Below are 72,089 nucleotides of genomic sequence, written 5' to 3'. Positions count from 1 at the left end.
ACCTGTGCAAAAACACGAGACATAAAGTTTGTCCCCTGGTCGGTTTGAATTACCTTAGGGAGTCCAAACAATGAAAATAACTTAATTAATGCCTTTACAACAGCGGGCGCAGTGATTTTACGCATGGGTATAGCTTCAGGAAAACGCGTTGAAGCGCACATAATGGTCAGTAAAAACTGGTTGCCAGATTTAGTACAGGGCAATGGACCCACACAGTCAACAACAACATGATCAAATGGCACATTTACAGCTGGAATAGGATATAAAGGGTATGGCGGAATGGTTGGGTTTGACTTTACAGAGATTTGACACGTGTGACATGTTTTACAGTGTAATTTCACATCCCGTTTTAACCCTGGCCAAAAAAACTGTCGCAAGATACAGTTATACGTTTTATTAACCCCTAGATGACCAGCTAAGTGATTGTCATGTGCCAAGCCAAGTATTTCACAGCGGTTTGGCACTACAATCTGTGTGACAATGCTCCAGTCATCCTGTATAGAAACGTAAGATGGTGTCCATTAGGGCTGCGCGATTATGACAAAAATCATAATTGTCGATTATTCCTGTAATAGCGATTATTAATTACGATTATCACAATTTACATTGATTGATGTTTTAAATAGCTTTATACCATGTTTAAAGCAACTTCATGCCATATTTTTATATAAAAATAAAAAAAACAAGCTGAAAACCCTCTTCCTGAAAAACTTTTATTGCTTTTCTCGTTGCCACAAATGTAAACGATACATTGGTTTGGTTTGTTTAAATAAAAAAAGTGCAAATATGCAATAGTATGCATGGTATAATTGTTATACTAAAACTAAAATTAAAACAATAGAAAAACTCAAGATAACCTGTAGAAAAAAAAAACTGAGTTTGCCTTATCAAGTATTTTGGCCTAGAACACAAGCCATACAAACACTTCAAGTTTTCAGGAATGAACAACATCAAGTTAGACTTTTAAAGATTTTTGTCCACACAAGCCTGTCCACACTTTCAGGCTTTAGGGATGCACGCAAACAATTCACAATGTTTCCTCCAGTGCTGAATACTCTTTCCGAGGGAGAGCTTGTGGCAGGAATGCACGAATACTTCTGTGCCAACTTGGATAGTGCTGGGAATTGTTTTGCATGTTCCTTCCACCAGACCAAAGGATCCTCCTCACTATCAACAGCAGCAGAGAGAAAATAAGACTGTAGCTCTGCAGTAATGGCCATGTCTTGGAGATTGGAGAGAGATGGCGATGCTGGCCTCTGGTCCTCATCCACTTTAAAGAAGCTGCCCAGTGTTTTTTTGGTCTTCTTTAGTGCTGGTGCATTTTGGTCATCTGCTTCCTCTCTAACAGTCACAGATGGTTGAGGCTTTTAATTAAACAAAGGCAACAATTTAGTTTAACTCATAAAAGATAATGTTGTATACTAGTATAGTAAGGACTATTTATTCATTTTAAATTAATACTGAGAATGGCCCAAACAAAATTATATTATATACATGGCACACACAACCTATGATTCTTACCTTGACTGTAGATATTGATGCCATTTCAGTTCTCAAACGAATCTTGACAGCTTCAACTCTGTTTTCATTGACGTACTTGAGCTTGAATCTGGGATCAATTGCAGAAGCCATGTCAAGCAATTCTTGAGTCAGTGGATCATCATACTTCTCGTTCAGGTAGTCCAGGATCTTTTTCTTGATGCATTTTGACAGTTCTGTTTCTCCCTCTTTCTCTGCCAAGATTTTATTGTTGAACAAATGAAGAACAGGCTTCACATATGACACACTTACATATTGCTCTCCTGAAAGAGCATCCGTGAATTCAGCAAGTGGAGAAAGGGAGTTGTTGACCGCCTCAAGGACTTCTACATCCTGCCATGTGGGGACAAGGTGTCTGGCTTTTCTGTCCGCGGAGAGAACAAAAGAAATGGCACTCTGTTGTTCCAATACCCTGGCGATCATTGCTTGTTTTGAGCCCCATCTTGTCGGACACTCAGTCTTGAGCTTCTGTTGAGGTAACTTGAGCTCTTTCTGGGCCTTGGACAACTCCCTCCTTCATCTCCAGCTATAGGAGAAGCACCCTACCACCTTTTTGCAGACATATAGTGCATGGTCAATCCGTCCATCTTTCAAAGAATGTTCTAAACACACACACACACACTCACACACACAAACAGTTTACTAATGCTATACTGTACATTTTAATTACAAATAAACAGACAAAATTGCAAAATTACAGTAACATAGTACAATTTATATTAGTATAGTTGTAAACACATTTATAGTTACAGTTTATATAGTTCACTTATCTATATTTATAAAATTATATTAATACAGTATATATATAGGCCCTACGGATCGCAAAAGCTGCTTCCAAATCTTCAGTCCTCATTCTCCTGGATCTGTCTGCTGCCTTCGACACGGTGAATCATCAGATCCTTATGTCCACCCTCTCATCACTGGGCATCACAGGAACTTCACTCCACTGGTTTGAGTCCTATCTCACAGGTAGGTCCTTCAAGGTCGCATGGAGAGGTGAGGTATCCAGAGCACATCAGCTGACCACAGGGGTTCCCCAGGGTTCAGTTCTTGGTCCCCTCCTCTTCTCCATCTACACCACATCACTGGGACACATCATACAGGCACACGGTTTTTCCTACCACTGCTATGCTGATGACACGCAGCTCTTCCTCTCCTTTCAACCAGATGATCCCACAGTAGCTGCACGGGTCTCAAGCTGTCTGGCGGACATCTCCACATGGATGAAGGAACATCACCTGCAGCTCAACCTGGCAAAGACTGAGCTTCTCGTCCTCCCTGCCAATCCGTCTCTACAGCACGACTTCACCATCCAGCTAGAGTCATCATTAATCACCCCATCAAGATCGGTCAGAAATCTTGGAGTAACGTTTGATGACCAGCTGACCTTCACAGATCACATTTCAAAGACAGCTCGATCATGCAGGTTTGCACTGCACAACATCAGGAAAATCAGGCCTTTCCTAACTGAGCATGCAACACAACTCATCGTCCAGGCCCTGGTCATCTCTAGGCTTGACTACTGCAATGCTCTTCTGGCTGGACTTCCAGCATGTGCAACCAAAACCCTACAGATGATCCAGAATGCTGCAGCTCGTCTTGTCTTCAACGAGCCCAAGAGGGCCCACGTCACTCCTCTGTTCATCTCTCTGCACTGGCTACCTCTCGCTGCTCGCATCAAGTTCAAGGCACTGACGCTTGCTTACAGAACTATCACAGGCTCAGCTCCCTCCTACTTTCACTCACTCCTACGAGTCTACATCCCTACCAGACACCTACGATCGGTCAACGAGCGACGTCTCGTGGTTCCATCACAGAAAGCCACAAAATCACTTTCCAGAACATTCTCATTCACAGTTCCATGCTGGTGGAACGCTCTCCCCACCCTCATCCGGAATGCAGAATCCCTGACAACATTCAAAAGACAGCTGAAAACCAATCTCTTCCGTGAGCACTTAACCTTATAGAAAAAAAAAAAAAAAAAAAAAAGAAAAAAAACCTTATGCTACTCTGAATAATACCTGAACTTCGTACTTTGAGCACTTCTTGCGTTGTTGTTGCTTTTGCCTCTTTATGATGACTCGCTGAATTTTGTCCTAATTTGTAAGTCGCTTTGGAGAAAGGCGTCTGCTAAATGACTAAATGTAAATGTAAATGTAAAATATATATATATATATATATATATACATATATATAACACTGAAGTTGTTGCATGCTAAACTGTTCAATCACTGAATGCATTATAATCTAGGAATGAATAAAAAAAAACCTGGTACATATTATTAGCCAAGTACATATGATATTGCAATGAAATAATTATGGTATTATGTGTACATTTTTAGCTAAATGAATATTAAGTAATAGCAGGCTACTCACCAATTGCTAGGTGCAACTAGGGGTTTCATCAACTAGTCGACTAGCCGACTAGTCGACTGTCACAACCACTAGTCGGCGCTGTCGGCCCTAATCGACTAGTCGGAAAACAAAATGGCGTCAGGCGCTGAGGTACCTATGCGTCCAAAACGGTCAAGGTCATGGAGTGCAGTGTCGCATTTGGTGCAATATAGATGGACACGCAAAACGGGACACATTCAGAATTAATAAACATTTAGTAAACTACAGAACAGCGCGAGTGGGAAATGGCGCACCTCACACGGGCAGGGCTACGAGAACGGACACTGCACTGGTGATATAAAACGCACACACACAGGTCTGTTAACTTAAGCGATACTTTTAAGGTTGTCTAATATTTTTCTGACTAACAAATTACTGACACAGTAGGCTAAAGGGTAGATTTAAAAAAAGAAAAACGAAATTTAAATAAAGAAAAAACAAAATTTAAATAAAGAAAAAACGAAATTTAAATAAAGAAAAACGAAATTAAGTTAAATTAAAAACGAGATTAATTTAAATTAAAAACGAGATTAATTTAGATTGATAATAACGGGTAAAAAGACTAATACATTTTGTTTCTATTATTCTATTTTCCACAATGTCAAAGCAACGCAGCTTAACCGAAAACACAAGCTCAGGCATGCACTTCGGTCCATACAAACTCCGCTGTTCTGCACTCTAGCGGTTCGAGCCGCGCCAGAATCGCGTGTCTCACGCAGGCAGTGTGCAAACTCCAACCTGTTAAGCTGAGACGCTCACGCCACGCAGCCAGTGTGTCGCAGGTGATACAAAAATATAGTGGTTCAGTATAACCTACATCAAACTTGTATCGGCCTATATGCTTAAATTATATTTGCTTAAAGATGCAATGGAAAATGCACAGTTAAAACTATATGCAAAAAATATGTCGTGATGTTGACAATGTTATTGTCTGAGGTTAGCCATGTGGCAATGTTTATCTGCAACGTTCGCTGATGTGCGTGGTGTGGCAGTTCATAACAAGAATGTTTTAATTACAAGAATGTTTTAAATGAATGCTGCTGTTTTTGTATTAACACAAGAATAACTGATGAATTTATTTATTATGTTATTTCTGAATTTCAAACATACATTTCCAATAATTCACCAGAACTCCTTCCTCTGTCTTCCTTAACAATGCTCAATGCGTTAATGCGTCAATTTAATTAATAAATAATTTAACGACTAGTCGTCGACTGTTATGCAAAACTAGTCGACTAGCAAAAATCAGTAGTTGTAAAACCCCTAGGTGCAACCTGTGTCCAAAACACTGAAGTCTACTCCACTTATTAATAGCAACAGCATTCACTATATTTGCTGCGTTGTCTGTTGTGACACAGACTTGTTGCTCCTCCTTTAAATCCCAGGCACCCAGCATCTCTTTCAATCCTTGAGCAATCGCATCCCCGGTATGATCTTGTGGAAAATAGGACGTTTGCAAGCATCTGGTTTTGAGTTGAAACTCGTCATCAATGTAATGAACTGTAAGGCTCATATATGGTTCCACAGTTCTACTCGACCATAAATCAGTCGTGGTGGAATAGAACTAAATTTTCTGCAGATCTGATTCAATGCTTTCCCGGCATTTTGAATAAAGCGAAGGTAGCGCAACTTGAGAAAAATAATTGCGGGAGGGGATGACGTATCTCTTGTTCAGTGTGTTTATGAGTTTTTTAAACCCCGCGCTGCAAACTGTATTAATCGGTACCATGTCTTTAGCAATGAAATGCGCGATCGCTTCAGTTATCTCGATCTGCTTTTGGGAACCTGCCGGGTACGGAGTAGCACAAAACAACGATTTCGTGATGGGTGTCTGTGTTGCAGTTCTTGCATCACTTGGCGCTTTTTTTTTTACGCTAAGACACTCCTCGTATTGCACTCTGTGGTTGAATTTTAAATGGTTGTATACATTTGTGGTGTTGCTTGATGGTGCAGAAACAGTTGTTCGACACAACTTACACAGTATAACACACTGCTCGACATCATCCCTAGTGAATCCGAAATAATTCCACACCACTGATGTAGCTTTTCTTTTCGGTTCTAATGGTGGATTCTGAGCAACACTTTGCAAGTTGTCGGAATCAGATGTTTCTTTATCAGCAGACATGTTCATGAAATTAACAGGACATGAGATAGACGTGTCAGTGGATAATCCGGTCGTTGATAAGGACACGCCTACAGACTATTATTAAAAGTGGTGATTCGCCACTCACAACGTGACATGATCTAAACACGCCTCTTAAAGCACGCAGATTTTTTTCGATTTTTTTTTTTGTAATCGCGGCTTTGGACGATTACGTAATCTTGGCTTCTGTAATCGTGATCGCGATTAGAAATTCGATTCATTGTGCAGCCCTAGACATTTACACAACAGGACATCATTTTTACAAAAAATTTGAGAAAAGAAAATAGCCAGTAGCCAGCTTTTCCTCAGAAACAACCAATTCAAACAAAGAGTTGAGTGACTGATCACACTTTTGCTTAGAAATAAGATGTTCCCGAGACATATGCTCACCCCCAAAGCTCTCCAACGGCTTCTGGAGCTCTAGCACAGCGTAAAGCAAACTGTGCACACCTCCTTCATTTGACACCGTGGAATCAAAAACAATAGGTGAATTTGGCACGGAGACGGATTTTGGTGTTGACCGTGTGGGGTCAGCAGCGTGTGGGGTCAGCAGCTTGTGTGACAAAGTTAGACCTCCTTAAAGGCTATTGGCAGGTGGCGTTAACTCCGCGTGCCAGGGAAATTAGTGCGTTTGTTACTCCTGAGGCATTTTTACAGTATTCTGTAATGCCTTTTGGGGTACGCAATGCGCCCGCTACCTTTCAGCGATTAGTTAACCGCGTTTCGGGGAGGGTGCTGGGGTGCAAGGCGTACTTGGACGATATAGTTGTTCACTCAACGCAACATGGGAAGAGCACATCAATCAGCTAAAACAGGTATTTCATAGGCTGGCTGAGGCAAACTTAACGGTTAATCTGGCAAAATGTGAATTTGCTAAAGCAACAGTAGTTTATCTGGGGAAAATTGTGGGTGGTGGCAAGGTAAAGCCGGTAAATGGCAAAATTGAGGCCATCACGTCATTTCCAGTTTCTTTCTTTTTCAAATTACGCAGCTCAAAATTATGCTGGAGCTCTTTTTCCTTGAGCTCTAAACGCTGCATTTCCACATGTAGCTCTAATTTATGCAGCTCAGAATCTGGATGTGCAGCCGCATGGAGAAGGACAGGGCTAACGGGAGGGAGAAGTTTTCTTTCAGCTAGACCAGTGGTTCCCAAACCTGTCCTGAAGGCACCCCAACACGGCACGGTTTCTTTGTCTCCCTAATCAAACACACCTGATTCAACTCATCAGCTCATTATCACATGGGTTAATGAGCTGATGAGTTGAATCAGGTGTGTTTGATTAGGGAGACAAAGAAAACGTGCCGTGTTGGGGTGCCTTCAGGACAGGTTTGGGAACCACTGAGCTAGACCAATGTGCAATTGAGACTTAATATTTCGTTTTTTTATCTTGTTTTGAGATAGGTATTTTAAAATGAGCAGCAATAGAGAACTAATTATTTTTAGTGCATTGTTCACATTTTTCAAGGCTCGGGTGAGCCACAAAGCCACAAATTACTTTTTTAAAAGTAATAAAAAAAAAAATGTAATTCCATAATGAGACCGGAAAACACGTAGTCAAAATGGAGAAAAAAAAATGCGTCAAGCCTCAACACGCCAACAACAAAATACAAAGTAATCGCAAAAAAATACAAATGCACTGTAAAGTGAGGTGGTAACTCAAAATAGCTAGTGCACAATATAAACCAAGAGCCAACCATTGCATCCCCCTATCTACATTCCTGCCTAACAAAACCTCACCTGTCTAACTCAAGCCTTACTCTTCACGCAGGTTCTGTGGTGGTATTTTATGCACTATAAACCAGTAAGTTTGTGAGGCAATCTGCAATAGACAACCACACAAGACCTTACGGACGTGCTCCCGAGATATCTGCTTTCGCAGCTGACACTAAGCGCGTCCCCGCGACACTATTAAAACAAGAAAGTAGGTGACATTCAAAGGATGACACCTCTTCAGCCTAACAGGAGAGCAAAGGCAAGCAAACAACACAGTGCACGAGATTCACACTTCACTCACCTGCATTTCTTGCGAGAACGAGCCCCCAATTATGTTACGGTCCCTAATATGAATGTCTAGGATTCAGGGACACATAACATAAGAGATGGACAATGACTACCATGATCCAAATAAAGTATTTATTACAACACAAACAACTCACATAAGTAGCCAAAAGATGAGGGACGGGGAACTCAGCAAAAGAGGAAAAAGAAAGACAACCCAACTAATAAAGTCAAGCTGAGACTCCCCGCTACTAACTAAAGTCACAATTAAGAATAAAAGGTAAACATGGCGAAATGGCATTGAACAAGCTGGCTTCCCGCCAAGAGCCACCTCCTTCCGCTTTATAGCCTGACATCCCCAGCTCAGCCAATAAGAAACTAAAGAAGACAAAAATAAGGCAATATTAATACAAACAGTCATTGGAGGACTCTGGGCCGGGCGTTCGCGAGACACGCATAACACCTGCTCTCTTGTCTCTTTTGGGGGGATGTTTCATTCCTAAGAGTGGGCTTTAAAACTTATTTGTTAAATGTAACAAATTGTTATGTATCTGATTGTCTCAGTCGTTACAGTAGGCAGGATGATCTTCACATTATTTTTAAATAAAAACTCTAGGCTACAACATCCATTAGTCAAAAGTTTTTTTCAATAACCATGCATAAATGTTATTCTCTCAAAAGTACAAACATGTACATACATGTTGATCACATATTATTGGAGCCCATGCCCTTGACATACTACTTGAAACCAGTGCCCGACATCTTTTCATCAATGAGTGCCATTAAGACACATAATTCAGCCAATTCTGAGATGGCCCCCATACACAAAGAACTCACAGGTGTAACCACACACAGAGTCTGCAAAGACAAAAAGCTTGCAACCCCATTTAGTGGGTTTGTTCTTCATGTATGTGTTGCAGTAAGTGTTGCAGTTTGAATTTTATTGCACTTAAGTGTAGCGCTGTCCAACATCTAGTTTTGATTTCTCCCATTTGCGGGATATTTGCTTTTGCTGGGCTAATTGTGAGGGAGGAAACGTATATAAACTAGAGGAGATTTAAGAGAAGGCCAGGACAAGCGGTCAGTCTGTGACTATGGAGTGCGTAAGTGGTTTTTCTCTTAATATCCAGTTCTCTTGTTGCTCAGTTTACTATTTGTCTCTAGGTATGGCTATTTTCGATTCTCTGCTTATTTTTAATTTTGTACCTTCACAAATATCTGTATTTTAATTAGACGCATTCCTATTTTAAATAACAGCCGCGTCTAATAAGTGTTGCTGTTTGAATTTTATTGCACTTAAGTGTAGCGCTGTCCAACGGCTAGTTTCCATTTCTCCCATTTGTGGGATATTTGCTTTTGCTGTGCTAATTGCGAGGGTGGAGACAGCTGTCCTCACTCAAGCGTTTGAAAGCCTTATATCTATGTAGTGTGCGCGCTGTCGTGGAAGCATTCAGCTCTCGTGTGAAGGCCGACTCGGGTAAAGACCATCGACTCCACTGAGCAAGGACACCTGTAAGGCACTTAATTAATTGTCTTCTCCCCTTTCCTTTCCCACTTTTACCCTTAATCAGCATGTGCTTTCAATACATTCATGTGGTCTCTTGACAACGCTCTTTCATCACACACAGAAGGCAGCGCAATACTGCTTATCTGTGTCCCATTCTCTCATACACACACATCTCTCTCTCTTTCTGTGGGTCTATGGAATTGTCAGTCAGCAGTCAATAAAGCTGACTTCATTTCAGCCTTTGCATCTCAATCTACTCTCAATATCTTGGGCTTGACTGAGACCTGGATTCATCCAGAAGACTTAGCAACCCCTGCTGCTCTAACAACTTTTCTTTCTCTCACACCCCTCGCCAGTCTGGGAGGGGTGGGGTTACAGGTCTTCTCATTTCTAACAAATGGAAATACTCAACTCTCTCTTCTCTATGCATTAACAACTCGTTTGAATATCATGCTATTACACTTACAACTCCCAGTAAGATCCATATTGTAGTCATATATCACCCCCCAGGTAAACTGGGAAGCTTTGTAGAGGAGCTGGATGTGCTGCTGTCCTCTTTCCCTGAGGATGTAGATTTTTCTTTCCCACTTGTAGTCTTTGGTGATTTCAACATTCATCTAGAGAGGCCGTATGCAACAGACTTCATCTCTCTCCAAGCCTCATTCGATCTCAAACGGTTCATCACCACCAGTGGTGTAGTCTAGTTTTTTGTAGTGAGTATACTGTAATATATAGTAACATGTAATTGAGAGCATTATGAAATACTAAGTGTTATTAACACAAGACTTTAACAGCCAATGACATTTACAGCTGGGGAGACTGGACTGATTTTCTACTGTTTAGTGTTAATCACCATCTAACTCAGCCAGTTAAGAGCTACATTTAGCCTTAGATGCTATATGAATATGGTCCCTGAAGCACAGGTTTTATCAGCTGACAATTTTTGTACAAATTTTTTTAAACATTATAGGCACAAATACAAATGTACTTTTAGAAATGTTATTTTGGGGGGGGGGGGGGAAAGGTGTTATTTACTGTTTAAATTAAAACATGTATGAAAACTTGTGTGATATTCCCTTAAAATAACGTTTTACTAGATTTTAGTATTATTATTATTATTATTATTTTAAAATACATTTTACTGTACAATTTCTTTCTAATTTCTTTGAGTTAGACCGAACTTTTAATTTGGTGGGTTGTAGAAATTTGAGTTTCTGTGTGTTTTAATAAAATATTATTATTATTATTATTATTATTATTAGGCCTACTTGAAGTATACTGTACTGTGCAATAGTAATATATTTCTGTTATAATTTCTTATACTTTTAATTTTACAGGTTGTCGTAAAGACAACAGTTTCTGTCTGTACTGTATATGAAACGAATGAATGACGATAGTTTTATCAAATGAAATGGTGAAATTCTCGTGAAGTGACTCTCATAGCAGCTCTGCGATGAAGTGCACATGTGTAGCCTACATCATGTCTCAATACAGTGAAACGCTGAAAACACCACGAGCGGGATCACGCGTACTTCAGTGTGTGTGTGTGTGTGTGTGTGTGTGTGTAGTGGAGCACATATTGAGCGCTCATTCCCAGAGACGCGTAGAACAATTGCAGTCTCTTTTAACTTTAATATTCATAGACACTAGTCCATATCGAGATTTGATTCATTGTACAGCCCTACTTTTGATTTATTCATTCAAAAATAGCCAAATTCCGTGACGTTCTGCTTATCAAGCTCCATTTGTGACTGGATTCCGCGATTCGATCCGTGTCGCTTCGCAAACACAGACGGGGTGAATTTATGAAAGTGTGAAAGTTCTGGCACAAAACGAAGTTGTTACGTATCCTCAAGCTTTTTGAAGTGGGTATACGGCGTATACCTGCGTATCACGTAGACTACACCACTGCGATAAATCATGGACAGACTCAGACATGCCATACACATAACGCTTACAGCGCTCTAATGCCTATGGTTAATGCATCCACATAAAAAGCAGGGGGGTTAGATGGCAGAGGAGAAAAGTACTTCTCTAGAGAGGCAACGGGACAAAGCGGGTTCCCAGTTTGTTGGAACATGAAGCCACGCCTGCTCTCCATATTTCTGTCATGTGGGTCCTTATGGTTTTTTGTGTCTTCATTGAAGCTCATTGTGACATACTTTAGACCATTTTCGTTTGTTAAAATGCGGAATGAGTCTGGAATGAGTTCTCGGTTCCCCTCTTTTCCTCTACATCCGAAGTGTAACTGCACGTCAAACCAGACTTTGTTTACGAGTCCTTCAGGTGTGTTGGGATTAAGCGCATCGGACAGTTTTATGGTGCTGAAATCTTTAGTAGAAATCGGTGTGTGATGCTCCGTTTTATCACGACCTTCTCTTCTCATTGTCTTTATAACTCCAACGAAAACATTTGTCTCTCATCAGACACCAGGACAAACTCAAAGGTGGATCATTCAGGAATCTGTTCAGACCCGAATGTAACGCTACATAGCTACTGATCCCATATTTTTCGCCTTTGGAGCTTCTGACAGTTCCGTAGAAGTCACAGAGAAGTGCGTTGAGTTCCCCCAGCTGAAAAATAAATGTGCCAAGTGTACTAAAATTTAGCATACTTTATTGTACTTGTAGCCACACTAATCATTATTATACTTTAAGTGTGTTTATGGTTAGTTAACTTGAAGCATGCTATTTTGGAACAACTAATTTTGTACTAAATATATTTTAATTGTAATTAAATTGTAGAAAAGATCAACTTGAAGTGTATTTACTGTACTTTTTATGTGCTAAAGTGGAACAACTTAAAGTATATTTTGTATATTTTAAGCATATGCTTTATATGTACTAATATATGCTTAATAAGTATAATTATAGTGCACTTGGTCTTATTTAAAATTAATTGTTAGCATCTTATAAATATATATAAGCTTAATACTTTTTATATATAACTTTATTATATGAGAAATTTTCTCTGAAAAAGCATACTTTGCAGTTAATAGTCAATATACTTTATCATTACTTTGATATATTACTTTCTACCTTGCACATACTTGCAAATGTATTACCAGTATACTAAAGGTTGAAATACTTGTGGGACCACTTCCAGGTGAAAAAATATACTTTACAGTTTTTCTGAATTGCTAAGACACATTTCTTGAAACCTGCTCTCCTTTTCTCTAAACTGTGAACACAAAACCCAATTTTCAAGCTACATTCGCAAAACCAAACATTTGACCCAAAACCATTTTAACTTTAATCAAAATCACTCACTACCATCAAAAACCAAACAAAACCAGCTAATGTGCAAACACAACTTAGCAACCATTACACACTACATAAATAAATGCAAAATACTGTGGGATAGCGGGAATAATTGTATTCTTGTACTCAGATTTAAACAAAAAGAAATAAAATAAAGCTTTTAAAAAAACTGCAGCAAAAAAGAGAAATAAAATAAAGCTTTTAAAAAAACTGCAGCAAAAAAGAGAAACAAAAGTTATGTAAAGAAAAAAAATAAAGACATGTTTACAGCATTTATTCTGCCTCAGGATCACGCCTCTCTGCTGGGTGAGGCCACAGGACTTCATCCACGTCACATGCTATGTTCTCCCTTGCAAGGCAACGGGGAAAGAATCCTTTAGCATGCCGAATCCAGCCCTGGCAAGATTCCACGCTGATGTCGCCACATGCTCCAGTCATTGCTTGAATTAGGTTCTCCTGTGTGTAAGGGTTATGGTCATACACTTTCCATCTCCATGCCGAGAAAAACTCCTCGATAGGGTTTAAGAAGGGAGAGTATGGTGGAAGAAAGACATTAATAAAATGCTGCTCATTTTGAAACCAGGCGCGTATTCTCGGACCACAGTGAAAGCTCACATTGTCCCAAATGACAACATACATGGGACGCTCCGCCTGCTCGCGCTCCCTCTGCTCGAGCAGAGCACCCCGTAGACCATCCAGGAATGTTAGTAGCAGTTCGGTGTTGTATGACCCAACAGTAACATGACTGTTGAGAACCCCATAGCTGCTGATGGCAGCACAGATGGTTACATTTCCACCACGCTGGCCAGGCAGTTCAATAATGGCACGTTGACCTATCACGTTGCGACCTCTTCTTCTCCTTTTGGCTAGATTGAATCCAGCTTCATCCATGAAAATTTATTCATGAGGCATAGCCATTGAGTCAAGCTCAAAGATTCTCTGTACACAGTGAAAACTACATTTAGTTCCATAAATGACACAGTAAGATTGTATACATGTGCTGCTTCCCAAACTACACAGTACTTTCTAGTACTGAGTTTACTTACTTGCACATATTGACATCGTAGCTCTTTCACTCTCTCACTGTTTCGCTCAAATGGTACCCGATAAACTTGTTTCATCCTTATCTTGTTGCGTTGCAGGACACGATCAATTGTTGACAGACTCACACTATTTATTCCCTCGAAATGTACGTGGTCTTCTACAATCCGCTGCTGTATTTCATGCAGTCGAATTGCATTGTTCTGACGGACCATATCCACAATAAGTGTCTCCTGGTGTTGTGAGAACATGCGTGTCCTTCCACCCTCATGAGGCCGTCTTTCAATTCTGTAAAAAGAACCCCATTTAGTTAGAAGTATACACATACACACACATTTTATTCAGTAAATGTTTTAAAAACACAGTACCATGGAAAAGTTATGTCTCATTGTCCCCTTTCTGAGACAAGTATACTTTACCTGTTTTCTTCTCTGAAGGTCCGGATTATAGAAGCCACTGAGAACCTGCTTAGGTTTGGTTGCACACGTTGCCCTGCCTCCCTCATAGTCATGCCATGCACCAGAACATGATCTATGACAGTTGCTCGAATGTCATTTGAAATTATTGATCTGCTTGGTCTTTGTCCTCGCCCACCACCTCTGACACAGAATCTTCCACCTCTGACACAGACCCTTCCACCCCTTCCACCCCTTCCACCCCTTCCACCCCTTCCACCCCTTCCACCCCTTCCACCCCTTCCACCCCTTCCTCTGTTCTGCTCCGCTCCATTGTTGGATCAACTCATGCCATTTGCATTTGACTAGGCTTAAATACTGTTTTCTGATTGTGTGCACTGATTGGACACATGTGTTTTCAATTTTGAGTGGTAGTGTGTAAAGTCCAGTGTGTTAGTTGTGTTTAACTTCTGTAGCCTGTGTGCACCATTCTGGGTACAAGTGTATGACACTGCAAAGTTGTGTTCTGTGTTTGAGAATGTGTTTAGAGTTTTGGTAAATGGGCGATTCAGATTCGCAAATTGTGTCCTAAACAGATGAATAGTGTTTAAGATTTTGACAACAGTGTGATTGATTTGATAAAAGAGTTTTGGCAGTTGCCAGTTTAGTTTTTACAATGGGATTTAGTGTTTTAGCAATTCAGAAAAACTGGGATTTAGTGTTTTAGCAATTCAGAAAAACTGTAATGTATTTGTACCATTGTAAATACAAAAAACTGGTACACTCTTAACATTTATACAACAAATGTATGAACACTTACATTAAGTCTTTTAAACATTTTCAAATATTGGTACTTTAGTACACCTTGTAGAAATCGGTCGATGTCAGGCAGCTAAACATCACACATAAACTTTAAAGAACACTGTGAAATAGAGAACAATGAAACATTGCTTATTGCACGCCTAAACCCCTCCCACCATACAGAAACACACAACACACATTATGTTGCTTTTTTTTTGGCTCAACTGCTCACTGTTACACTTTCGTCTGATGGCCGCGCGCACATCAGAGACACTTGTCTGTGGAAACTCCAGAAGAACAGCGTCTGTTGACCAAAAAGACAAGAGATAATGTAAGTCACGCAGCATATTCATAGTATTTTGAACAGCAAAGGGGTATTCCAGAAAGGAGGTTCAACAAACTCGAAGCCTAACCCTGAACTCTGTGTTGACTTATTCTGTGAAGTGAAACTCTGAATATAGGCTATAAAAAGTCTTGTGATTGCTCACTCTGGTTTTATTCATATTCTGCATATTAAACAAGGTCAAAGTTTATTCAGTGGATATTTCAGCTCCTAGCAGCTTTTACCACCAACCTACTGATTAACACACATCCTGTCTCCTAACATCCTGCTGAGTAAATGAACATGTGGAAGAAGGCAGAGGTGGTGGTCACCAGAGGAGCTGGTCCTGAGTCAGGTCGCTGGGTGATCAGAGGCTAAGGGCATCACTCACCCCCGGGACCCAAGAGGCAGACACACACTTTTATCTATAGATAGTACTAGAAGTTATTTAATATTATCCTAAATGCGGCAGCAAATTAGAAACATGTACTTTGAAATTGCATTGTTTGAGGCAATGCAGGCTGATGGTTAGCCTACTTTTTTAGCTATCTGTGGGAAATAAAGAAAGCCAAATGAAATGTGAATGATTCCTCTTTTTCTGACAGCTGGAAGGTGATTGATTAACCTGCAAACTGATGAAAATGAAGAGGTCCAGATCAGAGAGCACGTCAGCGGTGACGTGTAGCCTGATATTAGATGTGCAGCCGGACTGAGAATATTGTTCAGATAAATGATGAGAAGTGGTACCGTTCAGCTCAGGGAATGAGAGCTCATCTAAACTAATCTAAATAATCCCTCTGTTGTAAAACTATGTGAATTATTTCTGCTTCAACATGATGCTGTTGAGAAGGAAAGGACAGGCTCTGTCAGACTCTAGCTAGGCTAAATTAACAGTGAGCAGGTTAGGTTCCCAGAGTCAGTTACCATGGCGACTGACACAGAGTTTAAAGGGGGTCGCACACCGGACGAAAAGTGCAGCACCGCGCCGCGTCGCACAGCGCCATGTCTTCAAAATTCGAACACATTATTCTCTATGGGTGTACACACACCGGCGGTGCCATTCGGCATCTGTCCACGACGCCCAGCAACGGCTCAGGACCTTGTTCAAAATCCTGCCGCGCCACAGAGCGCCATTTACATAGTTTTACATTAAATGTACATTTATTTGTCTCAAATCGTCGTTAATGTATATACTGACTTCACCCAGTGCTGCAATATACATTTAGTTTTACATTCATTTACAGAAATCAAACTGCTGATGTTAGGATTTTCAGGTGATATTCTCAATTCATTCAGTTAACGGACGCTCTGAGGTAAAGTGTTCAGACTGCAGACTTAGCAACGATTGTATTTAATTGTACAGTACAATCATAACATAGTACAAACATTATCTTAATTCCATGATGTCCTTAAACATAACAATATTGCTGGCCATAAACTGAGAAAATGCGCGCCCGGTGTGCGATACCTCGAGTTGTCCTACATGCGACGCGGTGCGGCGCTGCGCTTCTCGTCCGGTGTGCGACCCCCTAAAGATACCTCTCATTCAGAAGAAAAAAACAAAACAGAGTTTCCCTCATCTCAGGGCTCACTTAAGTTTTCACATAACCTGCTTTCTGGAATACCCCTCTGGCTCTGAGAAATGTTATCAGTATGGTATACCAATACTGCTACCAGTAAATAGTCCAACATGTATTTAGTAATTACTGGTGGTCAGTTTCCGTGTGATCTAGCTGCTATAGAAATCACTGAAGCTTTTAAATAGACTACATGTAACTCAAAACAATTACATACCTATAATAGCCTGCACTTTGGCAAAATCAAGCTGTGTTTTTGGCGGCGGCGGCGGCAATTCATATGACTGATTTATGAAACACATAACCTATTAAATTCCATCAGTTTATTGCTGACCCAATTACCAACAAGATGATGCTGCCAAAGACAAAAGGTCCATAGTGCAAATATAGAATTCTTTATGAATGAACTGCCAAGTAATAAATACATACGTTCATCCCTCAATTATAACATACCATTTAAATTTCACTGTCCACAGAAGATGATGACGCTGCAGATAAAGGGGTCACCCTAAACGAGGACATCAATGCCCGGACACACTCCACCACACTCCCTCATTAATTTAATCATTTCTGGCAGGTCTAGATGAATGTAATAATAAGTGGGAAAACATTTGGTTTGTTAGTTAGCAAAAGTAATGGTACTTAAGCTCAGTACAGGACAATAAATAATGTGGAAACACCCTGAATCATTGTGTAATAAACATACTGTGTTCTGACATGTCAACCCCTCTAATTCCAATCTGAACACCCACCGTGAAGGGCTGACATGATTTCATTCATTCCAGGTGCCATGATCCGTCAGCTTCTTCAAGAGAGAATGAGAGATTAGAATCACATTAAACTTCATTAAGGTACAATAGACATTTGCAGAACCTGATGTGAGGAATCGTGGGAGGAAATAGCGGGAGATATAAAAGCGGCAGATATAATGTTGTGTTCTTTTTTGTATGTTAGAGATTGTGATTATTTTATGCTTGTTTTTCTGGATCCCAATAAACACAACAGATAAACACTACAGTTTGTCCAGCTGTCATGCTGATTGACTGATCTGTGAATGACAATCCAATCCTGTGATCCAATACCTGCACACTTTGTAGGTCAATTAAGATGTATGATTGTAATTATAATAAATGCTGTTTAAAAAGTGCTAAAGGTACTAAATAAAGTTTTTTTTTATTATTATTATTATCAGCCCTTATTTGTTATTAGTAACAATATTTTTAGACACACACGTGTGCATGTTCATGCTTTTGACTTCTATACTTTCTTTTTCAAAGGAAATACAGTATGTTTAAAGGACACTCTTCTAATCCACACTACCATGTGGGACAAAATGTTAATGAAATGTGTTTGTCTGAAAATGATTATATTGTTGAATATATTAAATAAAAGTTAATGAAATACATTATGCTTAAATGGCATGCACATGACAGCCAAAAGGAGTTTATATGTGAAAATAAGATATGTAACAATTGTGAGATGTTGGTTGTAAGATCTCTGACCCTTTGCCTGACCTATTCTTTCAATATAATATAATTTCACCATTATAATATAATATTCAATATAAATGTATTTGCCATTCTCTGGGCTGAGGAGAAACCCAACTCTTCATCTGAGGCATGGTCTTGAAACTTTAAAAAGTGAAATAAGAAAATAGCTGTGTAAAGCAATCCAATAGCGAAATATTTTTTGTCTGAGAGTACACAACAGCTGGGAAAGAAGTATGACTTACATGCCGTTCTGGACTTCCTATGTATGTGGCGTCATCAGAACTTGGACTGGATGCAAGGGGTAAAAGCATATGTCTTGCTGCCTTGTTAATCTGTGCTCGCTTTCCCTGAATAAAAACATTTATATGGTAAAACTAGGAAAATGATTAGTTATATCCTGGAATTTAAGTTGTACTAGAAAGTACAATATTTAATTAGAAAAAATAAAACACAGCAGTTGATGTTGGCATTAACTAACATTGTAGTGGAGTACACTTTAAAAACTAAAATGGACAAACTACCTTAATAATTAACACAAAGAAACATGCAAAATAGGTGATTTACAGGACTAAAAGATTCTGTCCAATATTCCTCAAATCAAGACCTTTTTAATGAAGTGTCTGAGGGACACCACAGTTTTTGCTGTTGTAAACTTTGTAGCTCCCTGCTCAAGAAAGAAGTATGCCTTGCCCCATGAACACATTGTGGAGATTCATTATTAGAACTGTAGAGGTCATTTTGTGTGTCCAGGGCCCTCTTCTGAGACAGGGAAGTCTTCAGGTTTTGTAAACACCTGGTCCCTGGCTGCCTCTTTAATCCTGGTTTGCTTTGCCTGTCAAAAATGTTTATGATGTAAAAATGTTTGTGTCTTACAGAAAGCTTTGTGTAATCAAGTTCACATTTTAGATGTCTTCTTATTAAAGTTACCTTCATTATCTCACCACCCATCAGATATAGCATATTTGGTATCTCTGTACATAAAAATGCATGTAGTAGTTGAATCTATCTGTAGACCTATGGCAGCTACAACAACAAAATACTGCTACATCGAAATGTTTCAGTATTATTCATCTGTTGTCATATATAACAATAAATCAGTCAGAGGGAGCAAATCAGTACATTTACTTTGATAGTTTAGCTATATTTCACTGCACATAATTATGCACTTTAACTTGAGTGGGATTTTTCAAGCATGATAATGTAGAATTTTAGCATTGCTTGTAAATTTGTTTTACTTGGGTAAATTATTTGAATTTTGTCAAGACCTCTACCAGAAAGCACCTTGATGTGTAGCTAGCCAAAGTATTGGAGACAGCATGTCAGCTAGTGCAGCATTAAGGAATGTTGAATGGACTCACCTTTATGGCCGTTTTAGGCTTCTCTACGTCGGTATCACACATGTTCTTTTTCATGCGCACACTTCTGCTTTCCTCCTCGGCCCAGATATCATTACCCAGAAGGAATAAATTATTCTTCGACACAAGTTCTTTGTAGGAATCTGATATAACGAGAAGAGTACAAGAAATAAGTTTTAGCCTAGACATTTTTCCGAACAACGACCAAATTAAACAGGTATTCAGAATACCAATTACCCATTACTGTATTCTCCATACTTGCCTCCAAATAATAGCACCTTAGCAGGCACCGCCCTGTTTGGTTCTTTTCTCGTGGGCCATTTTATTTCAATCCAGTTCGCGTCGTCATCAAGGTCTGGCTGGGATGCCACTTGGGTGAACTGGTCGCTACCTAGAATGAGCGACGTACTTTCCACTTTAAGTGTTTTATCAAATAAGTAGTAGACGGCGAATTTGATCATTGTGTCCTCCTAACATGCAAACCTGCTTTCACGCGACTGACCTGACCTCGCTTAGTTCAACGGATGTAGGATGAGAGCGTCCGCAGCTCTGATTGGCTGAAAGTGAAAAACAACTGATGCACTTGATTCTTCTTCTTCATTCTGTTTAATGGCAGATCGCAACGATGCACTTGATTGATCAGACACTATCATAATACAGTTACTATACAAAATCATCATGCCAGCAAAACGAAACTTGAAGAGACATTTGAATTCTGACGAGACACAACCAGAGACGCCAAGAACAACAAAATACAGAAGACTTCAACAGAACCAGGTAACGTTAAAGAAGAAAATTTTAACTTTACTCTCCCGCCTAACTAATTCTGTATAGCATTATGAAGTGAAACGTTTCAAGATAAATAGTAGGCTACCCTATCAAAATATTGTTAAAGTGTAATTAGCTATGAGGTAAAAATACGTCAAAATCATCTTGTTATTGACTTCACGTCAAAGACTTCCGCACTGCAGTCCCCATACACTTTAAAATATATATATATCTTAAGACTTTAACTGTGACATCTGAAGGAAAAATAGGATATAAACTTAGCATCTTTTCAAAAACCAAAATATTTATCTATGATAGCCTATATTATAATATCCTAGCTATAAGATTAGCCTATCTGATGGTTAACATATAATTCTAAAATACATTACTTCCAGTATCTTCCTCCTAAAATGTTTGCCCAAATCCACTGTAAGTCATCAGGGGTAATCGTGTCACCGGGTGACGAATGGGAACTTCGAATAGAGAACAAGTTCCCCTGGGGAAACATTTCCGGTGTGACCACAGGCCGGTTCCTAATCAAGCAGCTATTGGAGCGTGTGTTGGGAACGGGTGATTTAAAAAAGCGTCCGTTTGAAGAGACACGGTGCGCGTGTGCATGCAAGCAGAGCGGTCCTGATTAAAGTTGAGGTTACAGGAAGACGAGAGGCAGAGGCGGCGGGACAGCAGCAGAAGTAAAGACGGTTGGTGTGGCGAGGGAAACTAATGTGTTCTGAATTACAGATAGTTGGTCGAACTTGGTGTCTCCCTTTGAAAGCATCATCATAGTGGATTTGCCGGCCCCGACGAGCTGAAGTGAAGGTACACTTTTCACTGTTAAGCGGTGTGTCACTACAGTGTTTGACGATTGAAGTGAGCACGTGTGAGGATTTAAAGTGGTTTGATGCATGCACGAGTATGGGGAAAGTTTGATGTTACCAGCACTCTGAAAGCTTAGTCGGAGATCGTCTAGTCCGGTGGGGTACCAAGAATTAATGTGAACATAGAGAACCTCTTATCCGCCACTGCATTCTGCCATTGCTGCCCTGTGGTAAGAAGACTCAGTTATTAACTGCTGGATTCTGTACTCACCATTGCTGTTCTGTGAACATAGAGAACCTGTTATCCGCCTGCTGCCATTGCTGTTCTGTGAATATAGAGAACCTGTTATCCGCTACTGCATGCTACCATTGCTGTTCTGTGCACGTAGAGAACCTGTTATCTGCTGCCCTGTGGTAAGAAGACTCAGTTATTAACTGCTGGATTCTGTACTCACCATTGCTGTTCTGTGAACATAGAGAACTTGTTATCTGCCGCTGCATTCTGCTATTGCCGCCCTGTGGTAAGAAGACTCAGTTATTAATGGCTGGATAGCCCTTCCTGCAAATGTACAAGGGCTCATTTACCTTAGGGCTTAATACTGGGATTAGGGTGCCATCAATTATGCCAATCACTCTGGGGATGTAGTCAATATCATAGAATTGTTGATTGGCCAGCTGTATTTCCTCAGGAGTTTTGGGGAAAACCAGGATGCTCTTCATCAGCTGTAACAGCAAAGGTGTTACTGTTGTCACATTTTTGCTGACTGAAGACTTGCTGAGCCCCAGGCCATCACCCACCACCTCCATAAAACTTCCAACAGCAAAATAACGCAGTGTAGCTAACAACTGCACCTCTGGACTTAAGGCGTAGTTTCTTCTTGTTGCCCTCTGAAGGTGTGGTTTCACTATCTGAAATAATTCAAGGATCTTGGTCCTTGGAAGACGGAATTTTCTTAAAATTGCATCATCAGATAGTGAGTCAAGAGGGGTAAAATTTGTCCTTATGTGGGCATTTATATAAACTGATTGACTTCTCAGTCGCCTTCTGTGCTCCAGCTGTAAGAATCTTTGTAAAGCTGCCATTGTTGAGCACTTGAAACACACATACACACTGTTTTATTAGGAGAGGCATTAGTACACCTGCTTTTGAGTTAATAGAAACACCTTAGCTAATAATCATTCTAAATTAATTTAATTACTACAATTAATTATTACCATATTTGATTTGTTATAGTAATAAGGTACAACATTAATATATTGTATATGTTGATTTGTTTTAAAATAGGCTGTTGTCATTCTGTTATTTCATATTTTTCATTCTTCTCTTAAGAATGGTCTAAGTACTTAAGAGTGTTTTGTGTTATGTTTGGCTTATATTGTCATTGATGATATTAATGTTGTGAATTAACAAAATTTTCATTTACTTTATGGTTTATGTGATGGTGGCTCACCACTTCAAAATAAAAGTTCCATTCCATATGTTTCATTATCAGGCTTGGTCACATTATTCAGGTATTTAATAAAGGATGACATGGCATGGTAAACATTCTTGCATATTGTACCTTTAACGTAATTACTCCACATCGTCACTAAGAAAGCGCAGTCGAAAAGAGAAAAGAACCAAATTTACAGCAGGTGGCGATATGTGCTCATAGCACCAGTCCGCCATTAGATCGAAGAAGAAGAAGAAGAAGAAGAAGAACGTCATAACGACAGCTCCAACCAATGTGGTTCAAACCATGGATCTGCGACACAGGTACCATGGTTTCGGGAAACAGTAGTGACTAGCTGATTAGTGATTTCTTTAAAGATGCATCGTACTATGGTAGTTAAACCAGCGAGTTGCATCGTTGTACGGGAAACGCACCCCAGAACGTTCATTAAAAAAAAATGTAGCCTATTGCTTTTCTATTGGCCATTATTGGGGGTGTGTCAGTCTGCTGCCGGATCACATTAACAACCAGAGAGCGCAGCAGTCACAGTTACTCTGCACACAGACGGTCGATTTAATCGGTTGGCAGCTCGTGTTAAAAGGCTCACTGCTCACAACTTTGTTCTTTTCTCATTTAATGGATGAGAAACATTGTTAATGTTTCTCATTAACATTGGATGTGGTTGCACCTATTAAATTAAAAAAGGTCAGAGAGAAAAATAAAGCACCATGGTATAACAATACTACGCATGTTTTAAAGAGAGAAACCCGTATTTTAGAGCGTAAATGGAAACAAACTAATTTAGAGGTCTTTAGAATCGCGTGGAAAGACAGTATGTCACGTTATAAAAAGGCCCTAAAAGCGGCCAGGGCTGAGCACCTCCGCAAACTAATAGAAAACAACCAAAACAATCCAAGGTTTTTATTTAACACCGTGGCTAGACTAACAAATAAACAGACGTCACCCGAACAAAATATCCCGTTACAGTTCAGTAGTAATGATTTCATGAACTTCTTTACTGAGAAAATAGAAAGCATCAGAACCACAATTGTAAACGTTCAATCTTCAATTGCGCCTTATAATTCAGCTTCAATTATCACCCCGCAAGAACAATTACAGTGCTTTACAACTATAGAACAAAAAGAGTTAAATAAACTTATCACTTCATCTAAAACAACAACATGTTTATTAGATCCTATACCAACTAAACTACTGAAAGAAGTGTTACCTGTAGTGGAAGAGCCTCTCCTCAATATTATTAACTCGTCTTTATCTTTAGGTCATGTTCCAAGAACATTTAAACTGGCAGTTATAAAACCTCTCATTAAGAAACCACAATTAGATCATAATAATCCAGAAAATTATAGACCCATTTCAAATCTTCCATTTATGTCTAAAATATTAGAAAAAGTGGTGTCCGCTCAACTGGGCTCTTTCTTGCAACAAAATGATATCTATGTAAAGTTTCAGTCTGGATTCAGACCGCATCATAGCACTGAAACTGCGCTCGTTAAAATCACAAATGATTTACTTTTAGCTTCTGACCAAGGCTGTATCTCAATACCAGTTTTACTTGATCTTAGTGCTGCGTTCGATACTATAGATCATACATTACTCTTAGATCGACTACAAAATTATACTGGTGTTCAAGGACAAGCACTAAGCTGGTTCAAATCATACCTATCTGACCGCTACCATTTTGTCTATTTAAATGGAGAAAAATCGATCATAACTCCAGTAAACTATGGAGTGCCGCAGGGATCTGTATTAGGCCCTCTGTTATTTTCAATATATATGATGCCACTTGGAAATATTATAAGGAAACATGGAATTAGTTTCCATTGTTATGCTGATGACACTCAAATATATATTTGACTGGATTACTGTAATGCTTTATTAGCTGGTTGTCCTGCATCCTCAATAAACAAGTTACAGTTAGTCCAAAATGCCGCCGCTAGAGTTCTTACGAGATCAAGAAAATATGATCATATAACACCGATTTTATCATCACTGCATTGGTTACCTATAAAGCTCCGTATTAATTATAAGATATTGCTACTGACTTATAAAGCCCTAAACGGCTTAGCTCCAGTCTATTTAACGGATCTTCTATCACCCTATAATCCATCGCGCTCTTTAAGATCACTAAATTCAAGGCTTTTGGTCATACCTAGGATATCCAGAACCACCAAAGGAGGGAGAGCATTTTCACATTTGGCTCCAAAACTCTGGAATAGTCTTCCTGATACTGTTCGTTGCTCAGACTCGCTCTCCCAGTTTAAAACTAGATTAAAGTCGCATCTCTTCAGCCAGGCATTCATATAATCCTACAGTTCAAACTACAATCCGGCCTCTAGCTCATAAATGCCAGAGGAGAACTGGCCCCCGACTGAGCCTGGGTTCTCCCAAGGTTTTTTTTCTCCATTAGGTCACCTGATGGAGTTTTAGGACACCATTAGGTCACTTGATGGAGTTTTTCGGTTCCTTGCCACTGTTGCCTTTGGCTTGCTCAGTTGGGGATATTTTGGGGATATTTAATTTAATTTGATCAATCAATAAATTCCTCTTGAAACAAACTTTGTTGTATTATTTTAATTTAATACTGTGAAGCTGCTTTGATACAATCTGTATTGTGAAAAGCGCTATACAAATAAACTTGACTTGACTTGACTTAATGCTAGTGTGTACTTATAAGCTTTTCCTGGAAGTCTTGTAGTTGAACAGTTAAGTTTTTTTTGTCATTTTAGCAGGCTATTAATTTGTTGGGTAACATACCCTAGCTCTACTGTAGCTGCTTAGCTACAGTAGCTGCTAGTCACTTAAGTTGCTAGTCTCTAGTCACTGAAGTTGGCACTGAAGTCAATGAAGTAGGCTTTTAGATATAATAATTAGACCAGTTTTTATTAAAGAGGTCATATAATGTAATTTTTGTACAAGCTAATATGATTCTTTAGGGTCTAAATTAAAAGTTTGTAATATACTTTAATTAAAAATTCTCATTAGTATTGTAAGAAAACACTAATTTTACCTGGTCAAAAACAGCTCTGTTTTCAGCACGCCGTTTAAGTGCATGTGTCTTTAAATGATAATGATCTTTGCTCACCCCGCCCCCTCTGCTCTGTGCATACACAGTTTGTAACACAATAACCATAACACGTCGTTCATTATAAACGTGGGATTATGAATTATATTGATAACGTCGTACATAGAAAACATGCCGTAATGTACCCCGAGTGTAAAAATAGCCGCATTCATCGTGAAGCGTGCAAGCGATTTGCAAAGATTAATATAAAGGTCAATAAAACGTTAAACTCACTTCAGTTCTTCTGGAGGTGCAGCAGGAACACGAATAGTTGGTACTTATCCTTTTTTCAGGAGCAGCTTCTTAGCAAATAACCAGCTTTTTACTGATCCTTGTTTGTAAAGCAGTCTGGTGAAATGATTCGCGCAAACATGAAAGCATTGACGTTGATCGTGGGGAACATTCCTTTCGAAAACAAACTCAGCCACAGCATCTTCAGTGGTACGGATTTAGGAACATCAACATGACTGCTGTGTTCCTTATTACACCCAAGAACAGAACACCACAATCGCTTAGACGCCATTCTACTCATAGACAGTGCTCCAGCTATCAACAATGAACGCGCCGGTCGGCGCGTGCTATGATTGACAGCTCGCTCACGAGCGAGGGCGGGTCTGTGTTGAAACGCTGCTGTCAATCAACCATCGTGGGAGGGGCGTCGATTTTGTGACGTCACAAAATCGAACAGCTTGATTTGAGAGGGGGGAATATAAGAAGATTTTTTAAAAAAAACACTGGATGGATTTTTATCATTTTATGATGGTTGTGTACAGGCACTGCCAACACACATTTCAGTACAATCAACTTGTAAAAGTGCATGTACCATTATATGACCCCTTTAAACATAAAAAATGCATAAGTGGCTCATTAAAAAACAGGCACCTTGTCCTTCACCCTCCACGCAAGCTGCCTCTGTCGAGCTCAGCGCATCTGCTAGCAACACTGAACATGCTGCCTCTGACTAGCACAGCACCTCTGCTTCCAACACCGAGCAGTCTTGTTGCATCCACAACGGTAAATCCTCCAAACGTATGTCCTCCACAAAATCCACATGCACCATCCTCCAGCTCTGCATCTGTGTCGTAGCCAACATTCTGCCCTCCCCAAAACATACAATCCTCCTCCAGCTCTAGTGTGTCTGTTCCCCCTTACTTAGATTTGTATAGCCCATCCCAGCCCAAGCTAAGTAGCTATCCTAAGTGCCCATTTGGACAGGCTCTCAGGTGTTTCAATGTGGGCTGGTATCAGTCTCGAACATGGCTACAATATTCTATCTTGCGTGATGCCAGCTTTTGCTTTCCCTGCCGTAAATTTAGTATCTCCAATTTGGAAAGAGATGACGCTTTCACAAAAGTAGGCTACACCAATTGGAAAAAAGCGCTGATAAAAAACAGTGGCTCTCAGAAACATGCCTCCGGCACTGCGCACGTCAGAGCCATGTCTGCATGGCAGGAATACCAGTGCCAGACAGAGACCGATAATACCATTGTTCACCAGCTTGGTCAAACTCACATCGAAAAAAACAGCTATTATGTAAAAAGTATTGGGGAAGTTATTCAGTTTCTGGCAGTTAATGAACTTGCTCTACGTGGGCACCATCACAGGAGTGGGGATGAGGAAGGTCTTTTAATTCGGCCATTTGATTACACCCTCCAAAAAGACCATAAACTCACAGAGATTGCAAAAAGCATTCCCGAAAACACGAAATACACGTCCAATTTGATTTAGAACGAGATAATTCAAACTCTTGCCAAAATGGTACTAAAATACATCCAGACCAAATATGAGGAGGCTGACTCTCCTGGCCTTTGTATTAAAAGTGATGGTACCAGGGATCAGTGTAACATTGAGAATTTGTCAGTCATCATTAGATTTGTCCGCAACTCGATCCCAGAGGAACACCTAATCGGCCTCATTGAATTGAATCAGCTTGATGCTGAGTGTGTGTGTGTGACCAAATTCTGTCTAATCTGGGTTACAATGGTGACAATTTAGTGTCTCAGTGTTATGATGGTGCTTCCGTCATGTCAGGAGTGAGGGGCGGTGTGCAGGCTTTGCTGAAAAACAAAGTGGGTAAAGATATCCCATATGTGCACTGCAACAACCACCAACTCCATTTGGCAGTGGTACATGCAATGCATGCAGAACCTGTGGCAAAGAAGTTATTTGACTGGTCCAGTTCACTGAACACATTTTGTCACAGACATTATGTTGCAAATAGATCAAATAATACACCCACACTGAAAAGACTACTAGAAATTCGCTGGACCAGTTATTATGATGTCACCAAGTCTATTGTTCACAATGGATGTCATCAGGAGGCTTCTGTCTGAGATAGCAGAGGATGACAGGGCTCCATTTGACATTAACACAGAGACATGTGGTCTTTTGACCCAGCTTAACAGCTTTTAGCCGTTAACCCTTAAGTGTAAATCACAGCTTAGCGCCTAAGAGTCTGAATCAAATTACCCTTTTTGACACTTTTGTTGCCGGATGAAGTTTGGCAGAACCAGCACCAAGCCCCTCGCTTGCAGTTCAAAGAGATAGTTATCGATTTTATATAAACCATGTAATCCTATATATTCTATACCACTTGAGGAATATGTATATAAATCTGTATCTAATTTTCTCATCTAATGACTTTCCTGCTATGTGGTTTGCCTTTGTGTTCATGTAGAATTTTAGTTTAACGTTTTAGACCCGGTTACATACTATGGTTAGACAAATCATATGTGTGCCGTGTTCTAGTCTCCATAAGTCCAATCTTCGTTGTTAATGTACATCACATTTTGGGTTGACTTTATTCCTAGCTTGTTAGTTGAACTTTTAATGCTTGTTTTAAAGAATAAGAATGTATCTCTATGTTTGTAGCTCTCAAGTGAGGCGATCTTGGTCTCAAATTAAACCTCTCTGTGTGCTTGGGCTGAATATATGTATTAGGTTATGATTAGGGATGTCCCGATCAGGTTTTTTTGCCCTCGAGTCCGAGTCCGAGTCATTTGATTCTGAGTATAGATACCTATAAATGAATACTATAAAGCCTATAAATGAATAATCTTGTAAAACAAGAGAGATATTCCTCATGGCCAGAGGAATAACCTTTCTTGACAGTTTATAAGAAGAATCCTCCTTGAGTCGATAAGAAATTTCATGATTCGTTTGGCGGACAAACAAATTATTCGATGTAATATTAACTTGTAGGAATTCACAAATTTGATTTATAGCCCATATGTATATTCATAATTAATTGTAATTTGTTGTGGTTATTTATATAGAGATACAAATATAGGGGCTTTGTATTCCCTTTTTGGGCGATTTAAAGTGTGTAAGTGATAACCAGTATTGTTGGTTATTGATTGTTAATAATTAATAATTGATAATTAATAATCAATAATTGTCCATTCCCCTCATTTGAGCTCTGCCCCACAAAGGCAAAACGCCGAGACCTCCTTTATCATGTGAATAAATATCGTGAGTCAATTTGATTGTTTTAACGAGAAAATAAAGGGCTATGACAACCGTAACTTCCAAAACCACAGCAGAACACCGTAACAGTTGTTACGGCTCTTTGCCTTTGTTCCAGCACGCTGAAGTTGAGTTAAGGTGTTCTGACTTTGTTTAGCCTGGCATCAAGAGAGATGTTACGGTGCCGCTGTGATGTTACTGTACTCTGGCTTTGTCATACTGTCAAAGTTTGCCGCTCTTTAATTGTCACCAAACCACGTAACATACACACAATACATCTTTGGCCAGACAAACTGCTCCAAGTATGCAATCAGAAACAAAGCAAGGTGAACAAGCCATACTTAGATGGTATGCAAGCTAATAGGTTGTCATAAATGTTGTTATTTTCGTTCAGGGCGATGGTTCAGATCTATCAATGTCAGTGACAGCCCGGAGCTAGCTAAATTTAATCTGTGTCACGTAAGTTAGCGCTAACGTTGACACTCGCCTCACATCAGACGCCGAAAACAGATTATTAAATACACAGGCATCCTACCTTTCCATGCCATCCAATATAATCCATGGAAGATGCATAATCCATAATCCATAGCAATGCACGTCATCTGCTGTATCCACAACAATCCATAAGTGTTTGAGCCATATTTCCTTCTTGCAGGTGTTCATGTCAGATCTTACACAAATCCATATAGCACTAAGCTAGTTATCGCTAACGTCCGTACAAAGTAGGCTAACCTAAATGGTAAAAGTCATTCCAACTTTTTTTCGGTTGACTCTGTCTATATTATCTCAGAATTAAAAAGCAGTAATCCAAGTCGAGTTCGTTGACTGCATCTTGAGCAGTTTGGTGGCCCTTAACCCTTTAACTGTCATTTTAATTCAACCTCTAATAAACGCATAAAAAGAGTGCATATGTGCGTTATAGCTGGCAGCCGCATCACAAATCGAGAATTCATAATATTTTTGTTTATATATAGATTTTTTTAAATCTGACTTTTTTTTAGATAAAATTTAATTGGTGTTATTTTTTTTAACTCTTGGTATAAAAACAAACTGAGCTTTCTACCAATCTTTCATGATTTTTCATGTTTATTGCTATTTCAAAATAAAGGCCTAAACACGCCTAATGGATATGAAATATTCTTGTTGCAAATTGATAAATTACTGCTCCTCTGTAATTTATTTAAAAAAAACATTTGTATTCAATTATAATTAAATTCTTTATTGTGAAAATATTTCTTGCATTTATTCATACTGTACTGTACTGCAAAGTAACTTATCTGTTTACGTTTTTCTTATCTGTTTATCTGTAACTGTCATACTGTTTAACTTTGTTAGTGTTGCTTGCCACACTATCCTGATCATTATAGCACTAAATAGGAACAACCAAAGGTCTTCTATATAATTTAAAACACGTACCATGATGACTAGACCTTGGTTAGGTGTTCTTATAATGGATGCAAGTATGGGGGACAGCAAGCAAATATTGATTATATGTCAGTTACTGCCTTTTGCCTTTGCACGACTCCTTATTTTTGGCATATGATACAAAGGCAGAGTACAGTAACAGCCAAACAAGGGTCAAAGGTCAAGTTTGAGCTCAAGATTTTTTGCATACAAACATTTCTTCATTATAGCAACTAGTTGTCAAATTTTGGGAGTCCTACCTATAATACTTTTGTCTGGACAAAACAGAAACTTTAAAGTCATTTTTCTCAGTTTCACACTCTAGCGAGTTAAGGTCTTTTGCCTTTGCAGGGCAGAGCTGGTGTCTTTACAACTTCTTTGACACTGGCAAATTTCTTCTGCATGTGCTTGGTGCGCTGAAGCCAGCCAATTCAATTCTGCAGTCACAAACAGTGGATTTGTGCACTGCAGGGGAAGTGGTGACAGCTTCCCTGGTCACACTGAAGGAGATGCGATGCGACTCATTCTGGGAGGAGCATTTCTCTCAGTGTGGAAGTAGGCCTACCAACCCACCTAAAAGGAGACGGATAGTTAATTCACAACTTGTCAGTAGTGTTATCTTGTCTACAATAGGGCATGGTGGGGACTCCGATGACCAAACTGCTCCTAATCAGACTTTTAAAAGGGCTATGTTCAACATCCTTGATAGGGCTATTGTGGAGATGGAGACAAGATTCTCTCAAAGAAATGTTGATTTAATGAGGGCAACATCATTTCTCCTACCAAAATCAGCGTCTTTCCTTGACCCTTCTTCTCCTGAGGCCACTTCAAGTGCTTGCAGGCACAGAGCAAAATAGTATGACCTTGCAAAATGAAATTGCTGTGGCAAAAGCAATGTTGCTCTGTAAACTGTCCACTGATGCTAACCTCTCTGAAGTATGCAAGTGCATTCAGCAGTACAAAGAGGCCTTCCCCATTTTGCATAAGCTGTATGTCACAGCACTCATCATTGGAGTGTCCTCAGCTGCATGTGAAAGTTCTTTTTCTACCTTGAGCCGCATTCTCACCCCTCTCCAAAGATCAATGCTGCATTCAAGGAAGAGAGATTTGGTCATTTTGGCACACAAAAAAAAAAAAAAAAAAAAAAAAAAAAAAAAAAATCACAAAAGGGACATGAATCAATTTGTTTCTGAATTTGCCAAGACTAGCCGCAGACTGGTCCTGTAGACACTGGATGTATCAGGGACCTGATGAAATCCATTAATAAGTACTACAATAGTTCACAAAAAGGGTAAAATAATAACAATATTTGCCTATGGCAAGCACCACTAATAATAATAAAAAAAATATATATATATATTTTAAAAAAGTTTTGTTGCCTCTGCTAATCATATCATAATTTCACACCGAGATCCTGTCCAGCTCCTCTCTGGATAGAAGTTTTCAGTGGCCAGAGGTATTTGACGTTCCCAAATTTTTGGTTGATGTTGAGTGCAGACTTCGTCAAGGTAACCTTGTTGTGTATCTCAGGGATGGAACCTATCTTAAGGTGACAAAAGAGTTGAAACATGATATCCTAGAGAAACCGGCTGAGACCATGTATGCATTTAAAGCATACCCAGAAAAGGAAGATTTTGAAGCCGTTGCAAAAGCCTTAGTACAAACCCACCCGTGTCTCCAAGAATCAGGGTCATCCTCTGGCTGGATTGGATGGAAGAACAGTCTGAAGTTCAAGATGGGTAATTATAGAACTAAAATGCGCCAGATTGGACGAGTTGATGTCACTGTCAATGGTGGTAAACGTGGAAGGTACACTGCAAATGCTGACCCTCCTCACAAAGGCATAAAGAAGCCAAGAAAAGGGGAAATAAATTTCCTACCTGAATATCCAGAGGGGAGGGATGACCACAGACCTGGAAGAAGCTCGCCAGGTTTAGGTCAAAGAAATGATGAAGACAAAGCCAAATGGGTCCCTTGTTAAGAAAGAGATGGACCTGACGTTTGCGCTTCGGAGAAAAGAAGTTGTCCAAAACAAGCCTTCCATCAGCCAGATGGTACATCGATGGCCAGCTCTTTTCACAGAAAGCCAGGTATGTATTACTGTTGAGTGTTTAAAAAAGACGTATGTGTCACTGTTATGTTGAATACAATTTGTCCATAGATTCTTGTTTTTAGCTTCTTATGCAATACATGTTTTGTTTCAGGTTTTTTACGAGTTCACCAGAGTAGTGGGGAAAAGTCTGCAAGAGAATTTCTTTGATGAACTTGACCGTTTCTCTCCAAGGCTGATGGACCTCTTTAGGAAGAAGAAAGGCCTGACCAGCCAGCTTTTGGCTGAGCTTTTACATCACACAAAGGTGGGTTTGACTACATTAGTCACTACATCTTTCCTTTCTCTGTTCATCTTTTTTCTTTTCTTTCTTCTCTGCTCTTTATCTTTTTCTTTCTTCCCATCTCATTTCCCTCCCTTAATCGTCTCCTTTCCTCTCTTCATTACCTAATTTTCTTTTTTGTCCTCTCCATTTTCCTCTCCTTTTGTCTTCTTGTACATAAACATTGTGGTGAAAAAATAGCTTTTATTTCAACTCTCTAGGTCTCCTGACCCCCTGTAGCCTAATATGTTTCCTTTTATCTAGGCCTACATGTTTACATTTACATTTAATTATTTAGCAGACACTTTTATCCAAAGTGTTACGACCCCTTGGCTCAAGGAGTAGCAACATGAATGGAGAGTCCATACAACATAATCAAATTTGCACAAATGTATATTTTAATTAGAAAATAGACATAACTACATTAAAGTAAAAGATCAAATCTAAAGATACAAAAACAACAACATCAAGCCTTGGACTGGAGAGTGTGAGAAAGTCATCATGCCCACCAAGCAGCGAGACCAGCAGAGACCAAGCCCCAATCTTTTCAACTCAGAGGGTGAGAAAGCCAGCGTCTTATAAGCAGCATGGTTAATCACCGTCAATTTTCCACACCTGCGTAGAAGCATTTTACCTGAAGACACAAAAAGTGTTACCTAGAGACACCTGCTGGACAAAAATAAAGTACCACAGCCCCTTGGATCGTCACAAAAGCCACTTACAACCAGAGAATAACATTCAAATACTGTTCTCATACTGTTCAAATTAGCTTATCAAATTTTTTACCTGGGGCCGCATTCACAAATAATCTTATAAGAGGCTACAAGTAGCTCCTAACTGGCCAATTTAAGAGAAACTCCTAAAAATAATGGGCGTGTCACTCATAACTTTAGACTCCAGGGGCCTCATTTATAAACGTTGCGTACGCACAAAAGAAGGCGTACGCCGCTCTCTACGCAATAATTGGTATTTATAAAAAGCAAACTTGACGGGAAAATGTGCTGTCCTTCACGCAAGCTCTGACCCAGGCGTACGCACAAAAACGGGTGAAATGAGAAATGGCGACACCGTCGGCAGATGGAAGAAACACGTGAAAGTGTGTGAAACTTTAGACCGTTGTGTAAAAAAATGACAATACTGCCTCTCATAAATAACATGAAGACTTTACAAAGCAAGTCTTACAATTAACAGCCTACACGAACACCCGTTTGATCGATCTGCAGTGTATAACAAACAAAATCAAACGAAAATTACAACAGAAATGCTAATTAACACATATTTGCAAAAAGAAAAGTGAAATATGTTCTGCAATAATATTGGCATGTTGTGCAATTCATAAATATAGTAAACAGAACGAAATAATGTGCAAAACTGATATTCTCGTCAATGTGTCCGTCTGGCGGAGCAGATAGATGCAATTAGATAGACAGATAGATAATTAGGGAGATATATAGATAGATAAATAGATAGATGTATTAATTGTCCACTGGGGAAAGTTGTTTTCATAGTAAAACATTTCTTCATCAGCTACGGAATCATGGTATTCATGCATATGCCTTTAGTTTGTTTTATTTTTGATAAAATAACGTATGACGTATGTCTCAACTCTGGCGATGGAGCGCTAGACGCTTTTTTTGCCTCAACTTTGATGTCCGACCATTTCTTTTTTATTTCGGCCACGGTCCGAGGTTGTGAGGCTACAGCATTTACGGCGTCTGCAACCTTTTGCCACTCAAGTGCCTTTTTGGCATTAGTAATGCCCACACTGTGCCCTCCAAACAACATTTTTCTCCTCTTTTCCACCTCGCCAACGATAACTTCTACTTCACATTGAGTGAAGTTACATTTTTTATTTTTTTCCTCTCTGTGTTTGCCATGATTTCGCAATCAATGAATATTAACTTGTGGGCGTTTCACGGACTATTTATGGGCAACTATGGGCGTGACATGAAGCCGCAAAAGCTGCGCTACATTTAGAATTGATTGTGATTTATTAAGGGAAAACTGCGTAGGATGTGCGTGCGCACGGTTTTATAAATCCGAATATTTCTGTGCGTACGCACGTCCTATGTTTCATCCGTACGCCACTTCTGACGCAAATCCTACGCAAAGTTTTATAAATGAGGCCCCTGGGCCCGTATTCATAAAGAATCTTAATGCAAAGAGTAGCTCCTAGTGACAAAATTCTAAGAAAATTCTTAGAAATGTGGGCGTTTACTCTTAAAATTAAAGAAAAAATCCTAGTAAAGAAAAAAGTAATTCAGAAAGCATCTTAACCCTTAAAAGAGGTCTTAAGGTCAAAATTGTTAGGAGCACGGACGAGGACTTTTAAGAGGCTTAAGAGTTTCTTTAGCAGAGGAGAAAATGACAGAAAGACGAAGGAGAAGAAATGTGTTGCAGACAATGGATGACAGTGAGTTAATAAGACACTATATATTAGATCATGCAGGGATCATGTTTGTGACAGATCTTATTAGAGACACGCTAACATCTCCAACACAGCACAGAAATGCCATAGCGCCAGAAATGAAAGTAATCACTACATTACGATATTTGGCAGCTGGGAAAATTCCATGTTTGATACATTAAAACCAACATTCAAACCACCACTTAAATAGACATGCCAGCAATCAGTGTAATTGGAAAGAGTGGAACAATTTTAATCATTCTAAGCCAATCAAATACCTTATAGGAAATTAACAGCATGCATGATACATTATTACCATACCATGGTAAATAAAAATAAAAAGGATTTATATACACATATATAATGTGTGTGTGTGTGTGTGTGTGTGTGTGTGAGAACGGTCAAATAGGAAAAATTACGCATGTAATTTCAAAGTGAAGGCTTAGAATAGACCCTATACTTAAAATCACTTTTTTTTCCCTTCTTGGACAACCAACCAATCACAGTCTTCAAAAGATTGTGTCATACATAGCAACGGGGTCAACCCCGCCTCCTCACTAAGATGAAAGTTTTTGTCTTTTCCTTACTCAGAGTTGCTCTCAGATCGGTCCCGAATTGCTCTTAAGCTAAGACTCCTACGTAAAAGTTTTTAAGCTAAATTAAGAGTTTTCTGAGAGGATTCTTAGAATCTTTATGAATACGGGCCCAGGGCCCGTATCCCTAAAGAATTTTTGTGCAAAAAGTGGCTCCTAGCGGCCAAATTCTAAGAAAATTCTCAGAGTCATGACGTTTTCTTAGAATTTCCCCTAAAAGTGACACGAAAATCCCAGTTAATATAAAAGCTATTCCTCAAGATTCCTAGCGCTTAAAAGGGCTCCTAAGGCGAGATCTGCTAAGAGCAGGGAAGAGGACTTTTAGTGGCTTAGGAGTTCCCCTAAGCAGCTGCACAAAATGGCCAACAGAGGAGGCAGGAGAGATGTCCTGCAAACACTGGATGACAGGGAATTATTGAGACGCTACAGATTGGATCGTGCAGGAATCATGTTTGTGGTGGATCTCCTTAGAGATGCAATTACTTCACCAACTCGATGCCACAACGCTATTACACCGGAGAAGAAAGTAATCACAACCCTGAGGTATTTGGCAACAGGGAAAATGCAACAATGCAGCAGTGATGACTTGGGTCTGTCCCAATCCTCCGTCAGCAGAGTCATCACCCAAACACTGACAGCTTTGTCACAACCTAATATTGTCAAGTCAAGTCAAGTTTATTTGTATAGCGCTTTTCACAATACAGATTGTATCAAAGCAGCTTCACAGTATTAAATTAAAATAATACAACAAAGTTTGTTTCAAGAGGAATTTATTGATTGATACAATTAAATTAAATATCCCCAAAATATCCCCAACTGAGCAAGCCAAAGGCAACAGTGGCAAGGAACCAAAAAACTCCATCAAGTGACCTAATGGTGTCCTAAAACTCCATCAGGTGACCTAATGGAGAAAAAAAAAAACCTTGGGAGAACCCAGGCTCAGTCGGGGGCCAGTTCTCCTCTGGCATTTATGAGCTAGAGGCCGGATTGTAGTTTGAACTGTAGGATTATATGAATGCCTGGCTGAAGAGATGCGACTTTAATCTAGTTTTAAACTGGGAGAGCGAGTCTGAGCAACGAACAGTATCAGGAAGACTATTCCAGAGTTTTGGAGCCAAATGTGAAAAAGCTCTCCCTCCTTTGGTGGTTCTGGATATCCTAGGTATGACCAAAAGCCTTGAATTTAGTGATCTTAAAGAGCGCAATGGATTATAGGGTGATAGAAGATCCGTTAAATAGACTGGAGCTAAGCCGTTTAGGGCTTTATAAGTCAGTAGCAATATCTTATAATTAATACGGAGCTTTATAGGTAACCAATGCAGTGATGATAAAATAGGTGTTATATGATCATATTTTCTTGATCTCGAAAGAACTCTAGCGGCGGCATTTTGGACTAACTGTAGCTTGTTTATTGAGGATGCAGGACAACCAGCTAATAAAGCATTACAGTAATCCAGTCTCGAGGTCATGAATGCATGAACTAACTTTTCTGCATCAGAATATGCAGAATATGCAGCGCTTTCATATTGTGACACAATTTGTTTCATTCCCGCTGGATGCCCGCACTTTACACACACATAAAAGGGCATTTATGGACATTGCAGGATTCCCTGGCGTTGTGGGTGTAATTGATGGAACACATGTGAGAATAATTGCGCCATCAGAGGACGAGGCTGTCTTTGTTAACAGGAAGAATTTCCACAGCATCAATGTGCAAATAGTGTTCAATGCGGCCTGTAAGATTTTGGACATTGTGGCTAAATGGCCAGGCTCCACACATGATGCGAGAATGCTCTCCGAGAGTGGCATCAGACAGCTTTTTGAGAGACGCTATGTGCCAGCTAATTGCCACTTGTTAGGGGACAGTGGCTACCCATGCAAACCATGGCTCCTTACACCTTACCTCCAGCCACGCCAAGGGCCCCAACTAAACTATAACATGTAAGCCAAACAATACAAAAATCATGGAAATGAAATGCAAGCAATATGTTAGAGCATCCAAGTAGTGCAATATTTCCATCAATTAATTAAAGGTCTGTATTCTATTGTAGGGCCCACAAGACAACAAGAGCGGTGGTGGAGCGTGGCATAGGCCAGTTTAAGAGGCGCTTTCATGTTCTCCACGGAGAGGTGCGGCTGAGGCCTGAAAAAGTCAGCAAAGTCATCATAGCCTGTGCAATATTACACAATATTTGCAAGGTTAGACAGATTGCAGAACCTCTGGAGGATGGCGATGAGGATGAAGACAACGATGAGGATGGTGGTGAAGAAGATATTCACATTCCACAGGGGAACCTAGCCCAGAGTGGACTGCCTTACAGGGCAAACTTCACAAATTTACATTTCAGGCAAGCTGTAGCCCCATGTCATTTGAGAACTTGTGATGGTATTAAGAACTACCACAGTTTTACTGCACATCACCTGCAATTGTTAAATGCAAGACACAGAACACAATCTGTAAATGGTTTATTTTTTAGGTGTTCAATTTTAAGGCGGTAGTACTCCTCCTGAAGGGAAAGGACTTTTTTTTGTTGTTCAAACACATCAATTGTGAGTTGCAATCTTCTCTCCTGCAGGGATGCTGACGGAGCAGGTGCTGCGGATGGGAATGGTGTTTGATCCGCCGGGCTATCCTGAGTAGCAGCTGCAGATGGTTCAGGCGGCAATCTTGTCGGCAAACTTGATGGGCCCGGTTCTTGTGATGGCTCCATGCTACAGAAATACATAGGCCTAGTTTAATTATTGTTTTGATTAAATGAATTTAATACAATGAGCATGGATAACACATGAAATGGCTTCTGCAATGAATAAACACTGTTGATATGAATAACCCTGTGCCCTACCTTTGCTGCATTTCAAGGGCCTGCATCATTGACGTTGTCAATGCCTGTTGGCAGCCCGGTGACACTGACCTCAGAGTGTCCCAGGACTTGAAAGACAGTGTCGGCCACTTGGGACAGCCGCTTTGCAGGTGGTCCACCCCCTAGAAAGAAACAGTCAATGAACACAGTACTTAGGCATGTAAATTAACTTTGCCAGCAGGAGCAAGTTGCCAGATTATGTGGTAGGCTATAGTATTTTGCTCACCTGTGAGTGAGGATTCCCGCTTGTGTGCTGCAATCTCATCTTTTGCCTTGGACTGCAGCACATACCACCTTTTCTCACAATCGTCGCCTGTCCGCACCACCAGTGGAAAAGAGGCATTGATTGTTTGGGATATTGTGTCCCAGGCGCGCCTCTTGCCTTGGCTAGTGACAGTTGGGCCAAATTTTCCTCGTAACATACCTTTATGTTCGTTCACCAACTGGGCCAGCAACAAACCTTGCTCCTCAGTCCAGTTCGGCTTGCGATTCCTTTTTTTCTCCATTTTCTTTGTTTGTAGGATATTTGTTAACAAGCCTTCATAAATAGACCAGCCAGCAATCACAGACATTGATAAAAGCTGAGCCGTGTTACCCTCGTTAAGACCACACTTAGTTGTAACATTGCAATTTCTACTTTATTAAGGACAGCCCCTTGAGATAGGCCATCTTGTTTTCAATGGGGTCCATATGGGAGTGAAAGTACAAAATATGCCAGCTAGGATATTAATATGAGCAAATAAGACATGAATCATTATTTGAACAGGGTGTAATGAGCTTAAGTTTTCACATATTTTAGATTCTAATGTTAGGCTATAACCCCTACAGCTTACTATTCATTTTCCAGATATTTTCTTGAATGTGAAATATTATTTACAATTACAGTCTGCATAAGATTAGAGTGTATAATTATGTTTATTGATTTGAGGGTACATCCTTTGCTCATTATCACCAAAAGTTCATTTTCATCAAACTTGTAGGATCAACCAATCACGGCTTTTGAAATGATGACTCATACCTAGCAACGGGGTCAACCACACCTCCTCACTAAAATAGGATTTTCCATCCATTCCTTGCTCAGAATTCACTGAAAATGTTCTGGAATCACTTCTAAGCTAAAACTCCTGGCAAGGAATTTTTAGGTTAAGTTAGGAGCTCTCTGAGAGGATTCTCAGAATCTTTAGGGATACGGGCCCTGATGTGTTTTCCTAAGAGTAATTCACAAAGCATTCTAGCCCTAAAAGTAGCACCTACGTCTGGAACAGCTTAGAAGAAGAAACAAATTAATTTACCTCTTGTCTATACAAACGTGACTTCAGATTCATTAAAAAAAACTCTCTTGTCCTTCTCGGTAGCCTATTCGTGTACATCTTCTCACAAGCAAACACCTGTCACTCATCATCAGGCAATCACCGTGATCTGATATATGAATCTGTCAATAATAATAATAATACTAATATCATCATCATATTATTAATGTTGACCTGGTTTAACTAACTTTTATGTGATAGCCCTAAAGTCTAATAGGGGCCCTGTGCCTATCTCTTGGTTCCTGGCTTAGAAAAAGATATGCACTAAAACAGATTGTGTGTAGTATAGCTTAATTTTGCGCCGATTCTTTCAATTGTTTATGTTGCCCCCCAAACAAGCCAAATACCCCCAAATATGACATCCTTTACTCTGATGTGAAGGCAGGTGTCCGAAAACTTTTGGCAATATAGTGTATATTGAATGATGGAGAAAGCTCTCTCTTATTATGCTATGTTAGCCACTTGACAAAATAGTGTTGTCACTGAGGCATGGTAAAAACATTACTTGCGGTGAATCAAGAAAACAAGCGATTCAAACAATAAACTGAGGGGGTGTTGCGCTGTATAACTGATTATTTTTCTGTTGATAAATGTATATCCACAGTTGCTCACCTGTCTGATAAAATACATACTATATTAAAGCGTCATCAGTGTTTCCATGGTTTCTACGAAAATCAAGGGTAGCACGGATATTACGTCACTGACAGGTGACAAAATGACACAGTCCGTAACACTGGTTAAAATAGCAGATTTCTCTGGATTTAAACACTGTTAGAAATGTTTGGAATATTGTACACACATTTTTGTTTTTGTCCGTTCAAGCGGCTTTCTGTGCTCGAGTGTGTGTGCGTCACACAGACAGGAGATTCACAGCCGAGCGCCAGTAGTAACGCACTGCGTTTCTTTTCTGTCTTATCCAGTTTTGGGGGTAACTCCCCAGCAAACACATTTACGTTGTGGCAACGTCTGTGGCACGTTGCATTTCTTCTATGGCAACGTCGCTGTCTACGTGCTCGCAACATTGTAACAATGTAGAATTGTAAGACGCGACAGGGCTGTAGCAACGTTGTTGCGCGACATTCAGCAACTGAGAGATGACGTTCTGACAATTTTTTTGTTTTTATGCTAGATACTATGTTTTGAGGTTAATTTTTAATTAGTCAGATGTTAGATAATTATATCGTTTTTTTAAATATTGTATATCCTTATTATTATTATTTAATGGGGCTATCAGTAAATTAGCCAAATTATAATCAACACCTGCAAGTGTACACTTTGAAGAGTAAAAATTACAGAAGGTTAAGTTAATTCAACTTTATTAAAACTAACTGCATATATGGTAATCAAATTGCACTTACAAAAGTCATACATTTGTAAAAAAAAATATATATGTATATATAATAATAAATAAATAAATAAATAAATGAATATACAAATTTCTTTCAAGTATAATAAATAAAACATAAAAAGCAAAGATCAGAACATTTAATGAACAAAACCGGTTCTGTACATGGCAGACAGTAGTCGAAAGCCGGACGATAAAGTTCGGTAAACAGAATCAGTCCAGGAAACATCCACAAATCCAGAGGAGCAAAGAAACAAATGAGACTAAATAGCAGACAAATGAAATGAAAAACTAAACAGTGCAAGCGAGGATTATTAGTCACATTAGAAAATGAAACTGTAGGTTGTGTTTGAATAATTACGTATCTTATTTACTCACGTATCCTCCTTGGTCGATGAAGAACGAGACAACACAATGAGCCCAACGGTCGACTGAAATTTAAAAGGCTGATTTTCGCGCTTCAGGGCAGTGACGAGTACATATGTCGTCCAGTGGTTGTCAAGACACCACAGGCACAACCTTAAGCAATGGCCCTGAACGGTGGTTTAATGTCAACATTGTGACAACGCTGTAACAACCTTCACCACACAACGTAGTAATAGCAACCTTTTGGCCATGTTGTTAAAAACGTTGTTAGAAGGTTGGGTACGTTGTGCCAACGTTCTGTGTTTGCTGGGTCATTTCAAGTAACTCGAGTTACGTAATCAGATTACTTTTTCAAGTAACTAGTAAAGTAACGCATTACTTTTAAAATTTACAACAAACACAAGATACTTTGTTTTCCCATTTATTGACTGACAGCTCTCTTGTCCTAGCCTGACTACTTCAGACTTCGTACTTCCGCTCAATTTCAGTTCGCTTCAGTACTCAGTCTGAGATAGCGACCTGTCTATCAGTTTTCCTCCGGCCTGAAAACAGCCGGCCAATCAACGAACAGAGGGCGGGCTGAGAGCCGTGACGTAGACGCTGATTGTACCGTGGATGCGTAGATTTACTTCACATAATCTGTAAAAGTCATTCACAGCCATGTTCACTCCGGTATTTCGCTCGATGGTTTTGTTTTCGCATCATACATGTGTTTACAGTGGAAGTTTGATGCGGCTGAGCCAGCGCATAACACACGTCATAACCAAACGTTATGTGATTGGCTTACGGGTAACCAATGATTTTAAACTTCAGACAAGCGCCCCCCCCGAGAAAGAAAACGCTTTTCTATTATGCCCTTCCAGACTCTGTCTACGAAAGCAAAGCGAAGTAGCAGAGTTTGGTATTACCAGGCTACTCTTGTCCCCACGTTAAGATAAATCGAAGTGCAGAGGCGTTGTGTGTAAACATGGTTATTGTAGTTCTAGACTATCAAGTATCTCACTTGCACACAAAAAAGATTTAATATTTCTTTTTTTTCAATATTCCTCAAAATGAATAAAATCAGTGAAATGCAGAATCACTATGCAAACCTCCAATAACTAAATATGTTAAATCATTTTTTGTTTTTTTTTATGCATTTAATCTCACTTTATTGACCAATGTTCTTGCTTCTGACCTCTGGTGATTCAGTAAAGCCATACGACTATAGATTTCTTTGTTTTTGTTGGTAAAGTAAGTTTTAAACTTTTTTCTCCTGCATCCTATTCTTCTGTTATCCAGAATAGCAGCACAGCTGAAAGGTTTGTTTGAACGGCACCCTCTACTGTACACGCGTGAATTTGCATTTCCTGAGGCTTATTATTTCATTTTTGGTGTGAAAGGGTCTTTACATTTGCCCAAAAATACTTTTTTGTTATAAAAAAACAAGCCCAGGTGGAAAAAAAGTTACTTACTTTTATAAAAAAGTAACTAAGTAACACAATTGGTTACTTTTAAGGGAGTAACATAATATTGTAATGCATTACTTTTCAAAGTAACTTTCCCCAACACTGGTCTGATCACACGTGAAAGGTTTAAAAGCATTTGTTGAATAAGAGCGTGACCATTTATTGTTATTTTAGTCAAAAGATGACGTGAAAAAACAGACACTGTGTTAAATATTTTTAGTGCATTAAACTGAAAAAAAATTACATTTTGCGGATTTTGACAGCACTAATACATAATCACTAATTCTTAAGATAAGGGACAAAACGTCTTTTAGATGTTAGTTATTATTTAATATTACATATACTTATTATTATAAACTGATATATTTGTTGACAAAGGTCTCAGCTAATTAACCATGTAACAGGTTTTTCTGAAAATGTTTTCTTTTAAAGATTTACATTTATTCACTCTATAACTTTGTGTCAACTTCGTCAGACGCATTATAATCGTATAAATGAATATATTCATTGCATGCTATTATAATTATAATAAGCATGCTATTATACGTTATTGCATCATGTCAATCACCGGTGAGAAAACTTCACAGTAGTGCGTAACAGTACTACAATAACGGACACAAACAACTTTTTAAAAACGTAATTAGATGAAGCAAGTTTTCGGTTGTGTAGCTACCAAAACTTGCATTATTTAATTCATCTTTAGTTTATGTCCTTTTATGTGCAATCTTTCATTCATATTGTGGCATTTCATAGTAAACTAATATTTTGTTTTTGATGTGTCAATATACAGAATGGAGCGACGTCACTATACAAATAAAAATTTTCAATATTTAACTTTAGAAAATAGAAAGAAAATAAAAAGCCTGAAGTCAAATTATAATGGATATAAGAATGCAAATAAAATATGTATTCCAGCGTGGATGATCAGATTAGGTTGCAGTGTGAACATAGATACACAGATTTCACAGATACATATTTTAAAGGTTTTCTTTAATGAAAAACTCATTCCACACTATTGACATTTAAAACAGTTTCTCTCGAGTGAATCCTCATGTGCATATTAAGGTTTACTTTAATACTGAAACTTTTTCCACATTGACCACATACGAATGGCTTCTCTCCTGTGTGACTTCTCATGTGGGTCATAAGGTTTCCTTGTTGTGAGAAGCTCTTCCCACACTGTTTGCAGGTGTAAGGCTTCTCTCCAGTGTGAATTCTTATGTGGGAATTAAGTGTTTCTTTACGTTTGAAACCTTTTCCACACTGAGCACATACAAACGGCTTTTCTCCAGTGTGAATTCTCATGTGATTTTCAAGACTATCTTTTCGTAAGAAGCTCTTCTCGCACAGTTTGCAGGTGTAAGGCTTCTCCCCAGTGTGAGCTTTCATGTGGAAATCAAGGGTTTGTTTATGTGTAAAACACTTTTCACACAGCTTGCAGGTGTAAGGCTTCTCTCTAGTGTGAACCCTTGTGTGGACTTTAAGGCCTCGTTTTTCAGTGAAACTTTTTCCACACTGTTTGCACTTGTAAGGCTTCTCTCTAGCGTGAATTCTCATGTGGACTTTTAGGCTTCCTTTTTGAGTGAAACTTTGTCCACATTGTTGGCAGGAGTAAGGCTTCTCTCCAGTGTGAATTCTCATGTGGATGTCAATGTATCCATGTTTACTAAAACTCTTTCCACACTGAGGGCATTTGACATTACTTTTAGCTCCTGTCTTTTGACCTCTTTTTCGTGAGGAAGCCTTTTCGATCCCTGAGCAACTAAAAGATTTTTCTCCATTTATGAAATCCCAATGTTTGTCATACTGATCTTTCTCTTCCATTTCATTCAGTACTTCATTCTCTTCTTTCAGCTGCATCAGGTCTAAAGCAAAAAAAAAAAGAGAAATACAAGTTAACCTGAGTTTCATACAGGGGTTCCCAATCACGTTCCTATTAGAAAAATAGTGTACTCTCAACTGTTCAGTTTTGCAGAGAAACTTCAAGAATTTCTGAATTCCCCCCTTTGTGCGTTGGGGTTATCTCACCTAAATTTTTACTTACTCATTGTATGGGTTTTCACAATGGGGTGACCACTGTTTTATATTTAAAATTATGTAGTGACAGTAATTCATTAATTTGTGACAAGAAAATTTTGCAAAAAAAAAAAAACTCACCAAGAAGTTGGCTTTTGTTACAAAAAGCTGATACATACACATACAATCACGAAAGTATATATATATTTATTTTTTTTGGGGGGGGGGGGCTGCCAATAATTCAGACAAAACATCTTTTCTAGTTTTTATCTAAAACTTTGATAATAAATTGAATATGTATATTTGTATATGTATGATTGATGTTGCAAGTATTCAGTAAAAAATGTAATGCATGTCATGTTTTTTTGTGAAGTTTCTGTAACAACACTCTAGTAGCTATGTTTGATTATGATTTCTGATTAGAAAGAGCCCACCCTCATAACTTTATGCAGTAATGAACAGGGGGGATATTCAGATAAGTCTCAGTAACCAACCAGAGCAGCCAAAGCTGTTTCTAAGGCCAATGTGTTTTCTGCCATTCTGTCTGCCAATGAAACCTGATATTGACAAACTCCTCATCCAATAAAAGGTAAATTACCACCTGTTGCTATCACATGTTCAGGTGATGTTTATAAACGTGCATAAAGGGAAACCTGCAAACACTAGGAGCAGCCATTTCATTTGCACTCTGACTCTGCATATGTCACAATGAATCCAAAGAGGACGAAACAAAGGTTTTACAGCCTTTCGGAAGTTGTAGAAGAACTTTGCAAGTCGAGTGAAGAAGAGTCTGAAGGAGAAGAGAATGAGTCCAGCAACGATGAGTCAGACATTTTGGAAGAGATTTTTTCAGATGCCACAGAGGGGTAAGTTTCTACATTTCTTTATAAATCTCTCTCTCTCTCTGTATATATATATATATATATGAAGAGCTCTTTTCCAAAACGGGATAAACGGCATTTAAAAAAAAAAAGAGTTTGTCATGTCATTTTGCTGTGTTCTGAACCTATTCACTGCTCCATCAACGTTTCATGCCAAATCGCTATATTTACTTGTTTAAAATGTACTGCAAGATGCAGTTTCTTTCCAAAACGAGATAAGCGCCAAACCTATTTTTAGCCTAAACGGGATATATCCTCTCAACCAATCAGAATTCGGTGAGCGTTCTACACAATCCAAATAGGCGGCGATCTGAACAGAGGTTTGTTACTTTGTTCATGTTCATTCATTCCTCAAAATGAGTGCTTTAAACTGTAGTAACACTTTTGATGGCCTTGATGAGCCAGTGAGACCTACACCTGGGGGTAGAAAACGCAGACTGGACAAAGAAAATCACAAAAAACAACAAAAAAAGAAGGTTCGTCACTCGGGTGGCGCGTTAATACCAACAGTGGGATGTCAACACAAAGCTGCCGCCAAAGGTTTCTGTCAGGCCGAGAGGCTGTCGCCGGACGATCTGATGGTAAATTTCAACTATTTTTATGAAAAACAAAACAAGGTTGACCAGGACCAGGCCATACTTCATCTCCTGGACATCACACAAGTGACAAGGAAGCGTCCGAAAGTCCAGGACATTAACAAACAAAAAGACCGGAATGTATCTGTTAAGTACAGTCTTTTGTGCAACAGTCATCTGGAGAAAGTGCCCGTTTGCAAGGCGACCTTCATAAAAGTGTTTTGTGAGTACAACTTTCGTTTCAGAAAGGTTTCCCCCTCGCGATAAAGATATTTTCCTGTAAAGAAGCCTGCTAACGTGACATTAAAAGTACTGAATAGTTCTACTAACCTACTGATAGATAGACTGGCCTTTGATACACTGACCATGATAAGGTGCTATGGTAGATTGTGTGTAGTGATGATCGTGCAAAAGTACAAAATGCGGCCAGTAAACAGTGCAGGGATATGTGCAAAGATGTGATTGTTGTTACATATGATTGGACATTATGTTGTTGTTACATGGTATGTCATTGCTATAGAGTAGGGCTCACACACACATTTTCAATGAGGTTTTGATGCTTTGGCAATACAAAATGTTTTTTTTTTTTATGCCAATAAAGCATATTGAATTTAGAGAGAGAGAGAGAGAGAGAGATGTGTGTGTGAAAGGTGATATGTTGAGCAAAAGCAGTTCCTAACCCCTGCTAAGGAGAATACTGAAAGGGGGAGGGAGTTTATTTTACTATTTATTTTATTTGGCTTTTATTTATTTCATGCATTTGCACTTATTTAATTTATATTCATTTATACTATGAGTACCTGATTATATGTTGCATGTTCTCTTGTTTGTTTGTTTTTTAAAAGACAAACCATCATTTTTTTCCAAACATTGATGGATTTATAGCGTTTTGAAAAAATAAATAAATAAACTTTGAATTTATCATCAACAATATTGTTGTTTGATTTAATAGTCATTGTTCAACATGTTCAGACTGAGCCAAAAAAATATTTTAACAGGATAAATTGAATATTCACAAAATGTGTGGGTCTAGGTAAAAAATGTAATTTTCCTGAAAACTACTGAAATGGATTTATCCCGTTTTGGAAAAGAGCTCCTCATATTATATATATATATATATATATAGATATATATATATATATATATAGTAACGGATGACAGACAGGATGTATATGCAACAACGCTCTTTATTGAAAACACTCAGTGGGTCAGAAACACAGCACAAAGACGATCGCCAACACAGCGGGACAGGTGGGCAGACACAAACGCTGATGGTGTGGTGACGCAGGGACCTCGGTGGGCAACAGGTGCTGGTGCGGTGATCCAGTGGTAATCCCTCGTGAGTGCAAGATGAATCCGTGAAGAGTGCAGGAATCCAGGAGAACACGACGAAGACAGGAAGATCCAAACAGCACGGGGAACACAGGAACAAGCACGGGAACACACCAGGAACAACCACAACGATCTGACAACATGAGACACCGGTTACTGAGCTTATAAAGGGACAGACAATTGAAACCAGCTGGCGCTACTGATCACTAATGATTAGTGACCACGCCCACAGACACACACACAAACACACAACAGCACGTTAGACGAGAGAGAGACAGCGAATTCATGAACTGTGACAGTACCCCCTCCCCTAGGAACGCCTCCTGGCGTTCCCCGACCGACTTACCTGTCGATTGTAATCATCGATAAGGGAGTGATCCAGAATGTCTCTAGCAGGAACCCAACTTCTCTCCTCCGGACCGTAACCTTCCCAGTCCACCAGGTACTGAAATCCGCGTCCCCTCCTTCTCGAGTCCAGAATACGGTTAACCGAATAAGTTGGTTCCCCATCTACGAGACGCGGCGGGGGGGGAACCGGGACTGGCGGATTAATGCGTGCCCAAAACACAGGTTTAATCTTTGACACATGAAAGGCGGGATGAATTCTCCTGTACGCAGGAGGAAGTTTGAGTCGGACTGCCACCGGACTAATGATCTTGGTGACAGGAAACGGGCCGATGAATTTAGGAGCAAGTTTATTAGAAACGGAGCGGAGAGGAATGTTCTTGGTTGAAAGCCACACTTTTTGACCAACGACGTATACGGGAGGCTTCGACCGGTGGCGATCGGCCCTTGGAGAAGAGTCTCACGGGCTCTAGTCCAAGTGTGGCGACACCTCTGGACGAAGGCGTGAGCGGAGGGGACCGCGACTTCGGATTCCGTACTAGCAAAAACTGGTGGCTGGTACCCCAAACTACATTCAAACGGAGTAAGGCCCGTGGATGACACTGGTAATGAATTGTGGGCGTACTCCACCACAGAGAGTTGTTGGCTCCAGGAGGAAGGATTCTTGGAAACCAAACATCGCAACACTCTCTCCAGATCTTGGTTGGCTCTCTCCGTTTGACCATTGCTTTGGGGATGAAACCCCGAAGAGAGACTGACAGTCGCCCCCAGTAACTTACAAAATTCTTGCCAAAATTTGGACACAAATTGGGGTCCCCTGTCGGAAACCACGTCCGTCGGGAGGCCATGTAAGCGAAAGATGTGATCTACGACAGTTACCGCTGTCTCCTTGGCTGAGGGTAATTTGGGCAAGGGAATAAAATGAGCCGCCTTCGAGAACCGGTCCACGACGGTCAAAACGACCGTCTTGCCCTGCGAGGGCGGGAGGGCGGTAATAAAATCTAGCGCAATGTGGGACCAGGGTCTCGAAGGGACAGACAGCGGTTGGAGTAACCCATCCGGGGGTCGATTGGAGGTCTTACCAGTGGCACAAACCGAGCAAGCCAAAACAAAACTGCGGATATCGCGAGCCATTAATGGCCACCAGAATCGTTGCCTCACCAAAAAACTGGTGCGATTGACTCCTGGATGACAAGCTATGCTGGAACAATGACCCCACTGAATGACGTCGGACCGACACTCCTCTGGCACAAACAAACGATTCGGTGGGCAATCGGGCGGAGGCGTTACCTCTTCTAAGGCCTTCAAGACCTTCGATTCGACCTCCCATCTGAGAGTGGAGACCACAAATGTCTCGGGTAAAATACACTCGGGAGTAGACGGGCGTTCGGATTGGTCAAAAATACGAGATAAGGAATCGGGTTTGATGTTCTTGGAACCCGGGCGGTACGAAAGAGAAAAGTCAAAACGTCCGAAAAAAAGTGCCCACCGAGCCTGCCTAGAGTTGAGTCTTTTGGCGGTTCTAATATATTCTAGGTTCTTATGATCGGTCCATACGATAAAAGGTACCCCTGACCCTTCTAACCAGTGACGCCACTCCTCCAGCGCTAACTTGACTGCCAACAATTCTCTATTACCAATGTCATAGTTACGTTCAGCAGGTGATAAACGATGAGAAAAAAACGCGCAAGGATGCATCTTGTCGTCTGTGGAAGAACGTTGGGAAAGAACTGCTCCTACCCCCACCTCTGACGCGTCGACCTCCACCACAAACTGACGGGATGGATCAGGGGCAACGAGGATGGGAGCCGAAACGAAGCGGCTCTTGAGTTTGGCGAATACAGCTTCCGCTGTATCGGACCACCTGAACGTCGTTCTGGGGGAGGTCAAGGCAGTCAGAGGCGCGGCTAGTTGGCTGAAGTTGCGAATAAAACGCCGATAAAAATTGGCAAACCCCAGAAACCTCTGTAGGGCCTTACGGGAATCTGGACTTGGCCAATCTATCACAGCCTTAACCTTGTTAGGATCCATACGCATTCCCTCAGACGAGACGATGTGCCCTAGAAAAGGAACAGACTGTGCATGGAAAACGCATTTCTCCGCCTTGACAAAAAGCCCATTCTCTAGCAACCTCTGAAGCACTCGTCTGACGTGCTGAACGTGTTCCTGGAGAGAAGATGAAAAAATCAATATGTCATCTAGGTAGACATATATGAACTGGTCAACCATATCTCTCAGCACGTCATTGACGAGTGCCTGGAAGACCGCTGGGGAGTTGGACAGCCCGAAGGGCATGACCAAGTATTCAAAGTGCCCCCTGGGGGTATTGAACGCGGTCTTCCATTCATCACCCTTCCTTATGCGAACCAAATGATAAGCGTTACGTAAATCCAATTTTGTGAAGATGGATGCTCCCTGTAACCGCTCGAAGGCTGAAGACATCAGCGGCAAAGGATAAGTATTCTTTACCGTGATGTTGTTCAACCCTCGGTAATCAATGCACGGTCGCAGAGATCCATCCTTCTTCCCCACAAAAAAGAACCCCGCCCCCGCTGGAGATGAGGAAGGTCTAATGAATTTGGATGCTAGAGAATCAGAAATATATTTCTCCATAGCCTCCCTTTCTGGAACAGAAAGTGAATATAACTTGCCTTTAGGCGGAGACTCACCTGGCACTAAGTCTATGGCACAGTCATAGGGACGATGAGGAGGGAGAGAAGCAGCACGAGACTTACTGAACACTTCTCTCAGGTCCTGGTACTCCCCGGGCACGTTAGACAAATTCACCGCCTCCTCCTGGAAAACAGACACAGGTACAGACGTACACGCAGACACAAGACATGACTCATGACATGTATTACTCCACATAGAAACAGAATTGTGACCCCAATCGACTCTGGGGTTATGTAATGTGAGCCAGGGATGTCCGAGTACGATGGGTGCGAGAGGTGAGTTCATGAGGTGGAAGGATATTGTCTCTGTGTGGTTACCAGAAGAGATGAGAGTGATAGGTTCGGTAATGTATGAAATGTCAGGAAGTGATTGTCCATTGAGAGCCTTGACAGAGATCTTGTTCGGAAGGGAGGAAATCGGAATGCAAAGATGATGAGCCAGTTCTGAGTCCATAAAATTACCTTCTGCCCCCGAATCCAGTAAAGCCTTGGTGTCGTGTGTGTGGGTTGCCCACCTTAGTCTTACCGGAAGGAGAGTAGCTGATGATGGTGATGATGAGGTCTTCTTGGCGGAGATCCCACCCGATAGTAGCCTCGTTGTTACTACCGGGCTTGATCTTTTAACGGGCACGAGTGGATGAAGTGACCTGCCCTCCCGCAGTACAAACACAGTCCTTGGGACCTCCGCCGTTCTCTCTCCTCCCGGGAAAGCCGAGCTCTACCCCACCTGCATGGGCTCGGGATCACATACGGGACTGACCGTGTCCAGGTTCTCAAGGCGCGGATTCTCCATACCGCGAAACGGGGGGTTCTGTTGGAAGCGACCCATTCTGCTCAATCGAGCATCCACTCGCAACGCCAGCTCAATGAGTCCATTTAAACTGCGTGGAAGGTCCAGCATGTAGATTTCCCTCTGGACACGGTCAGCCAACCCATGCAGGAAATGATCCCACCGCGCCTCCTCGTTCCATCGGCACTCTGCAGCCAGGGTGCGGAACCGGATGGAATATTCCGACACCGAGCCGTTACCTTGGCGGAGATCGGCGAGTAGTCTGGCCGCCTCCCTACCCGCCACCGCACGATCGAAGACCCTCTTCATCTCCTCGGAGAGTGCCTGGAACGAGGCGCAGCATGGATCTTGATTCTCCCACACTGCCGTTCCCCAGAGAGCCGCCTTGCCGGACAACAGCGTCAGCACGAATGCCACCTTAGACCGTTCTTGACTGAACGTCAGTGGCTGTAAGGAAAAGTGCATAGAACATCGGGTCAAAAATGCTCTGCAAAACTCCGGTTCACCTGAATATCCCTCTGGCGTCGGTAATCTCGGTTCGCGCTGCTGGGACGGCTCTGGTGGATCGGGCTGAACGGGCAGTGTGGGCGGCGCAGTGGGAGCTCTTAGCTGTTGGAGTTGTTGGGTGAGCTCGGACACCTGCGTCACAAGCGCTTGGACCGCCCGACCTGTGTTGGCAATGCTCTCCTCCTGGGTGTCCATTTTCGCGATGCTTCGAGTCGCAAACTCGTCCCAACTCGTGGCGCCTGCTACATCCATGGTAGGTCAGATCGTTCTGTAACGGATGACAGACAGGATGTATATGCAACAACGCTCTTTATTGAAAACACTCAGTGGGTCAGAAACACAGCACAAAGACGATCGCCAACACAGCGGGACAGGTGGGCAGACACAAACGCTGATGGTGTGGTGACGCAGGGACCTCGGTGGGCAACAGGTGCTGGTGCGGTGATCCAGTGGTAATCCCTCGTGAGTGCAAGATGAATCCGTGAAGAGTGCAGGAATCCAGGAGAACACGACGAAGACAGGAAGATCCAAACAGCACGGGGAACACAGGAACAAGCACGGGAACACACCAGGAACAACCACAACGATCTGACAACATGAGACACTGGTTACTGAGCTTATAAAGGGACAGACAATTGAAACCAGCTGGCGCTACTGATCACTAATGATTAGTGACCACGCCCACAGACACACACACAAACACACAACAGCACGTTAGACGAGAGAAAGACAGCGAATTCATGAACCGTGACATATATATATATATATGCTTGGGAGCAGCATGTAAATGTAACATGATACTACTTATATGTACTTATTTTACTTGTATATACTTACATTTTACTTATATTTATAATAGATGTCCAGATAATACTGATGATGAGGACTGGACTGCTGAACCAATATCATCATTTGCATCATCATCAGGTACTGCTCCTAGCAATTTTGAAGACAGACTGAGAGCTACAACCAGGGAAAGACAAGGGAGAAGCAGTGTGAGAGGAAGAGGAAGCAGCAGTGTGAGGGGAAGAGGAAGAAGCAGTGTGAGGGGAAGAGGAAGAAGCAGTGTGAGGGGAAGAGGAAGAAGCAGTGTGAGGGGAAGAGGAAGGGGAAGGGGAAGAGGAAGAAGCAGTGTGAGGGGAAGAGGAAGGGGAAGAAGCAGTGTGAGGGGAAGAGGAAGAAGCAGTGTGAGGGGAAGAGGAAGAAGCAGTGTGAGGGGAAGAGGAAGAGGAAGAAGCAGTGTGAGGGGAAGAGGAAGGGGAAGAAGCACTGTGAGAGGAAGAGGAAGAAGCAGTGTGAGGGGAAGAGGAAGAAGCAGTGTGAGGGGAAGAGGAAGAGGCAGTGTGAGGGGAAGAGGAAGTGGAAGAAGCAGTGTGAGGGGAAGAGGAAGAAGCAGTGTGAGGGGAAGAGGAAGTGGAAGAAGCAGTGTGAGGGGAAGAGGAAGAAGCAGTGTGAGGAGAAGAGGAAGACAGACTGACTTGGATTCAGAAACTCTTTCTGATACTGAAGAGAGATGGCATGATTCAGAAGAGCCTGACATTGTACCGCCTGAGCCCATCTTCAAGCCAGAACGTACGCCTGGGCCTCAAGTTATCACTTCACAAGATTACAGCCCTCTAGAGTTATTTCAACTCTTTTTTTCATCCGATGTCTGCCAGACCATTATAAAAAACACAAATGCCTACTCTGCTGAGCACCAGAACAGCACAAGGAGACTAAAGCAGGAGATGTGCCAAAAGGACTTGTTTAGTTTCCTTTCAGTTGTTCTGTACATGGGTCTGGTAAAGCTTCCAGCACTGCCAGACTACTGGAATGGATCCAGGCTTTTCGATTTTAGCTTCCCGGCATCAGTCATGTCCTGCAGAAGATTCAAGGCAATCTCCAATGCACTTCACATCAGCGATCTAAAGGTAGATGCAGAAAATATCAAGAAAAGAGGTACCCCTGATTACGACCGCCTGTGCAAAGTGAAGCCCTTATATGTGCAGCTTCGTGACCGGTGCAAGAGCTTCTTTCATCCTGACCAAAACATCTCAGTGGATGAAAGAATGGTAGCTTCTAAAGCACGGATCAGTCTGAAGCAGTACCACAGGGACAAGCCAACCAAATGGGGGTATAAGCTCTTTGTACTAGCAGATTCACGGCTTGGCTATACGTGGGATTTTTTTATTTATGAGGGAAAATCCCCCACAAATCAAAACCCACAGAACAAGGGGCTGAGCTATGAATCTGTAGTAGCTTTAGTCAATCCCAATGTCTTGCGTACCGGCTACAAGCTCTATGTAGATAACTTCTACACAAGCCCAATGTTCTTCCGGGATCTCCTTGAAAAACGGCTCTTCGCCTGTGGGACCATCAGAAGCAACAGGATAGGCTTCCCCCAAACCACCGAAAATAAATTGCCCAGAAAAGCTCCTCGTGGGTCCATTAGGTGGATCAGGGATGACAAACTTCTGTTTGTTGAATGGAAGGACACAAGAGAAGTTATGATGTGCTCCTCCTTCCATTCAGCTAACGGAAACCAGACGGTGCAGAGGAGGGTCAAGACACCTGATGGGCAATGGGTAGAAAAGACGGTCCCCATTCCTGCTGCAGTGTCCGACTACAACAAGTGAGTAGAATTTATTCTCTGGTGTGTTGCAAGAAAATGTGCAGAAGTGTTTAGGTTTTATATATTGACTTGTGTTTATGTTTGCTTTTCACACAGGAACATGGGAGGTGTTGACATGTCTGATGCCCTCATGTCTGATGCCCTATTATACCGTCCTTCGAAAAACAAGAAAGTGGTACCGATCTCTATTTTACCATTTTGTGGACATCGCTGTTGTAAATGCTTTCATCATTCAACAGCAGCTGGCTAAAATGAAACAAAAGAAGGCAAAAAGTCAGAGGGAGTTTTGGGAAGCTCTGGTCAGTCAGCTTGCTGACTGGATGCCACCACCTGCACCACCTGCATCCTCTGCTACACCTGCTCCTCCTGACTCCCAGCATGCCTGCCACAAGCCAAAGCACATCTCTAATTAAAAATGTGCTTTCAGAAGAAAGTGCAGAATGTGCCACATGAAGACACCAGTCTTCTGCCCTGCCTGTGATGCTGCTCTCTGTTTCCTGCCAGAGCGGGACTGCTTCAACAACTGGCATGACAAGAACAGCCTGTAACACCAACAAATGTAGAGTTATAAATAGTTGTATATAGTTGTGTTATGTAGTAATAATATAAATATGCATGTATATAGTTATTTATAGTAATAGTGATCGTGAGATAGTAGTAATAGTAGTAGTCAAGTCAAGTTAAAGCTTTTATTGTCGTAAGCACAGTGAGGAAACAAGTTTCCCTGTACAATGTGGTTTCAGTAGTAGTTGTTTTATTGTATATGGTCATATTACATTTTTTATATGTCATGTTTATGGTTTAAAAAAAAATCATTTACAACCTATCTAGAATGTTTTATTGCTGTTTGAATAAAAAAAAAAAGTGTAAATCAAATCAGACGTCCATTACAAATCATACAAGGAGCATGACTAGTACCTAGTGGACATTTTTGGTATAGCGACTAAAAATAACACAGAAACCTCTTTTTTTGTGAAATCAATGTCAAATTTGGAACACAACTTCTTTAGACTTAAGGCTTTTAATTTGACATGAAATTAAATTCAACACATTTTATTTTTTTTATAAAATATAAATAAATATTAAATTACTTTTTTTATTATAACAAACTTAAACACCTATAACTTTTTTGTTTTAAATTTTATTTAACTTCTTTCACATGTACAAGAAACTTCCAAGTGTGTTTTTAAAAACGAGCCCAAAATTAGGTTCATATTCCAAACCATTCCAGAATTACATTAATTTGAATCTGGACACCCCCTTTTCAGCTCTACCCTCAAAAAGGGGGGTGACACTTAAGGGGTTAAGTTTCATTAAGGGAGACAGGTTTAAGAACAGAAAACGCAAAGTGCTGTTAGAAACTTTGCTTAGCACACCGTTATCTTTGTGTCTCTGCAACGTCTGTCAGCGCAGCGCGTTTTCCTCACTCCTCGAGCATGTGGGTATTATTTTTTTTTTAACATGAACGTGAAACAATATAAACATGATAACCATATGCTGACTTGAGTGTATACGTATTTTCTGTACGATAAGTGGTTTAACAACGATGTTGTTTAACAACTGGGTGTAGAGCAGTAGTTCTCAAAGTGTGGGGCGCGCCCCGGACAAAAAAAAAAAAAAACACTGCCAAATGACGTAGCAGGGGGGCGCGAAAAAAAAAAAAAAAAAAAACTGGCAAGTTAACTGACGTCGCATGGAAGATGGATCGGTTTATAAAAGGCAAGGGGAAAGCAGTAGATGAGGTCTCACAGACATCACAGACAGGTGCTGGTCATTCTAAAGCTAAATGCCGAAAATATGATGAGGCATATCTTGCTCTCGGCTTCACTGTAATTGGGGTTGGTGAGGAGGAGAGGGCAATGTGTGTACTATGTCTTAAAACGCTGGCAGCAGACAGCATGAAACCTACCAAATTAAGAAGACACATTGAGACAGTACATCCGAATTATGTTCACAAGCCAATTGAGAACTTTTGATCAATGTCGTGGGCAACAAAGTCATTTTGCAAAAGCCACTTCAGCAACAGCGAAAGTGCAACTGGCTTCGTACAAAATTGCGTATAGCATTGCACAATGCAAGAAACCACACACGATTGCAGAAGAATTGATTATTCCTGCTGCCATAGATATAGTGTCAGTTATGCTTGATGAGGCAAGTGTCACAAAATTAAACAACAGTGTCTAATGACACAATATCAAGACGAATTTCTGATATTGCAAATGATGTGGAGGAACAGCTCATTGAGAAAATAAAAAATAAACGCTTTGCGCTCCAAGTTGACGAGGCCACTGACAGTTCCAAGGACAGTTTGTTAATAGCGTATGTGTGCTTCGTTGATGAAAACTCGCTGACTAAAGATATACTGTTTTGAAAGTACATCCCAAACAGAGCAACGGCTGATTTACTTTTAAAGATTATAGATTCGTACTTGACAGAGGCAGGGATTAAATGGGAGGACTGCTTGGGAATTTGCACGGACGGCACACAGAGCATGGCTGGGAAACGAGCAGGATTGCAGGCACTCATCAAGAGAGTCACACCTAAAGCAGAGTGGACTCGCTGCTTTATACATCGAGAAGCACTCGCATCACGGCAGTTAAGTCCTGCATTAAATGATGTTTTGTCTGACGTTGTTACTGCGGTCAATTACATCAAAACAAGAGCGCTGAATTCCCGACTGTTTTCCGCGCTCTGTCAGGAGATGGGCACCGATCACAGTGCTGTGCTGTTTTACAGTGAAACGAGATGGCTCTCCTGCGCCAAAGTGCTATCCAGAGTGTTTGAGCTCAGGGAGCAAATTTGAATTTTTCTGCAGGAAGAAGGATTGAATGAGCTTTCCAGCAAGTTCAGCAATGAACAATTTATAATGAAATTGGCATATCTCAGTGACATGTTCGCCAAGCTGAATCAATTAAACCTTTAGCAGCAGGGCGAAGACAAACACCTACCACATTTGGCAGACCAAGTCAACTCATTGGTCAAAAATTGGAGATGTGGCACAGGAAAGTTGCGCAAGGCAATACAGGTTCATTAGAAAATCGTACAAATTTTTCCGAAATTAACAAGCTCACAGAAATCACTCCGATCCCGTGTTTTTTGGAACACATTTCTGCTCTGAGAGGTCATTTTCAGAAGTACTTCCCTGACAATAGTGTGCAATTTGACTGGGTGAGAGATCCGCTCACTGCTCCTGCACCTGAGCTCCTCTGAGGAAGAGCAGTTCATTGAGATGACGTCTGACTCAAACATGAGGCTAAAGTTCCCATCACAAAGACTCTGTGAATTCTGGCTTGGTGTGGAGAAGTTGTTCCCACTCACTGGTCAGAAGGCAGTTAAAATTCTGCTCCCTTTTGCTACGTCCTATCTGTGTGAACACATTTTTTGGGCGTCACATTTTTTCATAGGTCGAATGGGGGGCATGACCAAAAAAGTTTGAGAAGCACTGGTGTAGAGAGACATATGCGCTATCACGCAGCAGTGCAGTCAGTCAGTGAGCACGGTAACAGATGACGTAAAATCTAGCGGGATTCTATAAATAAACTACACAGAATCCCACTACTCACCGACGCAATGATTAAATTCAGACAAACTTTAGCATACAACCTCTTTGGACAAATATACATAATGAAATGATGATACACAATTTAATACCTTGGAAAATGGCATTTAGGATGGCATTTTTTAATACTTTTTAAGGGCCTTAATTTTCTGTAAATTGATTTATCAACTTTTAATACTTTTTAAGACCCCGCGGACACCCAGTAATATACTGTACATGTAGATAACGAAAAAGATGCATTGGGATTGGCATTTAAAGACATTATGAACTCTATTGGAGTTAGACAACACGTGTCAGGACCTACTCATTGTCATAATCATACTTTAGATCTAATATTGTCACATGGAATCAAAGTCGTTGCCGTTGAAATTCTGCAGCAGAGCGATGACATCTCAGATCATTATTTAATCTCGTGTAAACTTCATTTAGCCAAGGTTGCTAAGCCGACTGTGTTACAAGTATGGTAGAACTATAAATTCTAACACTAAATATTGCTTTATTAATGATCTTCCTGATCAGTTTCATCATCTCAGTATCCAAGATAGCTTAGAAGAACTCAATATTGCGACAGAAACTATTGACTCTCTCTTTTCCAGCACTTTAGACACAGTTGTTGCTTTGCGCTTAAAAAAGATAAAAGAGAATAGTCCAACGCCGTGGTACAACGAGCACACTCGGCCCTTAAGAGAGCAGCCAGAAAAATGGAGCGTAACTGGAAGAAAACAAAACTATAGGTTTTTCGCATTTCGTGGAAAGAGAGCTCGATTGAATACAGAGAGGCCTTAAAAGCTGCTAGATCTGCTTATTTCAACCCTATTAGAAGAAAACAAACACAACCCTAAGTATTTATTTGAAACAGAGGCTAAATTAATGAGAAATAAAGCTTCAAGCCCAGACATTTCCAAGCAGCACAGCAGCATAAAGTAATGACTTTATGAACTTCTTTACTTACGAGATTGATAATATCAGGGAGAAAATTATAACTATGCATCCGTCTATTACAGTATCGCATCAGGCAGTGCATTGTCTCCCTGAGGAAAAATTTGATTCATTCATTGCTATAGACCTTGTGCGCCAGAGAAACAAGCGCGCAGCCATCTTAAGAATATTGTCTTTGGACTTCCGTTTTTGCGGTTGCTTTGTATTAGCCCTGTTCTGTCAACACTGCATTAAACATCGTATACATTTTTAAATATTGCTGATTACTTACTAAGCACTAAATGGTTTAGCTCCTCAGTACTTGAGCGAGCTCTTAACGCATTATAGTCCTTCACATCTATTGCGAGCACAGTAAAAGCACAGTAAAAAAAAAAAGATAGAAAAAGATAAAAACATTGGAACATTGTGTACAATTAAGATAGGCTAATTAATTTATTTTCCAATATCCAAATATGATACTAAATACCACAGGGAAAAGGGCTTCTATTTGTGATGTGCTGTCTTTGCATTTGAACATTGCACATTTTAAACAGGACACACATTTTCTGAATAAATGTTAGCCAATACAAACATATTTATAGAAAACAGTTGACAATGAATAGACAGGAGTCCAATAATAGCACAACGAATCACTTATTCTAAAAATAATATAAAGTATAAGTTCCGAATCCGACATTTAATGAGGGCTGTGTTAACAGTAAAACGTTCGTCATTTAACGAATTTTAAAAGCAAGGATGGATAATACAAAATGCTTTTTGACAGAAAAGAAACAGGCAAGAACAAAATTTTAACTTAGCCCGTCAATTTTCATTTTACAATGATCTTCTCTCTGTGTGTGTGTGTGTGTGTGTGTGTGTGTGTGTGTGTGTGTGTGTGTGTGTGCGTCCGTGTTTGTGAGAGAGCTCGCGCAGCACTGATACAACGGTACTTTTTAATCCATAAGTTTTCATACAAAATAAATATGTAACATAATTAGGTACTTTAGTTATAATTAACACAATAACGTAACACATACGTTTCTCAACACTGAGAATGAATGAATAAATAAACGCCAGTTTCTCCAGACTCGCGCTTATCAGTAATCCACAAATCACAGCACTTTCATAATCACTAAGCCATAGCGATTTCAAGATTTATTGTTCAGCATTACTTGAGCATTTTATTATTTGCATGACTGAATGATGTCTTCCTCTTTTCTGAGTGACCATGAATAACTTAAAGGGATACTCCACTTTTTTTGGAAATAGGCTCATTTTACAACTCCCCCAGAGTTAAACAGTTGAGTTTTACCGTTTTCGAATCCATTCAGCCGAACTCCGGGTCTGGGGTTCCCACTTTTAGCATAGCTTAGCATAATGAATTGAACCGGACAAGACCATTAGCATCTCTCTCAAAAAAATGACCAAAGAGTTTCAATATTTTTCCTATTTAAAACTTGACTCTTCTGTAGTTACATCGTGTACTAAGACCGACGGAAAATGTAAAGTTGTGATTTTCTAGGCTGATATGGCTAGGAACTATACTCTCATTCCTGCGTAATAATCAAGAAACTTTGCTGCAGTACCATGAGTCCAGCAGGCGTAATGATATGACGCAGCGCATGCCGCCTGATAATAGGCTACCGAGCTGGGGACTATTTTCAGGCGCTGCGTCATATCATGTAAAAATGATATGTAAAATGAGCCTATTTCCAAAAAAAGTGGAGTATCCCTTTAACCGAGTATTTTAAGATAATCCATGCGATCTGTGTGATCATCGAATCCATAAGATTAAGTTAACTCAACAATCAACTTTACACATCGACCCCAGGCCGTTTACCTTCAGGAGTCAGAAGTACCGTACTGTACTGTCCTCATAGGGGTGGGCGATATGGCAAAAATATCATATCACGATTTTTTTCAGGAAAATCACGATTCAAGATTTTATCACGATTATTTTTTTATGTTGGTTTTACTATTTTGTAACTGAGCATTACAGCCAAACTAATGTCCATATTTTAAAAATAAAGCCTTAGGTAACAAAATAAAATAAAATAAATGGCAGACAGGGGCGAAGATAAAAATATTTGTCTTTATTTTCTTTGTTATTAAATATTAAGATCAAAGATACACATTACACATACACAACTTACAAATTAAATAAACAGTGCTTTATGTTTGCAGCTAGGTGTATTTAACAGTAGCATTGAAGAAAGTAATTAAATGAACAAATATGAAAATAAAACAAAACAGACTTCACTGTATAAATTATACATCGATACTTATTAAAGCTACTATTAAAGTTATCAGTCAAGAGCAGTGAGTGATTTTCTCTTTACATTTTGTTGTTTTATTAACATTAAAGGAATAGTTCTCCTAAAAATTCAAATTGTCATAATTTACTCTCTCAAGTTGTTTTAAACTCGAATAAGTTTCTTTCTTCTGTTGAAAATAAAAGTTATTTGGAAGAATGTGGGTAACCAAACAGTTGATGTACCCCAGTGACAACCATAGTACATTTTTCTCCTATGGTCCTAAGTCAATGGGGACCAGCTACTGTTTGGATAGCCACATTCTTCAAAATATTAATATTAGAAGGAAATTAATACAGGTTTGGAACAACATTAGAGTGCGTAAATTATGAGAATTTTTATTTTGGGGTGAACTATCCCTTTAAGGACAAGCAGCAGCGTGTTTACTATTGCTACTGTCTCATTAAGAGTTGCGCGCGACGCTACACGCATCTGACAAGCAGATTTACAAAATTTTCTCAAGTTTGCTTTCACTTTAGACATAACCGACTTTGTTTATGTAAACCTTGTGTGTATTTAACAGTATAAGCACATTAAGACTCGAAAGATAACTTAGACCAGTATCCAGGCGTTGGTAGACAGGCTTTTAGTGCATGTGAGCTTCACATGTACGTGCTGAGAAACGCACACGTTAGAACAGCGCATCAGCACGCGAATTAAATGTTTAACCGACAAGGCATTAAAGCACATATGCAAATTATGAACTTTTGTGAACTGCAGTGTCCCGTTCCGCTGCGTTAACATTTTGTGAATGAATATACGTCGCGTTGTTCAGTATGTTGGGACAGAGGCGCCAGAACAGATATAATGCACGATTCTACGATATTTCTTCAAAAGCAGATCGTGGAGACATTTTAATCGTCCACGATCAAAAATCGTCATATCGCACACCCCTACTCGCTCATGACATCAGTCAGACGGTGGGCCGCGGGAGTGGAAGGGGGATCGAGCGGTAATCTTTATTGGTGTCGATTTTCAGTCTCTTTTTAATGATAGGCCTTACGCATCTGTCAATCATCCCCGCTTGCTATTTGGGGAATTAACCCAGCACTATGATTGGTCGAACTCTTCTTCTTTTGCTGTAGCTTGATTTGAGGACAGCGCGTGCACGGAGGCGTCACCAGGTTTTTGCGTAGTTTAGAGTGACAAATCGTACCAGCGTACTTTGAAGTCAAAATGCGTATCCGCTACGCAAAATGCGTTCAGGTTGGCAGGTCTGCAGTTCACGTGGATTAGAGGTCTGCAAACCCGTCGGGACCCGACAAGCTAAGCCCATTCGGGCCGGACTCGGGCCTTTTTTGTTTTTACAGATCGGGCTCGGGCTTATTTAGCTTCTCTCCTTTCATTGTGCCCATAATATACGTGCAGAGCACACGTCACATAGTATGAAATATTGTTATATTGATTGTATTATAAATATTATACATCGCCTAAGAAAATAACACAAACACAATACGCATATTCACGCACGCGTCACTAACAGGTGACACAGGTGACACTGACAGTTGACCATGCAGAGCATCAAGGAGAAGTTGGAGCGTGGGGAGTTAATAAAAGTTCTGAATGCTTCGGGAAAAGCTGCATTTTGGAAAATGTTTGATTTGATTACGACGACAGACAATAAGCCAAATGGTAATGTGCATATCATATCCTTACATATGACAGAAAAAAACGGGAACATCTCATCTACAACAGCATGTCGAGCGCGGCTGCGCTGCAGCTAGTAACTCCGCTAGCACAAGCAGACAGTTATCAATGTCCAAGTTCTTCTCGAAGCCAGTGCCACCTAATGCCAGATCCCAAGTCACCGACAAGTGTGTGGATTTCTGCTGCGAAGACATACGGCCATTCCAAACGGTGGCTTGCGGAGGATTTATAAAGTAAGCCCAGGAACTAATAAACGTTGGAGCAGCCAATGGTCGCCTGTCTGCTGAAAAGTTGCTGCCTGACCCCACGACTATCTCTCGCAGATGCCAGGAAAAGGCAACAACAAAAAGAGAAGTGATTGTTGCTGAGATAAAAGTGTTGGGTTGCTGTGTTGGGTTAATGTTGGGATGACTACAGACATGTGGACTGATGATTACCAAGGTCAGTTACATGGCGATCACATGTCAATTCATAACGTCAGATTTCAAGTTGAAGAGTAATTAACTCACCACTGCCATGTTCCCTTACGATGATGCTAAAACAGCTGAAAATACCCGCAAGGAATTGCAGAAGCAGCTTGTGTCAGTTCTCAAGTTTGATCGCTCTGTAATGAGTAAGGTGATGTGGGTAACAGACCAAGATTCGAATATTGTTGCTGCATTACGCGCTTGAACTGTCAGGACCATATCTACAACACGGTCCTCCAACATGCCTTGGACATCACTGAGCTGTCAGTAGCTATGTTTCCATCAACACGTTTTTATCCGAATTATGTGATATCGAATGAAAAATGCCTTATGGAAACAGTAAAATTCGATGGATTTTCTTGAATATCGACTAAAATGAAATACGGTCGGTCTCATCGGATTTTATCTTGATCGATATACGGTTTATGCGATAAACGCTGATGGAAACGTTATTTGCCGAATAAATAATGGATTGCGATTAAGTTTTAGGTCATTTTATGGGTACAACCCGCCACAAAAGAAGACGTTTTAGTTCATTTCCGCCCAGTTTGCACCCATTATAGGCTACTGTCTGGTTTGCACACATGGCCGGTGTCAACAAAGTGGACAAACGAGGAGACGAGATACTTTTTGAATTTAATTTAACAGAAAAATAAAACGGCTATTATAGCAAAAATCGAAGAAATGCCATAATAGTCAAATAATGTCGCTATCAGCTGTCACATAAGCACCTAGAGTCCTGCAATGGGTTGGGTACCCGCATAAAAGTGGCTAAAACGGGTGGATTGTTTGTGACATTCCTAAAATTCACAGGCGGGGATGCGGGAGGATAATGAACTCCTTGCGGGCGGGTAGCGGATGAAAAATATGTGCAATATTTGTATGTCTAAATTGCCATTACACACTCGCAAATATGTGTTTTGGGCATCCTTATATTCTTGTTTGCCATTACCCGACCGATCCTGTCAATTTAGGACCGACCCAATTAATTTTTTCCCCCTTTTAGTCCGACCGACTGGCCGGTTGTAAACTTGCGTTAAGATCGACCGATTTTTTTTTTTTTACTCTTCAAACAACTAATACAAATGCAATAAAATAATATTAATTATTTTAGTAGGCCTAAATATGGTGTATAGAAATTGCCCATAGCCTATATAGGCCTACAGACGTAGGCTACGCTCTTTCTTTTAAATAAAAACCCGTCAATCAAGCAAAATAATATTCAATGATTGTAGGGCAGGCTAATAAGCCTATGTGTTGTAGCCCAGTCATTAAAAAACGATTTAGTTTCATATTCATGTTTAAATAAAATAATATATATATATATATATATATTTTTTTATTATTATTATTATTTCATGTTGATTATATGAAAAGTGAAAAAAGCATGAATAAGATAAGATGATCCCGAATATCGGGAGACAAATGGAGTGGGCAGACATGATTTTGACCACTTTATTAAGTTTGTTTTTGTAGAAAGACTTTCTTTAAAGTGAATTTCGTTTTGTATTAATTGTATCTTAATTTTAATCAATGTTTAATCAACCATTTTCCTGGATTTAATACATAAGAGCTAAATATAGCAGTATAAATATAATCAGGACACGGAGAGGCGCCCGCGTGTGAACTGGAGGTGGCCTAGGCTACTTGAATGGCCCAAAACAAAGCGCACTTTAGCGCTCATTAGTCCATTCATGAGGCTATTGTGATGTTGAGAGAGGTGCGAGATAAAAAATAAAGCACTTTAAATGGAATGATTTTAGCTTGTGTGCGATTTATCGCGGGCACGGGTCAGATCTGGTGCTGAACTTTGCGGGTACGGGCGGGGGCGGGTCTCCAAAAATAGACCCGTGCAGGACTCTCTGCACTATTAACTTGTGCTATATTGATCATTTGTTGGTAGATGGCGCGATCCATTTTGTCTAGCAAAACTTTGTTCGCAAATGTTTGCTTGAATGTTGTGCGATTCAGTGCGAAAATGAATGGAAACACCTTAAAATGTCTCAAATCAATTCGATATACCAATTTGATCGCAAAACAGCATGTGACGTCATTACGCACAGGTTTTTATTCGCTTTAAAGCCGTTTGATGGAAACACACTTTCACCAGCTTTATTCGCATGATTTTTTTTACCGAACTTCAGATAATTCGATTGACAAGTTGATGGAAACATAGCTAGTAACAGTCCCAGAGGTTGGTGGAACGTTGCTGGCTGTTAAGAAAGTAGTCCGCTTCGTAAAACAAATCGGTCTGGCAAGCTAGTTATCCAAGACCGTTCTGCAGATGGCAGAAACACGTTACAGCACTGTATTTCTCACGCTCAAGTCTATCAAGGACGTGTATGCTGAACTACATGAAAAGCTGGAGAGTCGTGGAGAGGCCCAAAGAATGGCTGATGTGTCCCCAGATATTCTGGATTTTTTGGTCAGTTTTCTCCACCCCTTCTACGAAGCCCAGCGGGAGTTGGAAGGTGATCAATATCCAACCTTGTTGTGTTGTGGCATGAGAAGCTGAAGCGTCATTGCCAGTCAGTAAGCATGAAGCTTGACATGCCTTATCAAGCCACCATTCGCGCGCCACTTGGAATGGATTGGTAGGAAGGTCCAGATTCAGTCACTCCATAAGCTGGCAATATTCCTGTGGCCAAAATACAACCAGTTGTGGATGTTTTGTGAAACTGAGAGAAATGCCATCCTACAAGATGCAAAGAGTTGGATCGCAAACTATCGAGCAACCAGTGGAAATGAGCAACCAGACTTTGAATTGGAGTGGGAGAATGTCGCCCAGGGTGATGTCACAGCTGTGGAGGATGAGGTCCACATATACCTCAACCTTAACCCCAGCAAGGAATATGACGATCGAGATTTGCTGGGTTGGTGGAATCAACATGCGAAGACCATTCCTTTGTTGTCAAGACTCGCCCTTCATGTGTTGAGCATACCTGCAAGCAGCAGTAGCAGCGAACGTGTTTTCAGCACAGCAGGGAGGACGCTGGAGGAGAGGAGGACATCGCTGAAGCCTTCAACAGTGGATGCTGGTCTTTTTCTTCACAGCACTCGTGAATAAACTGAATGATGACCACCGTACGTGTAGCCTACCCTACACACACAGTTCAACGGATTTTCATTTATTTTATTAATATTATTTAGCATTAGCCAGTTGGCGAAGAGTTATTTTTAGACATTGTTTTGAACATTGTTCTTCAGTTCAGTTACTTAAAAGCAAAGAAAGGTAGGCCATTTATTTACTTTTTTTGCGGTTTAATCCCGTAGCACTATATTCTCCCTTCATGCTTATGCTTCTCTGTAATGAACAGTCTGTCCAATATTTGTGGGCATGATGTTTCAGGCCTATAATAAAAGTTGACCTCTTAGTAGCGCGTGACGTGTGTGTTTGCGTGTAGCAGAAACAGCGCGCGTCAGACAGAGCGCATCAAAGAGCGCACGCGTCAGAGAGAGCTTAAAGTAATATTTATGTTGGTCTCGGGTCAGGTTGGGTTCGGGCTGAAAAAATTGCAGCCGTTTTCGGGCTGGGGTCGGGTAGAACTTTAACACCACGGGCCAGGGCCGGGTTAGGGCTGGAGTTTTTGGCCCGTGCAGGGCTCTAACGTGGATACAGAGAAGCGACTAAAAATTATGCAGGCCATGCGTCTGTGCACATATATATTCAAATGCGCATTCATATAGACTAAACACGTAATATGCATGTGTTTTCACGGATTCACATTTCTGAAGGTTACACAGAGATAACGTTTTTCAAAAAAAATTCAAAACTTGCACCTTGGAACCAAAGTTTGCATTCTCGAGCAAATACTGTTGTCGTGCAGATGAACGGCCCGAACGCATTGAAAGTTTTCTGTTTTCAGTTAAAACAGTGTCGTGTAAGTGGCCCCTAAGTTAATAACTAATGATCTTTAAAAGGGAAGTAAATCAATCAAAAACTTACTTCAGCTGGACAATAACTTTATTCTAGAGCTTCTGTAAAGTCAAAACATTCTCTGTTACTTTCAGAGCTCTGTTATTTTCTATCGTCACTGTAAAGCTGATTTGAAACAATATTGTTAAAAGCGCTTATATGAAGGTGACTTGACTCGATCAGTGTCTTTCATTTGAACTGTTTGTGTCACTAACAAATATTTAAACTGTTTTAAGACATCTATTGTTAGTTTGTTATAAAATAACTAGCTGTTATAATTGCTCACTAAAAAAACAAATGTAAAAAAATAAAAAAAGCTAGTGTTTTTGATATGACTTATTTGCTGGTTGTAAATTAAACATTTTTTGGCCCTCTGAATTTAAAGAAGATCTGAATATTGTTATCTTCAATGTGCATCACACAAAACACTAAAAAAATATAATTCCTTGCATTTCTTTCTAAATAAACATTTACAGCTGACTCTCCCATTGCCATCAAAATATTTCCTATCAAGTGTTAAATATTGATGTTTCCAGGTGTTTTCATTTAAACTGGCTGGGAAAAGGTTTTTATTGTATTTTTTTATACAAAACACTAGTTTGATACATCGAGCTCTTTTGAGATAAGAAGAAAAATATATATTTTGCCCTAAAAGATTGCCTTACTTATGTTTTGAATAATTGAAAATGTATAGCTATTATGTTCAGGGATTGTTAATAATTATGTATTATGGTAATCTGTAAAATGTTTTGACCCTCTGGATTTTAGTTACTGTAACGTCGATAGAAATGAATGGTTTTCCTTGTTTCAGTTCAGAAGTAGATATTGTGTTTAATGTTACACACACTCATTTGAAATTCTTCAAACATATAATTTATTTCTGTTGAGCTGGACACTTTAATGAGGATCAAATGATCCTCTTTAAGAATGAAACCAACCTGTTTGTTCCTCAGTTTCTTCTTGTTTCACTCTGAATGTTTCTTCAATCTTCATTTCTTCACTCTCTTCTTTAATAAACGCCATCTTCATAATAGTAAGTCTCAGTTTTTCTGTGTGTTTGGACAATAAGATGAGAATAATGATCAGAAATAAAAAGAAATCCAAAACTAAATCTCTGTGTGTGTCTCAATCAGATCTAGTTCAGTGCACTGGTAAGAGTCAGTCAGAGTGAGAATTAATGGACTTATATTACCAAAAAAGAATTTAATAAAAGAACAAACACTATACAGACACTTAATATTAAGGCATTTAGGATTTAAATGTGGTGTTTACTGACTTGTAAATTCTAGAGACTTTCATACAAATTGGTTTGTTACAGTAGTTGTCATTACATGTTTATGTTCTCCTTGCATATACACTGTTTTGACCAGCGAATCACTGAATCATTTCGCTAAACATTTGATTCGATTGACTCGGGGTTTCAAACGCTCCATTTCTCCATCACCACCCGCCAGTGACCGAAATCGTTTTTACAATAAACCGATTGACGATATAGCGAGCGAATTGAGACGCACCTTTTCTGTCACTCATGTGTGGTGACATAAATAGCAGTATTAATGTAGATAAATCATTAAAATGTTACTTTCAATAACAATTAATAATTTGTACATAGCTTGCTATAAAAAATTAAATAAAAAAAATTGTCTGGACGGCTTGCATCGATTTGAATACTTTAAAACGTATAAAAATTACAAACCTTCGTTCAGCCGAATCACAACAGAGACAGGAGCGCGGCGCAGTCTTATGACGTCATGTCGCCAAACTAAAATAAAAGTCCTGTAGTCCTAAAGCGTGTATTGTGAATTCTTGGTGAAATACCCATTTAAAATGATTGTTGTCCATGATGTGATGGAGAAATTAAAAACTACTAATATATGAGAATGAGACTACATCTTGGGTGCAGAAAGCATTAATATCCCAATATTAAAATGTAACTTAATTAAAATAGTGTAGGAGTTCATAGAGAATGTTATACAAGTGAAAACATTGAAGTGTAAATAAGAGTTGGTGTGTTTCTAATATAAAAATATAAGCATATAAAGTACAGTAGAGTCTAAATTACCTGAAAATAGGTAGTACATATCAACAACAAAAAAATTATCTTCAAAGAATCAGTAGGAATATAAATGTATGATAAATGTAATTCTATATGAAAAATATTAATAGTTAAAAATTATTTATATTATTTACTATAGTATTTCACAGATCTTTAATGAGATCGATAGTAACTCAAGTCTCAGAGGTCAAGAGTCAAATGAGTTGCTGCCAACCCTGCTGAAAAATCCAGCTAAAACCAGCCTAAACATTTTAACACTACAGTAATATTAAACATCTTTAATATTTCTGTTTCATATAACGTTATGTTTGAGCTGCGTGCGCTAAAGCTAAAGAGCTGAAGGAACACCCATAAACTGAAGCTTTGTTAGATGGTTTTAGCTCAACGGAACACAACCTATATATGATAAATTAGATATTTATACAAAATAAACACAATATTACAACTCATACTTGCACAAAATCATGCACAAATTAACTTGAGCCATTATTAATAGTAATCAACTATTACATAGTGAAACTCCTGTTGTGGATGCGCTCCTCCCATGACAACACGCTGAAACACAGCAACTAATCCCAAAGAATTCACAACATTTTTAATGCAATAGTCTGCTCATTATAATGTTATGTATATATGACAGTCCCAGTCATAGTTATTAATGTTCTGCATTGAAGCTAATGACCATCACATATTGTGCCTTTAATTCGAAATCAAAGCTACAGCTAACACTGTCTGTAAAAGACAGACTTACAATCGGTTAAATGTACTGTTATGTTGATGAAATGTATATGTATGTATATATATATATATATATATATATATACATATATATATATATATATATATATATATATATATATATATATATATATATATATATATATATATATATGAAAAAAAAACTACTTTAGAAAACATGGGTGGTGACGATGTAAAAAGATCCAGCACATTTAGATGGTATAACCTTTTGAACTGACTGTATGCATATCCCACACAGCCTCATTTTGATTCACTTGGAATTAAAAATGGCATCTACCCAGACTAAGGTTGCTTGACACATGCTGAAAGGTTCCACACAAATTGTTAAGATCTCACTGAAATGACTAGATATCTTTGTAGGAAAGAAATACAGCTTCTTATTTTTAATATTACAGTTTTTCTCGATTGGTTTGGCTCATTTCTTGAAACCGAGATGACATTCTCAAAATAACATGGACAATTCTCCAAACCACCTTGCAATTGTTCACAACAGAATGTCATTTTTCATTGGTTTTATCAAATTGCAAATGCTTTAGTACATGTCTCAAGTGACTCTGTGCTTTTTTTCAAATGATTATGTACAAGTAGCTACAGTTAGCACAATGAGCCCACATTTAGCACATTTTCCAAATAAATAGATCTTGCTGATCTAAACTGATTAGTTGATTTTTCAGTGAAATGGTTACTCTCTCCAAAACATATCAGCATGGTTTCATTGTGTAAGTCATCATATGCACAATTGTCTGTTCAACTGTCAAAATTAGTCAAAGATATAATACCATGAAAGAATTTCTTGGAACATTTGATACATTTATGACAGTACTTGACAATCAATCAGGTGAAATTAGAACTAACGAAGGAGCAGTTTCCCACATCTCAGATGACCAATCAAACAGTTTGTTTAGTTACCTGACAGGTGTTGTCTATGATTATGACTGCTGCCAAAAGTATATAGACAGAGCTTGGCCCGGGGCCAGTTTCATTTGCAGTGTGAACATGGAAGCACCTCGCCAAGTACAACAGCAACTTCCTGCTCGAGGAAGAGGAGGAAGAAGAAGAGGAAGAGGAGGAGTGAGAATGCGTGGAGGAATAGGGGGAAGAGGCCGAGGAGCACGGAGGCACCATGATGTCCCAGATGAAATCCGGGCCACCCTTATTGACCACGTTATAAACCATCGCCTCACAATGGCAGAGGCAGGTCGCCGAGTGCAGCCTAATGTGCCTCGGTCTA

General features: G+C 40.0%; 1 protein-coding gene across 1 annotated transcript; it reads right to left on the bottom strand.

The window, feature by feature from the left end:
- Nucleotides 1-44,468: 44,468 nt before the first annotated feature.
- On the bottom strand, nt 44,469-69,804 carry LOC309496799 (uncharacterized protein). Its single transcript, XM_082166921.1, has 3 exons — nt 69,740-69,804; nt 68,982-69,092; nt 44,469-45,360 (listed from the first exon to the last, which is right to left on the bottom strand). Exons 2-3 carry the CDS (start codon nt 69,070-69,072, stop codon nt 44,498-44,500), a joined length of 954 nt encoding a protein of 317 aa, XP_082023047.1. The 5' UTR covers nt 69,073-69,092; nt 69,740-69,804; the 3' UTR covers nt 44,469-44,497.
- Between the last annotated feature and the right edge of the window lie 2,285 nt (nt 69,805-72,089).

The sequence above is a fragment of the Leuciscus leuciscus genome (genome assembly GCF_965113295.1).
Source record: "Leuciscus leuciscus genome assembly, chromosome: 4".
In the NCBI taxonomy this organism is placed as follows: Eukaryota; Metazoa; Chordata; class Actinopteri; order Cypriniformes; family Leuciscidae; genus Leuciscus; species Leuciscus leuciscus.
Note: the sequence above shows the minus strand (reverse complement) of the source record. Positions and strands in the feature narration are given on the sequence as shown.

What these genes read in the sequence shown, in the direction of transcription:
- LOC309496799 (XM_082166921.1), bottom strand. Translation starts at nt 69,072, where the DNA reads ATGAAGATGGCGTTTATTAAAGAAGAGAGTGAAGAAATGAAGATTGAA. An exon ending in AGAAACTGAGGAACAAACAG is followed by an intron (nt 45,361 to 68,981) that starts GTTGGTTTCATT and finishes TTTTTGCTTTAG; the next exon opens with ACCTGATGCAGCTGAAAGAA.